Source organism: Cyclopterus lumpus, chromosome 5, assembly GCF_009769545.1.
Source record: "Cyclopterus lumpus isolate fCycLum1 chromosome 5, fCycLum1.pri, whole genome shotgun sequence".
Classification (NCBI taxonomy): domain Eukaryota; kingdom Metazoa; phylum Chordata; class Actinopteri; order Perciformes; family Cyclopteridae; genus Cyclopterus; species Cyclopterus lumpus.
Genome location: NC_046970.1, coordinates 13517872 through 13584586, shown reverse-complemented (window position 1 = coordinate 13584586; position 66715 = coordinate 13517872). Strand labels below are relative to the sequence as shown.

Sequence of the window (66715 nt, the reverse complement as noted above, 5' to 3'; positions counted from 1 at the left end):
CAGCTCTAGCTATCCATTACTCTCTCTCTCTCATCTTTTTGACTCTCCTTCAATCCCCCCTCCCCCCAGTGATCCACTTCCGTCTCTTGACTGTAAGCAAATCTGTAATCTGTAATTTTGCAGCTGACTAGGAAGCAGAGAGTGGTGGAAATTGTTGGTTATTGGAAGAGAGGGGTAGATGGCAATAAGATAGGGTCCTCTAAGGCACTTCCTGCTCATTGGAACTGGTGCAACACCTACATCTATTTCTGGGGTGTAGCAGGATAGCAGAACCTGGGTGTCCATAGCTGCTTAACTCCTATGATGATACATCTTCAGAGACACCTGTTTCAATACATTTACTTTTTATATTAAATGGTTATAGTCAGGTTTGATGGGAAATGACAGCCCTCTTTGAGGATGCTCTCAGAGATGAAAAAAAAAAGTAATCTTCCTTGAACAAACACATCCAGTCTATGAACATTAGATCTTGGTTAAATCAACAGTAACCATCAAGATGGTGGTTTAGGTTATGTAGGGAGCTTGGCGGCAAAGGGCACATCAGCGGATACAGTGAGAAGTGTCAGTATATGACGCATGTATGAAACCGCAAATGTCAGCTAATGCTAATGCCAAAGCTCTAGTGCTCTGCCTAAACATAAGGCATATGAAAGTACTACAATTCACAAGAAAGTTGTCACTTCTTTTCAGCGACTCAATGAATGGCATTGCAGAAATAACTGTTGCATGCATTGCTCGGAAATATTTCATCAGACATTCATGGTACTGACTTTGTTGATCCTCAGATGTCTCTATAACTAAGTGCTGGATGGATTGCGATTAAGATTGGGAGGAGATTTCCATGGTGCCCCGATCCATGCAATTATCCTCTTTTCTTATCCTGGGTCTTGTTGCAGGGTATTCAGACGTTCTTCTCTCCAGCATTGTTTTTCCAGCTCTTCCTGGGGAACCCTGAGGTGTTCCGAGGCCAGACAAGATATTCAATCCTTCAAGTAAGTTTCTGGGTCCCCCACGGAACCTCCTACCAGTTTAACTTGCCCAGAAAACCTTGGAACAGTAGATATCCAGGAGGCATTCTGATCAGATGCCAGAACCACCTCAACTGGCACCTTTAGACACAAAGAAGCAGCGGCTCTGAGCTCCTCACCCTATATCTAAGGCATGAGTCTAGTCTATTCTTTCCCTTGTAACGCAGAGTCAAACCCTTTGACTCTGCGTTACAATGTCTTATGATGTGTTGGGTGGACGAGCGATGGATGACCTGTCTGCTCCTATTTCAGTGCTGCATGTATTGTCCCAATAGGAACAGAATAAATACTGCTCAGTCATATAGTTTGGTGTGTCTCAGACTCAGCACCTTAATGATTAACAAGTTATTTTAACACTGTTCCCTTGTTGACCAATGGAATCACACACTGAACAAACACTGTTAAAAACGTACACACTAAACCTAGATCTTTAACATGGTGCATGATGATAACACTGTTATTATAAGCATTTTGTGCAGACTCAAAGAGCATAGCTGTGTTACTGCGTCACATTTATGATACTCAGAATTCTACATACCTTAACCTCCTCAGTTTGTTTGCGTTATCAGCAATGTCACCCCCTCAGACACGATTCACAGGCTGGCTGTTGACCTTCGACCCCACTTAGCGAGTAGCGTGAGCTGCCAGACGTCCTGGTCTGTGACCAACTCATATTTCACTTTTGATTGTGGTCAACTAAAGTTTGGCTTTGAAACACTATAATCTTTAATTTTCTTATTTATTCCCTTAATGACTCATCTTGTGCTGTTGATGTTGATCCATGGGGTCATTACATGAATTACTATTCTGGTCTCTGCTCCCTAACCAGCCTCATGCACTAAGTAATTGCCTATTTATTTATTATAAATGTGTGTAAAGTAATGCTAAGCCTTTGACTAAATATGTTGCAACAACTGAACTTTAAAACACGTAGAGAAATGGAGGACACAGAAGAAGAGAAATTGTAGTTTTGTGGAGATGGAAGAAAGACTGGCAAGTTGAGACAGAAGATTATTTCCCCCGTCTCTGTAGATTCACAGGCTGGTATGAAAGCTGTCTGTGATGATGTATAAGTTTGGATTACTGGGCTCCAGTGCTCCGTCTATCTTGTTCAGGATATTATCTCTGGCAGGCTTCAAGTAATATCTTCACACTGAATCAAATGGCACCCTAAAGAAAAAACATAAACCAGTTTGTAAAAGTAGTGGATCGTTTAAAATGTTTGAGGATGATGACCACAAGCCATTTTCAAGTTTAAGTATGCAGGTGGGGTACGAAAGGGCCCTGTGTTGCTGTACTGAAATAGTGAAGTGTGGCTGAGTGGGGATGGGAGGGAAGTGACAGGATGTACATGTGGACGAGGAACAGGAGGGCTGAGCTGAAGACAGGGCCCTGGATGTCAGCCGCCGCCCTGGGAGAGCAGACCGCACATAGGCAAGGGTCAGGAAGGAAGGGGCAGAGATTGGAACCAGGGGGGTTTGAAGTGACAGGTCAGTGATCGTCACGTCTTCCATCCATCACAAAGTCCCTTTGCGGTTCAATCAAACCAGAAATGTCTTAACTGAATTTGACTGCAGGAGCACAGGTGAATGCATAGCCATGCAGACACCTGTGCCCACTTGTCCGTACCAGACAAATATAATCCAATCAAATGGGTCTGTCTTGTGGAACAAACTAAACACGCTGGTCAAATGTGTTATTTCTTTACTAAAGCACGTATATGTAAATTGAGGAGCTGAGCATTTTTGTAATGATTACACTGTTTGTGATTTCGAGTAAAAAAGCATTTTACAAAACCGGCCTTTAGGGAAACTAGATAGTCAAGAATTGTTCTGTAGCCTTATTGTGCATAGAGATAAAACTAATTTCACAGCCCATTACACTTATTTGAAAAGCAGCACCCAGTAGACACACAGAGGGGCATGCTGCATAAAATAAATTAGAGTTTACAGTTGCCACAAAATATCAGTAAAAGGTGATTCGCCAGCTGTGGCGGATCACAAAGTCAATATTACCCAATATTACCCCCCTGTGCAGGTCCAGGGGTACTTCCTGGGTACACTAATGAGAGGTTAAAATCAAGCTGTCACTCTGCCCCTTCCTGGCAGGACACCATGAGCTTATACAAATACACTTCAGTGGTGGCATTTAGTGACCAGCCTCTGTGTGCTCTGCACCCTCTGGGGAATGCTGGGGAAAGGTACATTTGTCTCTCCTTATTCATAATGAATGATTGCAATTGTTGGATTCTGATCAAACAACTATACTGCAGAGCTACTTGTCTTTCTCTTTTTACTTTCTTTTTTTCTTTCCCCCACTAGCTTTATCTATTCTCTCTCTCTCTCTCTCTCACACTTTAGCTCTCTCTATTGGCTGTCTTTCTCACTCCGCCTCACCCATAATCCTCTCTGTCTGCCCCATGCCCCTGGCTCAGCGTTTGCCTCCCTCAAACCTCGACTCAAGGTCATTTTGTCAAGCCACAATGGCTTCACAAAGATTTTTTTTTCTTTTCTTTTTATTGCCTCCTCCTTCCTCATACCGTCTCATGCATACCGTTATCAGTTTGGTAGTTCATTTTCTGTTCTCTTGTATCAACTCCTCTGCTTAATGTTTTACTTGTCTGTATCAAAGCACTTCATTCTGTTCGTCTGTATCAGTTGGAATTCAGTGAATGCAAACTCCTTGTTCATGTTGGTTTTATTGCTTCCTCTCCTCTCAGGTTTATCTGAACAATCTTGCCTCTTATGTTCAAGTGCCTTTCATTTGAGCGGGATGCATAGTCGAGTCGATGGGTGACATGATGAGAGATTAGGACATTTTAATTTGCACTGTCCACCTGGCCATCTTGTTGTCTATGACTGTATTAGGGCCTCCGGTATACAGTATGTGTGTCCACAGCATGTTTCTGTCTCATTTAAGGGGGCTTACTTTTGTAAGAGCTTCAAATTAAAATTAAATAACACCATCAATATACAAACAGCTTGTGTCTTTCACATGTTTAACAGTTGCTGGTAAAAGGTTTTACTGACAATCAGGTCAAAGTTTTCCCCTAATCAGTGAAGTATGTCGACATCTACAAGATGGATTTACAGACACCATGCTCTTCTGGCTATTCTGACCCACAATCCTCAGCGAAGTCGATGTATAAGCTAAAAGGCCAAAGTTCAAGGTGCAATGTAGTAATGACAAAGTAGTATGGAAATTGTAGTGGAAATTTGGAACGTAGCGTAAGCCTTGTTCTGTTTTAAAAAATATTGTTTTGCTTAATTTTGCGAACGTCCATCTTAATAACATTGCTAGCATAAAAGCAATGTTTTTTCTGTATTAAATTAATCTGATTCATTTGCCCTTTTCACACATTTAAACTTGTCAAAGCAGGAAAAGCACAGCCATAACAAATAACATTAACGATGGCTTTGTTTTAGCAATTATGATCTAGTGATTTACACGTTATTAGTGACACCTGTGTGTTGCCCTAATAAGGGAATCAGTGGGTTTATTTGGGTCTCGCATTTATATGTGTGAAATTGTGAGTGGTGGTATTTGTGTGACCAGGCCTCTTTGGTGTGTCTCTCTTTCGGGTTGACCGGACAGACTGGGCCCCAGGGGTCTTGACACATGTTTACCAGAGGTTATGAGATCTTTGACACCACATAGGACCCCCTAACTGCCAGGCATTCTGTCAGACAGGACACAAGGACAGACGTAAAAACCCACAACACAGAGGCTAGGGTAAATGCACAAGACAATGCACATTATCACTCTAATAAATGTTTAATTTCCACACTGATCTGGAAATGTGGCCACATACTGAATACATTCACTTATATATATATATATATATATATATATATATATATATATATATATATATATATATATATATATATATATATATATATTTTAAGTCCACAGGGAGAAAAACTGATCTACTGTTTTATTGACGCCTGTAGGGAAAATCTCTCTCTGGGGATGAAACAGGGAGGTTCACAATACTTGTAGGGATTCAGTTTCTACTTGACATAATAGAGACAAAAAACAACAACATACATCTTGGGGTTTGGTGGTATGTTCTTTCTCTCATTACTGTGCATAAGTAGCTGAGTGCTTGAGATATTTCCAGTTTAGTTACAATGAGGCTTGACAGAAAACTTTTCTTTAACGAGTCAGAGAAAAGGTCACATTTTTATACCACCCCTTAACTTCATGTAATCCTTGATATAGGAAGGATATGAGATTCCCTAAACTTGCTGCAGCTCCTTAACACAACCTGTGTAGTGTTATTGTTTGTACCAGTATTATACAATAATAATTAATGAATATCAAACTATTTAACCATTACTAATTAATAAATAATGATATTCTAATAAACTAAATTCTGATTTATAAACCCAAACATCAAAATAAAATAATTAATATATGCATAAGACACTGTTGGTGTAACTAAAAGAAGTTAACCTACAATTCAATTTAGGATGCCACCCAATTTGTGAAAAATAGGGAAAACTTTTACATAACCATTTACATCTCGGGGTTGCTACGGAGTTCTTTTTATGATTTACAGGGACCTATTATTTCATATTCATATTATAAAGTAAACTAAAGTATGGAATACATAAAAAATATGATGAAGAGTACAATGAATTACATTACATTGCATTTAGCTGACTCTTTTATCCAAAGCGACTTACATACACCTTAGACACAGCTACGGGGAGCAATTCGGGTCTTCCTCAAGGACACATCGACGTGGGCTACAGGAGATCCGGATAGAACCGCTGATCCTCTGATTGAAAGACGGACCTGGCATGTAACAGGCACAATCAGTGTCTCATATTATTGATTTATATAACATTATTTTATGTTGTATAATATATAACATATATATTATATAATATATAACATATATGAATTAATTATAACATATATATATATATGTTATAATTAATTCCATTTATCATTTGACAATTTTACATAACATTTAGTTCAAAAGATTTTATGCAATGTTCATTTTAAGACCCACCAGGGGAAGATTGTAAAGCAATGTTATACTAGTTCTAATTTAAATTAAATGTAAATATTTAGGTCTAAAGCTTATTGATCTGTAATATGAATATTTCTATTGAAGATTATTTTATTGTTTGACTTATATAAACTAATTTACATCTGGAAATTGTATTGTTTTCACCTGATGGTTCTGATAGGCAGATGAGAGGTTAAGCTATAAAGTAGAGGATGTTTCTCTGTGGACATCACTACATCTCAGATCTTGTTGGAGGATAGTATTTCCTTTGAATCGTATTATTCCATCTCTCACTCCGTGGCAGTTGTTTCGGCTTTCTCTGATATTTTCGGACCTGGTATAGTCTTCTTTGTTGAGGTATGGCTTAAACCGTTTTTCCTCGACTCTATCTCTCTCAGCATGAGGCTGACTCTTTTCAACCCCCTTTTTAGCAGCAGGGATCATTATGGCACATTCACCAGTTTTAAAATGGCTTTCATCTTCTCTCAATAGTGGCTGGAATAAATCTTCAGCACGTTGGTGAACTGCAGGTCGGAGCTGGATGGCACATTAGACGGCACAGAGTCGACGGGTCAGGAATACAAGGCCAGAGAAAAGAGGCGAAAACCGGCAGACCCTTGAGGGAGAGATCTGGTGAGCAGGATTCAAAGTTATCAATAAAGGTTGTAGCATATTATAAACAAGGCGGAGAAAGACACTTCTTCAGGTTCTGGCTTCTCATGTTGGCTAGATGTCCTCTCAGCCTGTGGAGATGTCTTGGCTTATAGTGGGCGCTTTAGAGCCTGCAGATGGACAGCAATGCGTGCTTCCTTCCCCTCCCCTCCCCTCCCCCCTGGCCTGCTGGTGGAGGATGGATCACCCTTCAGCATCGAAGAGTGGAATAGAAGAGAAGTGTCCTCTGATGTCTTCTTGCTTTGTCTTCTTGAACAAGGGGGTGCAGTGTATGGTGGGGACTCCATTCCTAACTCTATCTTGTTTCTTTCATTTAATCTTCTTTTAACAAATTCGTACTAGTTCACTTACATAGTCTATTTTATTTTTCCGTATCTAAAGGTTTGGCTGTCTTAGCTGCAAAATTGTACCAAACAGTTTGATATAAATTACTGAATACTACCTGTTCAATTAAAGATTGATTGAAGTATAGTACATTATTGTATGATTTGGGAACAAATGCAAACAAAACAGTTAAAAGAGTCGATTTGTGGATTGTTTAAAAATTAAGTGAATTTGTTACTCTGAGCTCGATTAAAAAAAATAAATATATATATATATATATATATATATATAAATATATATGTATACAATACAAAGACTATGACTAACATATCAATTCAGTTCAATGTTATTTTGCATCAAGACTTTTCTTTCCGTTATTCACAATTGGATGTTTTCGCAGCGTACCTCATGAATGTACATGATTGTAAAACCGGAAAGGTGGGGTCATAAAACAAGGTAGACTCAGCCTTAATGGTTTGAGTCTCAAGAGTCTTATATGCTCTGAGTATGTCCAGACACGTGATCAATTTAGAGTCCAATCACTTAAGATCTTGGGTTACTCAGTTCCTGGCAGAAATGTATTATTTAAGATTGTGTTGTATTTATTACATTTCAGTTTTACCGTTTTGCCGTGGAGGTTTGCTACACTTGTATGTATGTAGTAAGTTCATGTCTATGTATGTAGTAAGTTCATGTCTATGTATGTAGTAAGTTTATGCCCCTTGTCTTGGTGTTGCTGAAAGGCATTTTGAGAAAAACAGGAAATCAGTAAAAAAGACGAGGTGATGCAGTGCATCAATTCGTCTGATGTAAGGCAAGAGAGTCTGAAGGCAAGAGAGGGTTTATACATCAAAACAGTAAATATAAAGCATTTATCATGAGATAGCTGCTGGAAGGCACTGACAATTACAAATGGACAGCACATTACAATGGAGAGATGTTTTCTTCATGTTGCACAGCTTGAATGTAGGGCACACAGTTTGTCCCTATGTCATCTTGCTGTATAGGCGGCTCTTGTCTTGTATTCCTTTGTCATTATGTGTGTTTTTATTTGCATTTTAGCATTGTGTGTGTGTTTAGATGTTTTTCTGTATATTTCCTTGGCTGAGTGACGCGGGCATATGGTATGTGGGTGTTTGGCAGATGCTCCTACTCACTGGCTAGCTTTGCATTTGAGTGTGACTGTTTTCACAAGAGATTCAGTTGGCTAGCAAGAGCAGTTCACTATGTTTTTGGGTTTGTCGAAGAAAATAGGCGACTGCGGGGGACTCACAGGGGAGCCTTGGTGTTGCTGTCAAATGTGTGGCGCAGTGAAAGGGAAAGGTGGAGGGGTTTGAACTGCTGCAATCTTTAGACTTCAGCACATGAAGGATAACAGCCATCAATTATCATGTCTTTCCTTTACACACATGAAGCACAGTTAGTCCTACCTAAACCAAACCTTATTACATTTTAAAGAAATAGCTTGACATTCTTGCTGAAAGTGAGATGAGAAGATCTGTATGGTGTACATTGCATATGGGTACACCTGGAAACAGCCTGGTTCTGTAAGGAGCAACAAAATGTGTCTACATCGCTTCTAAAGTTCACTGTTTAACACTTTATATTTCTCAAGTTAAAAAAAATGAATAAGTAAAATAAGATGGTGCATGTGTTGTTGTCGTGGCTTTAGTGTTGAAGTTGCCAGGCAACCAGCAGATACTTCAAGAAGTTACTGCTTGCAGCCAAGAAAAGGTCTGATAAAACTGCAATTTGTTGTTTTTACAGTTTTTAAAACACAGTTCATCACAGTAACTTTTAGCAGTGAGCTTTAGAGGTGCTGACATGCACCTTCAGACAGATCCAGACTAGCTGTTTCCACTTGTTTCCAGTCTTTATGCTAAGCTAGGCTAACCAGCTGATGGCAGCGATAAATGTTTTCTCATTTAACTCACTGAAAGAAAGTAAATATTTCCCAAAGGTATAGCCTAAAACATGACACATTTAACACTGAAGGGTCTATAACTTTCGGCAAATATCATGATGATGATATGATAGAAACAAGAAAAATGAACAATTACCTTAGGATGGAATACAACAACCTAAGGGGGGTGGATGGTGGGTGGAGGTGCATGATGGCCAACTCTGATTTTATTTAGTTTTAGAGGCTTGCAATGTTTCTTGTTCAAGGTTATATAAACAGTATTTTACCACCATCTGTTTATTAGCATACAAGGGCAAATTTCAGATGCAGGTTTTACCATTAAACAATTCAAAATAAGGTTAAATGTTCACATGTCGTTACGTCAATTTTGGGGGAAAACATAGCTATTCTTAATGGAGGACTTTTTATTTACATTTTAGCACACATTCCACTGTGGGAGCTTCTTAACAGCAAACAGCTGACATCAGCTGCATGGCTCTCTTGCAGACACCCTGTGTGCACACCTTTTATCTATTTCCCTCTGCAGTTTATCTCACATATTCACTACATTTACACCCCTCTCTAAAACAACTGTCTGTGAATCAGTATGAGAACTGCAGGGACAAGGACCTCATATTGAATGTGTCCAAGGTCACACATTTAGTCCGTGACCTTGAACCATGCACACAGCTCGTAGTGACCGAGTGCAAATGGAAGGATGCCCCTTACATTGAGATGCTAATCTATGGCTTCAAGCCTCATGAATCTGCTCTTTAACCAGCCCATCACAATGTAGAGCCTGATATGAGGGCAGATACTCACTGTACAGCCCCCAGTGTGCAGCAAAGCAGACCGAAGCCTTCAAAAGCCTCCTCCACAGTGGGGGGAGACGGATATTATCCAGTCAAGCCTGAATCCAGTCATTTTCCTTTGAGGGAGATCAGGTGAAGTGGGTGCAATATGTTTTGAGGGAGGGAGACGCAAGTCATTTGGAAATCTTGTTGAAATACAACAGAGGAGCTGTCACCCTTGAGGAATCTCAGGTCGTCCTTGTGGAAGGAAGGCTAGCCAACTCACACACACCGGCGCCCCCACCCCCACTCCTCCTCCCGCATCCCTGTCTCCTCCCCCTTCGAACAAAAATCCCACTCCACTCCATTCCCCCTCCCTCCCCCTCATGCGCTTGCAGATCACCGTATTGGTCGCGGGGATGGAGGACTGCGCTCCAGCGAGCAGTTAGCGCATCATCATGCGTTCGACCGGTCCGTGTGTGGGATGCTGTAAGTCCGCTGCATAAAAGTGGACAGGTGTAGCGCGCCGTGTTGATTGGGGAATTAAAAGAAAAACGCCCAAACATTGTGATATTACCTGCTTTGTGAGCCACTGCTGCTCTCCGCATCTGCAGCCTTGGCGCCCCCCGCCCCCACAACCCCTCCCGCTGTAATATTTATGACAAAACGGAGGCAAATAATTCTGGTCACGTTTTTGGCTGACAGCCGGCTGTCCTGGAGAGCCTTGGAGTGAATCGGGGTCCAGTGTTGGAGATAGCGCAGCGCAGCGACACCCGCAGTAGGATGTAAAGGGAATTCCCACTCACCAAACTGGTAAGTTTAACACTCGGCTACAACACTTCTTCTATAGTAGACACAATGTTTAATTTCAAGTAAAAATCATCATGATTTTGATCATGTCTTTACAAATATATGTTTAAAATGAGACGATTTGACTAGTAAGGGATAAAAAAGGGATTTTTCCAAATGGATCAAATGTTGGGCTGTAGGACAGGACCGTCCAAACCTGTTTTGATTAGGGATTGGAGGCGACAATAACAACTCACCAGCACTTATGAGGGGCCTGACATCAGCCTCGGGACATGTCACCGGCTGATTGTAATCGCTTCTTTGCGTTTTCGGACATCACATGCGGGACCAAATATATCCCTTTGTCCATTTGTTTTTTTTCGTTTTGTGCTGCAATAGTCAGACAACACTTCGTCCCAGAGAGGGAACGCAAATCGAATAAAGAAAACATAGACTAGTGACTTGTTTAGATCCAAGTGGGCTTCGTATTGTTGATATGCTTCAGTCACATGGATTCGCCACGCGTGACATGAAGGTGGCCCGTTTGATCATGTTTAAGAGCAATGGCTCAGTTCACCAACTCGTGTTTTGACATTTAATGCTTTAATAAGATAAACGTATTCCACTGTGAACATGATTAGTTGGTCTTGAACTGGCATATTCCCACGAGACCATTATTTCAAAGGATTGTTTATCATGGTGCCTCTGCAGTTATTTACCTTCATCAGAAAGACCGCAAAAACAGTACCAAAAAAAAGAAGAAAAAAAAGAGAGGGAGTGAATCGATTTAGATTTTTCGCCGCTTGACTTCTGCTTTTAGATTTAAAATCTGAAATGTTATAATAGTGTAGCAACGTGTCCATAAAGCGCTCTCTTTGGACATTTATTTTTCTATATAATCGTAATGATTTAAAAATCTATAGATTTTTAATCTGTAGTTTTAAAATCATTACTACAGTATTTATACAATATGCATATATAAATACTGTCAGGCTTTTTGTTAGCTCTGTGTGTTTGAATATAGAGCAGTGTTTCCTGCACTGCTCTCTTGTTGATGAGATGCGAAATGTGAACATGAGGTGGTGAAGTGGTGATGGGTTTCTCCCTGCTGAACACTAAAGCAACATACTCTCCAATTGAGGCTACAGTTTCAGTTGGTTTAATGTCAAACTGCTGTCTGTTTGCATTAACAGTGCTTCCACACCAAATCTGATTCTTTGGATCCAGTGCTGCAAAATGTTTATTTCTTCCTGGCAAGAGTTTTTTTGCTATGTGAGGATTTTAAGATTTTTAATATGAATTTATGTTCTCACATTACTTTTGTGCTCCTACATAATAGTCATTGTGATCCCCTGCAACACTTATTTTTACATTTTCTCACATTATTGCCTTCCCACATTCACATACTTTCTGAATTCTCAAATGTATTGTAACTTCTAACACCCAGTAATATACCAGTGCTTGAGTTTCATAAGTGTGGTTATGTAATTTTTGAACAACTTGCACATTATGGAAACTTTCTGAAATAAATAGGCTTACTACAGTCTGCAGGATGTAGCCTAGTTAGTTAAATGAAAAACTAAATACCATTTTAGCTTCAAAGACATTTTAGGTTGCAAAGTAACCATAAGGAGACCACATTTTACAAAACGTTATAATATCCTCTTCTCAATATTATCAAACAATCAGTCTTTTTAACTGACAGTTAATTAGCTACTCTGAAAATACAGTAACAAGCTCATTTCATATGAAGTAGCGCAGATTAAGACTTTTTTGATGAGACTGAGTACAAACGTGCAGAAGGTTAATAAGTAAGTTAAAGCCCACCTTCTGATGTTTTATGGCTGTGTGTGTTTGTTTTCTTCTCATTTTTAGAATCCCAAAGGGATAATTGTTTTAATGTATTCCCATTTTCATTCACTCTCATGAAGGCAGCCTGTGTGTTTGCTTTGCATGTGGGTCATTGTGTGTTTGTGTCTGTGTGCGTATTTATAGAGAAGCTTTGATGCTGCTGGTGGGGAAATATTTCACCACACGTGTCACTCTCCAGATAGATGCCGCAGCGTAGTTGAGGAAAACTTGTTTCAGCGCAATGAGCAAAGGGGTATACTTCTGATTTGAGGAGTCTTATTTACCTTTCATAACAGCGCTGATGAGGAGATGATGAGAGTCTTGCTGAGGTTATTATAGGACAACAACAGTGTGAGAAAAGCACATACGATTTATGTAACAGCTGCTCATTTGTCATAAAAGCCTGAAATAAAGCTGTTTTGAATATAATTTAATGACTTAAATATAGTTTACTAATATAGTTTACTTTTCACTGATAATTCAACTGCTGACGGTTTTGAATGAGCATGTGCAAAAAGTCACTGCAGTAACCACAAACAATCCCATTTATCGTTGTAAAAGCCTCCAGCAACAGGCTTTCATATAAGGACAACTGTATATTTGCATTTTCATATTTGACTGGATTGGCCACATCCTTTTTTAATCGTCATAGAAAGAAGTTATCAAGCAGTCTCTGAACTAGTATAACAACAGTAAAAGTAAAAACATAATAAACACCAGTGAATGTATTGAAAATAAAGATGGCTGAGTTTGCTCATCCTTCTTGTCAGCATATCTGTGTTTACCTTGTGAAATTAAAAGCACACTGCACTTAATTACTTTAGCTTATACAGTATATAACAATGTTCCTCAAATAATAATAACAACATAGGGGTGAAGCAGATCCCAGGACCAAATAGGACAAAAGCAGGAGGATAATGATGGAAAAGTGAGACGAATGATGATCAAATAGAGAGAAAAGATAGACCGATAAATCCTTAGAAGAGCAGTTTAGTGTCCATGCTGAAAATGGACTATCGAGAAGGAGACAGAGGCAACATGGAACCCATACACAAAGACTTTAAAGACTCAGTGTGGCCATCCATAGATATCAAACAGGAACACAGATGCTTTCTTGCATATTTATTGTATCTCCGCTAAGGGGATCATGAGATCGGTCGTGCGTGAGCGAGTGAGTGAGTGATGAGTTGCGTGAGTGTCTCAGTTGTCCACGGAAATTCTTTCATACTGCTGCAACAAACTGCATCATAATTGATGGTGAATCACACATTCTCAAAACCACTTGTATTGTCTGTTGTACACTGCCTGCTGACTTCTCACTCACTTGTGAGACGGAGCCGTGACGTGCGCTTCTACAGAGCTGATGCAAACATCTGCATTGACTAAAATGAAAGCACATCTGTGGTGTGAGACAAGCAAGTGAAAAACACGTCTGATACACGTGCAGTCTAGATGGGGGGTTAACCTATTGTGGGTTGTGCTTATTCAATAAAACAATACAAATATTCTATACACAGACGCACCTGGCAGATGTTTTGCATATAATGCCATGTACTGTATACCTTGCATGTTATATCAGTTGGAAGCTGACCGACATTAGGCGTCAGTGTAAATGAGGTTTAATTGACAAGTATTTAGTATGCGTCTCATGCTCTTTGGCCCTCCTGGTTTTCTTATGAAACTGCTTCATGTGGGAATGGTTAATTAATGTATGTGTGTGTTGGTCTTGCTTCCTCTGGTTAGACCTCTGTCTATCATTATCGTGTGTGAGTAAAGATGCCAGCCGTGAAGCTCTCCCCTCTTGGCCAATGATGTCCTGTCCATAGGAGATAAATGACATTAATTGAGCTCTAATTGCCGTATGGAATGAAATAGCTTAATCACTTCAACCTGTCTCAGACAACTTCAGTCTTGTTTCCCTAGTACCCGTTCCACTTACTCATTTGCTCTTATTCTATTGCCTTCAATTCAATTGTTCTAGTTTTTTTTAACCTCTTCAACCTTTTCTATTCCAAAGATTATTATCCCTGAAGGCAGACAAATCTACTTCTGAAGTAAAGTTTGAATTAATCTAAGCTGAAGGTGAATGCAAAATTCCCCATTTGCTGTTTCACTGCTATTTCTTGTGAAATGTCTCATTTTTGGAGGGTTTGACCACTGCTATGGAGCAATGATTTTATGAAGGGTCTGGGTTTTGTTTCTTTTTGTGCACATGGATGAGTAGGGTCAGTATGAGGTGTGATGCCATCCCCCTTGTTAGCAAAATGAGCAAAACGCATCCATCTGTTAAGCTGTCATTATCCGTCATCCGCTCTCTCCATTCTATCTAGTCTGCCCAACTACATCTGACTTACCTTTATCTGACTGAGGTTTGTGCAAGTTAGTAGCCTCCACCGGGTGTAGCTGGCAACAAAAGACCGTGCTGATGCATCCACCAGAGGCGGCGCAGAGAATATCTGAAGCAGCTATCTGGGCTGTGTATTGATACATCCATGGCACTGTCCGAGTTGCTGAAGTAGGAACTCACATTTCTGCCAATGGTCTCACTATTCCACTGATCTGAAAGTGGCTTTAATAATGTGCCAAGAAACATAACTGCACCAACAAAAGAAGAAGAAGTAAACATAGATGTAAACAGCACAGATAATAAATTAATAAATTAGCAAATATTCTGTGAGGAAAGAAATGCATTTAACACATGTGTTATGCCTGTTTGTTGACAAGAAAAATCCACAGGCCACCTTTAAGAATTAAATGTTTGATCTTTTGTTGAGTTGTAGTGGATTTTATATATATTTGCACATATAGATAAGAAAGTGTATGTTTTAAATTAATACATAAAGAAAGTTATGATAATTAATTTGGGATATTATGAGGAATATTCTGGAGGAATGTATTATAAAACATAAGAGAGGATCACTGTTTTAATATTCTGTTTTAATGACAAATGTAATGATTAACTGTATGATGCATGAGAATGAATTATGTTTTATTGTTTAGACAATAGTTAAAATGGATGCCGATTGAAACCTGAGATGTTGCTTTTATTCTGAAGGCAGGATAATAGGTTTTATTCTGAAGGGGAACTTCCGGTCCCTGACCGGATGTGTGCGCTTTGACCTCCCCAGCTTATTAATTAGCTTAGCGAACAAAACAGCGGCATTCTTTGAACGGACCAATACAACTAACCCTTTAGTGTGAATCCATTTGCATGATCATACTAATAGCTGAGCATTTGTTCTGGGGGAATGGTTCTACTGGATTAGAGGTCTCGAGACAGCCCCGGGCTGGTGCTCTTTGAGAGCAGCAGTCCGTCTGTGGAGAGTTTTTCCTTTCTGGCCCCACGGCCGTGAACGCTATATGAATATTATCTTTGCCATTAAATATTGGTAAACTTTAATTCATTGAATCCTGAATTTCCTGCGGCCACGGGACCCGAGTTCTGAACATATCTTACACTTTCCACTTTTCTCTATACACCCAACTTATTGTCAACACATTTGGTCAGACTGTCAGATCATCGAACACATGCCTTAAAGGGATCGTCCAGTTTAGGATCACACTTTTGTTGAAATTGTAAAACGGATTTGAAAAAGATTGGTTAGAATCTAAACAGCAGATATCTTGACTTTTAGCCCCAAATAATGGTCAAGTTCCAAAACACTGGATCCTACATTTCCCATAGTGCAGCTCAATCACATCCATTCCCCAAGGTTGTAAAGAAGGCTTTCTGTTAAAAGTCTCAAGCACTGTTTGGGACGTCATCAGGGTTATTGTCACAAATGTTTGAAAGCTTTCTCCAGACCCACAGATGACATTATAAAAGTGTTTTTGCATGCAGATTGATACTCCTTATGACAAGAAAACTGTTAAATTGGTGGAGTGCACCTATTGTTAAATTATAATAAATCCACCATTGTGAGTCAATATCTCCTAGTTGTGAGAGATGTTCAGTGTGCGTGTCCAGATCAATCCAGGTCAAAGCTCTTTCTTGCTAAACAAGAACAGAATTGGGTCTTTTATCACATAATCAGGTGTTGCTTTAATGCCTTGTCACCACTGCAGCTTAAAGCGACACAGACCTTACACTGTGACTTGATTATCTATTCACAATACAAATATACACTGATGGGTGCAGTGCAGGCTACTTGACTGCATTCTGACAATCCATTAATGACAAGGGCTGTTGAAATGGAGAGATGAAGGGAGACATAACAAATTTCATCTGATCATTTCAGAACACAAGGAATGTACAAGTAATTACGGATATAATAGAAATATAATGAACACTTTCATACCTCTCCAAATTATTATTATAATATTGTAATCATTGCTATTGTCATTGATGGGCAAGTGAACAGCCTTCCAAAGCACTTATATATGAAACAGTCTCCACTTGCTGCGACTCAATTTTACTATAATTTCGCCAGCTTTCACTCTCGATTTTGATTTCTTCTTGTTTAAAGAACTGTAATTGCATAGCCTTGATTGGTGCTTATTGATGGGTGGTGCTTTTTTACAGGCTTGGTGTCCTGTATAGCTGGATATAGGACACCAAGGAGTGTCTTTTATGAATGTGTGGAGCCAAATGAAATCCATCGAGCACGCTGTCAGGTGATAATGATGTCTCCCACCCTGTGGACCAGAGTTGTCTTACGACCAAGGTCTTTTGTAAAGTGCTGTTCCTATAGATTACTGGCTATAATAATTAACCTGTCTACTATAGTTTCCTTGTTGATGTCCTGGTAGCAGCCTGTCCGAATTGTGGAATATAAAGTGTCTGGACATATGAGTGGGATTACACAAAGATATTGTACAGTGCAAAAGCAAAGAGCCATGTGCTGGTTGTAAGATGGATGGTGAGGGGAGGCGAGGCAGCGCAACTGGGACTATTCAAAAGCGAGATGGATAGAGGTAGTGAGCAGGGAACAAACATTCCTCTCAAGCGAGCACACGACTCAGCATCCATCTGCACACGTCTATAAGCCACCTTCCAATCCATCACTCCCTCACTGCACCTACCTCACATTCTCATCTTACCTCCCGTTACCCCCGTCCCTTTCTCCCTAACATGTCTCAGGCATAAGTGCAGACGGGATTCAGCAGTTTCTTAAGCACACAAGATGTCATTCACCTCAGATGGCAATCCATCTTCCGCTGTATCTGCAGGGAGCTCATGCAGAGACGGTGGGTGGCTGTGTGGGCAGATGGCAGTTAGCCATACATTGTGGACTACATGCTGGACTTGTGTCTGAGCAGGAGTTATGATGACCCATTTTCTTATTTAACAGGTTTAAGTGTTGCTTGGCCTCATATTGAAGTAGCAGCTCTGGAGTTGCACTTACACCTGTACATACAGTATTATGTTTGCTGCACAGTCAAACATATTTCAAAAGGAAGTTCCTGAAGTTCCGAAACCTATGAGATAGGGTGGGATGTTGTTGCTCTCACTGAGCAGGTTGTGTTGTTGGCCGGTCCCGGCTGCTTTGCTCGGAGCCTGCCAGGGATGCTGCTGGTGGCTGCTTGCTGTTAGCGCTGCTGGATGAATCGAGTGGGAAAATTAAGTCTTTGATCGATTGTCTCACTGCGGACATTAGGAATACCTAAGAGAGCCATGAGTCAGCGTACTGCATGCGTCATCCTCCTGTTAGCTTTCTCTCTTTTCCCTCTTTTTCTCCTTCACTCACCTTTACTGTCTCTCTCCTCTTGTTTCCCTTTCTTCACTAAATGTTAACTTTTAGTTTCCATTCCATAGAAGAACAAAGGCTTCTTTCTAGTTTCACCCTTTTGTATCCATCAAAAGAAAGAGATAACAATTATTCCACAGATAGTTACCAAAATAAACAAGAATACAGTGCAGCTACACCTCCAGCTTTATAGTTAGACACGATGCCCTCTTCTAAACATCTTTTTTATTATCTGAACAACCACAGCATTTTCTTTTTCCAATCACATTTTTGGAAATAAAGTGACACACATCTACTTTATTTATTGTTGCCCAAACGTAAACAGCACTGACAACCGCGTCCCTGAGGTGAACACAATGCCTCACAGAAGAGCTGAATCATTTCCATCAGCTAAATTTAAACCACAGCAGCAGGTTTACTGATTATAAATAAGAACTCCTGCCTCAAGGACAGAGAGACTTACTTAAAGAAATCCAGTGTGCTCTATTAAACAAGACTTTTCAGATAACACATGGCCGAAATATCAGCTTATGGAAGTCTGAGCTGCTTATCTGTCGTTCTTTAGTAGCCCTGCTCTAGCTATTATACTTATATTGTCTAACTTACAGCAATACTAAGATCTCTCCACTAGACCTACTTTTTACAACCTCAGAAATATGCAAACTGAGCACTAAGAGTTGTATAGAGGAAACAGACGATGCTTACATTCCAATAATTATCAAACTGAAGGCACCTGTACCGACTACCATTTGTCGCAGGATTGGGGTGAAAATGGGAGAGTGCCCTCAGGCCAGGTGCAGGATCCGTACATTCAACAGAAGTTGGTTGAGACCTCGGCACGCAGCAGCACAGCAAGCAGAAGCCTTGACACAAAAGGGACAGTTAATAAACCTTTTCTGCCTCATTTTAGACATCCCGTGGAACGCATGTGTGTTGTTTACCAGACAGGTGCACTGGCCTGAAGGTGTCGGTGTCATCTGAGGGGAATCGTGTGTGAAGTAAGTGAAGTGTGCTTCTATCCATTGAGGTTGGATTACAGAAGTGACATTATAGTGTACTGACGAGTCTATGTGGTGTGTGAGTCGTGCAATTGTTTGCAGCCATGTTAAAAAGAAGAAGATTGGAGTGTGGAAAGTGAATAACTAAAAAACAATTTTTTTGCTAATGCTAAATAAAAAAATCAATGTCTCACTAAACATAGTGGACAGAGTCGTGGCTTGAATTAATCTTGGCATCCACAAAGCTGCTGCGGCACTATGCTGATTGCACCTTTTTGATAAAACTGTTGCAGTGTTTTTCTGCAGTTATCTTGTGAGTTCAGGGTGGGAGCAGCTGTATTTCAGTCTAGCTCGTTTCTATACACTGTTATGACTTTTACATATTCTCTCAATGTAGTTGTGTTGTGTGTTATGTTATTTTACAAAGACATACCTAACAAATATGCCAAAATAATGAAATGCCGTACAGTGTGTTGTTTTAGACTCCGTCTGGGCCAAAAGGATGCCTACTGTTTGTCTTCGTGTTGGGCAGAAGTAATTTAGCCTCCGGCAAGAAATGTGTTGTCAGTAGAAAGAAGCTAGATACATGGATACCTTAGAGCACATCACACAAAGACAAACAAAGAAACTGAACTTTTCACACTGACGACAAGATCTGCTTGAGCATTTCCCCTCTGCTATTGAGGGTCTTGAAGACCTACCATATAGAGCACTATCCAACACCTATACTGACCCTGACAGCATGGCTTCAGGGGGTTGTGGGACGGAAAAAGCAAAGGACAGAATCTACTGTAATTTACAGACCAGATTTGATGAAATCATATTCAAAGTAAAATCTGTAGATGACAGTTACTCTTTAGATTTCATACTGAACCAACCAGACACTTTATTTAGCTTCCAATACATCATTGTAAATTAAGCTATTGATTGATGACTTCGGACAGGATAAAACCAATTTAAGACTCTATGACTGAATGAAGCCATGCTCTATGACGATCACAGAACTCAAAAGAAATGACCTTCAGATTTATTTGTCTTCTGGATTAACTACCAAAGCTGAAGAAAAACTTGTTAGACTTTTTTTAATCTGAACGACTGATCTGTAGCCTCAAATGAACTTGAGTATTTACAATTCCTAATGAAAAACACCAAAATTGGTGATCATTATAGAAAAACAGCCCACACTTCACCACTCTGTCTATTTCTTCCCTCCTTCCCTGTAAATACTATAATATGATGACTGCTTCTGCCGCAGGTCAGAGTCACAGCTGTTCAGATTCAGGGCTTATGATATTTTGTCTTGCCCCCAAACTGCATGCTAACACAGACTTATTTTTTCTTCTACTCTATTGTTTGTGGGCTTGTGGCTCTTATCTTTTACCAGTTCATCACACAAAGTGAGTATCCATTATCACAGGACAGATTGTGGCTGAATGTTTCTCTTCGTCATAGAGTAACATAAACGACTCTTGTTGAAAGCAATTCAGCCTGCTCACTTCACCGATAAGCACGTAACCCTTTGTAAATAAGAGTGATTCAATCAGAATAGCATTTTACTCTTGTGAAAAAAGAACAAACGTCTTCTTTTTTGGTGAATTGGAACATTCAGATCTTTTTGTGTTATATTGTTACATTTTTTATTTTTTATTGTAAATGTATGCTTACATTTACGTTATTTATTTAGCTTTCAATAAATGGTAAATACAGTTCTTTTTCTGACATTAATTCAGTGTAGTGCTTCAAACACGCCAGAAACACACATTTGCATGAGATGTAAGACACTGTATGCATGTTGCCTCTGTGATTGTTGTAAGTGATTGGCTGTCAAACATACAACGTTCCTTTGTTTGCTCCTTGATTTTCTGTCGTACCTTGATGTCCACGATATTGAACAAAGAAAGGTAACACAATTGATTTTGAAATTAAAAGTTTACAGCTCACTGAATGTTCTTGTGGTTCAGTGTGAATAGCCTCAAACATCTAGATAACTCAAATATATCTGTGATTATGCCAGATGTTCAACATATGTTTTTAACATCAACATAAACACACTAACGTAGTTCATTAATGTCATTTACAGCATTATACTGTGACCTGTGTTCAAGTAAATCAATAAAACCAACACTTTAACTGCATTTGGTGTTGAGAGGAAGAAATAAAACAAATTTAACATAAACGACTTTATGCAGCGTAAGATGAAACCACAGCACTCAAAATGAAATCACAGGTCCCTGTGAGAGGAGGAGTGTGTTTGTGTGCTCCCATGCCTATGACTTTTTAAATTGGCAGATTGATGATGCTTTAAATCAATGTTCCAACACCACACACCCCATGGAGCCCATTAGTGGATTAAGATAGACCATTGTTCCACACTGAGTCCTGTTCTGCCTGTAGGTCCTTTCCAGATGACAAATGGGACCAAAAGAAAGTGAGATAAAACAAAAGGGAAAAGGGCAAATGAGGGTGAGAACAAAAGCTGTGGCAGAGGAAAGGTTGACAGCAAAGACTGAGGTCAACACTGCCGGTTAAGACTCACCTGTAGCGTTTAGTTTAGACACTCAGGAAATAGTTGTTTCTCGCTACATAAACAAGAGGTTTTATATCTAATTAACCAACACTTAATGAGATTCCTTCCCGAGCACAGGAGAGCATACAGTCAGTCATGAATAACATGCTCTACATGCAAAGTAGTCTGTCTCAGCCAGTACACTGAAAGGGGAACAGAGTAGGAGGGGATGTGAGGGATGTAGGAGAGCAGATGAGACAGAGGGGGTGTAGAGAGAGAGGATACCAGGGGAGCTAGTCTTTCTCTGATAGCATTGTTTATGTGCCACTGTCTGTGGATCATTGATCCATTCGTCTTCATTACATCTCCCTGTGAGAACTGTTAACTGCTGCCACCCTCAGTTGGGGGCCTGCTATGTTGTCATGCACGGCACGGTTTCTCTACCAGCTCAACAATGTCCCTGCCACCTCTCCTCCGCAGAAGCTGATCGTTTTATACCGCTTGTGGAAAAAAACAAGAGAGGATTTGACAGGGGTTGTTTTCTTCTCAAATTGGCCTATTACAGGCAGTACAGGCATTGATTGTCTTCACAAGGTGGGTTGTCAATGGGGAAACATGTAGAGCAGTATCAACAACATGTTTTCCGTCACTGCCATTGTTACAGTACAGTTGTGGTTGCTTTCTATATGTTTCCACATGCCTTATTCTGCAAGCTTCCTGACCTATATATGCATTGTTTAATAATGAATCAATCATCCACCCACTCCTGCTCATGAGAAGCATGGGTACATCTTTGTGATAACATTTAGCACAGTATACGAACCTTAAGCATAGTCAGGAGATAAATCCCCATTGGTTTGTTAAAATGTTTTGACTATTCAGGGGTCCTCACTGATTCCCTGATTAATGCACTCATACTTGGAAATGCACCCCAAGAGACGTTCTACTCTAATTCTTTTCTGAACTCTTACCATTGTCTATACGAAGCATGTTGTTGTCTAACTACTTGAGCCCAGTGAGGCATCATGGGTCATCAGCATCAGCTTGAACTGCAACCCACGACTCTAATCGCCCGCCAAGATCCCTTTCACCTTGTTGTGTCAACTCTTAGCTCCTCTCCACTTGTCATTTCTGACAAGTTTGACTTGTACTTGCTGTACAGTGTTATTTTTGAGTAAATATGAGACAAGCTGACTGATAACTGCTTGATCTTCCTCTGTCATCTCTCTGTCTTTCTATTCTTTTCTATTCTTTCACAGAATCAACCACAGATCCGACCATCATTATCCTCATCACTGTCTCGTTTGAGTCAGAAGAAACAGAAAGACAGAGAATGGTCTGGCGTGGCGGCCGCTGTTGCTATGTGTGAGGGAGTGCTGTGGCGTCAATGGAGACCGAAGGCTATCGTGACCTCCTGGAGACCAGCGATGGTCAGGGGGTAGGCCTGCTGGATGGAGGGGGTGAGGTGGGGCTGGAGGAGGGCTGGAGCACACCTTACCCCCTGGGCTTCCAGGTGTCTTTGACCACTGTGCTGATGCTGGAGCTGGTGTTGGGCTTCAGCAGCAATCTGACTGTACTTGTGCTCTACTGTGCTCAGTCCAACCTGGTGGATTCAGTCAGCAACCTGGTCACAGTCAACCTCCATGTGCTGGACATACTCGTCTGTCTGCTGTGTCTGCCACTGACTGTGGCTGTGATCCTGCTCCCAGCTAATGAAAGTGGAGTCGGCAGCCTGGCCACGCTTTGCTGCTTTCATGAGGCCTGTGTCACGTTCACCAGTGTGGCCACAGCAGTCAATGTGCTCGTGATCAGTTTGGACCGATACGACATCTCAGTGCGTCCAGCCAGTCGTCTACTGACAACCAGGAGAGCTGCACTGCTCCTGGCAGCAGTGTGGGCCGTGTCTTTGGCTGTCTTCTTCCTGCCCTTCCTTGAGGGGGATTTCTTCTCTTCGGGGGTTGAGGACAATAAGGATGAGGAGTCAAGAGTGCAGAACAATGACTCAGAGTTCACCACTGGATTGACCCCCATTTTTTCCTCCATCTCTCCTTCCGCCTTACCCTCAACTCATCCTTCCTCCCCAACACACCACCTGACTCCAGTATGGCAGAACAGGACGCTGCTGTGCGTAGGAGGGCAGGGGTATTACACAGGCCTGGCTATGTATTATCACTTGTTACTCCAAGTGCCATGCTTCTTCATCGCTGTGGTCGTCATGTTGTTCACCTACTCCAAGATCCTGCAGGCCCTCAACATTCGAATAGGCTCCCACTTGATGAGGAGTAAGCGTGCAAAGGACTCCACCTGCAGGATACGCTGCAGGAGGCAGAAGAAGAAAGACCTGAGCCTGCCCACAGAGGTAGTGTCCTCCAACCAGAACCAGAATCTCACCAATCCACCTCTCATTCCTTCCCTCACACCTACACCAACATCACCCCCACCACTCCCCTCTATGCCACAGGCGATGTCTGACAGTGGAGTAACAGTCACTACTGTCAGTACTGCTGCCACCACCCCCATCGCCACCACACCGGCCACCCCTGCTTCTCCAATCCCAGCTTCAGCCTCAACCCAGACCCACGCCACCTCACCACTGCCTGCATCCACCATGGGTGTACAGGCCTCGGTTTCTGCCATCATCGCCTTGAGGCGGGCAGTGCGCAGGCACAGGGATCGCCGAGAGCGTCAACGCCGTGTCCTCAAAATGTCCCTGCTCATCATATCCACCTTCCTGGGCTGCTGGGCCCCTCTGTCTGCAGTCAATGTTCTGATCCTGTGTATGGGTCCAAGCGACAGCCTGGTGCGGCTGCGCCTCTGCTTCTTGGCAATGGCTTATGGAACCACTATATTTCATCCTCTGCTTTATGCTTTCACCAGGCAGAAGCTGCGCCGTGCCCTCAAAACACGTGTGAAGAAAAGGGTAGTGTCCCTTCTGCAGGTGGACCCAGCTCCTAGCGGGGGGACAGTTATTCATAACTCCTGGGTAGAGGGGGGAGGCCAGAGGAAGACTCGCAAGCCACGAGTGGAGGCCAGTGAAGGCACTGATCGGTGCCTCACAGAGGCAGTGAGGGAATGAGGCTCCAGTGTGTTTGCATGAGTGTGTGTATGTGTGTGTGTGTGTGTGTGTGTGTGTGTGTGTGAATTTGAAGAATTGTATGTATCTTACCAATTTGCTAGAGATGGTATGGTACATGGCATGTGTATATTTGTGCATGGGTGTGAGAAAAAACAGTTAGTTTACAAAGGTCAGGACAAATCCCATGACCATGCAGATGTGGAGACAGGTGAGTCCTGGGCTTTAATTAGAGCCTTCTTTCTGCTCTCCTTACACACGTTGTCATTAGTCCACTTTCTGAGGGACAAGGTGGCCACTGTTTCTCCATGACAACACTGGCCAAGCATACACCATAGCCATGTATACTGAACATAATAGTGTGCAGTTGTATAGGATAAGGGTTAGACAACAGGAAATGCATACATTACTCCTCCTGCGTGCACTTTCAACTTGCATGTGCATGTACATATGCCACACACACACACACACACACTGATCTATATTTAGTCATTATCTGTGAAAGCACACCAATATCTACCTGCACTGATATTCTCAGTGAGAAAAATATTAATGGACTATATTTCTCTTTATTTCCCTCATTTGTTCATGCCTTAATTGAGTTATTAATATATTATTGTGGTGCTGAATGTCCTGCTGTATGTTTACAACAATGTATCAGAGTTAAAGTGCACATACTGTATATGGTATAGCAAATTAATAGCGGGTAAATACAAGCATTCAGAAGTTTACAAGCTCATATGAAACTACCAGGAAATTGCAAAAATCAAAAGATTTAATTTGCAGTAAGCACCATATTTTAGAAGAATGTGTGTAAGTTAAAGCTAAAAGGCATGAATTATTTATTATTTGTTGAAATAAGTTCTATGAGTAAAAGTCAGGATGACGTAAGCGAGGCTGTGGGATTGTGTTTGTATGTTTACATGTGGGCATGTATACATGTGTCTTTGTGTGTGTGGTTGCGTAAATGAATAAAAGGAGCGTGCGTGTTTTGTGATTATGTGCAATAAATTCTGAGAAAAGCAATGACCCCTAGGATGTGAACAAAGAGAATGTGAACACAGCATTGTTGGTTTTCTACTTATGGTTTAGATTATTGGGGGAAGAGAGAAGAAAGGGGACTTAATCAACTGATTAACTGAAAGAGGCCACTGGGCATAATGTAAAAGCAGAATACTTGGAGCAATTTGAACTACACAGGCTACTGTATTACTACTGAAATTGTATCACTTCAGTTTTAAAGTGGATATCAAAGGGCAACATTTTGTGGAAACTTAAATAAAACTGTCTTTAGTCACAGCAGGTAAACTAGCTTCTTATACCGGAGAAATCCCAACATGTGAAACCTGACATGGGACATCTCCTCGTGTTCGCTGCTTGTTGCTCTGGAGGGCGGAGCCACTGCTTTTGGACAGTACTGTGAATCACTGCGGAGGCAAAAAGGCCTCCGTCAGCTTCTGGACTAAGTCCTGGACATGTTTCACTATATCTGTGTCTCTCTTTCTCCTCAGGGCTTCATGTTTCATTTCACAATGTGCTGGACATAAAACAATAAACCAGCCCTCAATCAGCTGTTGTATAATGGGTGTTACAGTAGATTTATGTCAGTAAGTAGATAGAGTACACTTTAAACTTTATATGGGCTCTTGGAGAGCTCCTTTGGGATTGGGGATATCTCCTTCATCCTCACACCTTTTACAATATTTGTGAGCCAGACAAAAGACCATAATTATTGTGTATTCATGTAAATTTTTCAGGGATGTAAATATTGAAGTGTCTGTTTTGGGTTTTAGTCAAAGAAAATAGTTTTTCTTTTTGTCACAATCATCTGCCGGACAGAAAATCAGCCATTGTGATAAACTCTGAGTGAGTTGGAAAGCTACTAACGAGAAGATACATGTACGTGTATGTGTGTTAATACTATATGTGTGTACACTGTACTGTACATTTATGACCATATGTATAGAGAAATATTAGTATTGTATAAGATTTATATTACGTGTTTATTGTATAGAACAGAACAGAATCTGTATTAAAAAGATGATCTATCTAAGAACTGATCCATCTCAGTGTCAGTTGATGCACATATTATGTTCAATGTACACTATTCAATTGGTTGCCAATTTTCAAACATAATATTTTAACTGTCAAGAATTTTTTTTTTTTTTTACACATGTCTACATAGATGCATTTGTATTTGCTCAGATACTAGAAGGAATATGTAAATGATGTCTTCTTTTTTCATGAGCTTTTAGATTCAAACCTAAATAGGAAAGCGAGAACTGAAGTAATACAGTGATAGAAATTGTGTTTATTTAAAAGAAATGTCTTGTTTTCAATTTAACAAACAATCACCTTTATATGTAATGACATCTCTTAACGTTAGACTCTTTAAGAATTCTGAAAAAATCCAATCTGAATTTGAAAGAAGGAAAAATGACACTTGTTCTCTTATATTCTTGTCCTTTTAAACAAAGTTGCATCACTAGCTACTAGCCCTAGCTGCAGCTGTATATCTACAGTCTGTAACTGCTTGGATTGATCTCAGGGTAACTTGAGAAATGCTCCATCCGACTTCTCCTGGACCTCACTGTTCGAGTCTGTCACTCCTTTTTCCAGCTGCTCCTCTCTTTCTACATCTCCTATTTCTACTCCCCGTCTCTCTGATCCCTAAATTTAGAAACTCCGCCCCAGATACTTGCAGTATTTAGTGCAGACTGTGATGAACCCTCACTGGGATGTGACAACTGTGCTAATCACCAGTGCTGATGAAGATGTTGTTAGTCAGGTAAGCATCTGTCGAGGCTGCTCAATCTCTTGATGTTGACATTTTTTTAAATTTTTTTTATAAGAACAAAACTGTCTGCTCATGCGTATGTTTGTGTGTTGCCTTAATGATTTTAGCAGTGATTCAACACCATAGATTCCTCCATTCTGCTTGATAATCTCATCAGTCACCTCCTCTTTCAAACCCTTGTTTCCTCCCTTGGTTCTCCTTCTCTTTATTACGTCGGCCTGGATCTCTCTCATCTCTTATCCACACTCAAGCCTTCCAGAACAAAGCGAGGAAAAGCTGCAGTGTCGGCGAAGGAAGGAAAGTCACCTTGGGGGATGACAGAGGAACAAAATGAGAGAGAGAGAGAGAAAGAGAGAGAGGCAGTATTGAGTGGAGATTAAGGAGGGAAAGACAGAAGGAAGGAAGGCATAGAAGCTGGCATCAGGACATCATATGACTAATAAAGAGAAAATACTGCATCACTGCAGAGCCTAAAATAGAAAAACAAACAATGATAAGATTAGCCAGCTTTACTGTTTTCTTACAATATTGCACCTGCCCATCATGTTTGGGCGTCATCCAATATACATAGCCAACAACTAAGTATTTATAGTCTCCACCCTCTTTGTGATTTCTGGCAAAACATTAGTCAATAGTGAGTCTGAGCCCAGTAATAGGAATAAAGAACAATAGACTGACAGAGCTTTGACAGGACCTAGTGTAGCTGCTGGTCCAGTTCTTGCAGAGGCCTTCTGATTTGACCAATATGTAATAGATGTTATTATTATCTGATGCTGAGATGTTATTTGATTCAGTTCTGACAATGTTGAGGAGTACTATGTGTATAGTGAGATGTGACTGTTTATAACAGAACTAACAGAACATTAATTAAATATATTCTATATAAGATAGAACATAAAGGGTGGTGGTCATTTCAGATATTTGTGTTACATCACGTCGTCCTGTGAAAGAGGTTAACGGTGAATAATATCAAACACACTCTTTATCTGCCAACAAGCGTTTTATGGTCACCAATGTCGCCATCATGTGTTCAAACTTTAGCTAGGACAAATTTAGCGTCAGTTGAAGGTAGTGTTAACTTAAATGGAACATTTGGTGTTTCTCCACTGGCGTTTCTGTTTGTCCTTTTTTATTCGAACGCCAGGGTCCTGAAGCATTAGTTGGATATTATTATATCCAATTGATAATAATAATAATAATAATAATAATAATAATAATAATAATAATAATAATAATAATAATAATAATGTAACGGACTGAGCGACATGTTATGTTAAGTTGTTCTAGATAAGAAGATTGGTTATTGCAATTACTGAGTTCAAGAGGTCTGTGAGGGTCTCATGACCTGTGTAGCTGTGAAACCTGTCAATCATCCTAGCTACCTATGGGGGGGGGGACACGTAATAAGCAAGATAACGTCTCGTAGCTTTCCTGAGCAAGAGTCGCTACAATAATAATACATTGTATTTATATAGCGGATGTGTTTGGGGAGAGAGTTTCAGAGGGAGGGGACATCTATGGAGAAGACTCCGTCATCCCATGAATGGCTAAGAAACCGTTGCCAGTCACGATAGTCCACACTCATTTTAGGTGCATCGTTACCTGTGTAGCTAGCTAGGTACGGCTTGCAAGATTGGTGTTAGCTGTCGATAGAAAACACGTCCAAAGATAGAAAAAGATAGAAAAAGACGTGTGTGAAACTGGTATATATATTATAAAAAGCCTGTGAATTGAATGTGTGCCGAAATAGCTCAGTTGGGAGAGCGTTAGACTGAAGATCTAAAGGTCCCTGGTTCGATCCCGGGTTTCGGCATCATACATTTTTTTTATTACCAGTCAAGCCATTTTCAAACAAAGTAAGCATGTGTCATTGCTAATTTCCACACCTGATAGAAATGCGTGGGGGAATATTATTTGTCAATGTAAACTGTTTAAAACTGTTTAATCATGGTTAAGCGATTTAAAAAAAGTATATCTAATTGTATGGGTTTTACATTTTAAAAAAATGTAAAATGTGAAGCAACAATGCAAACAGAACAACAGAAATAGTAGGATTAAAAGTACAGCATTTTCCTCCAAAACGTGGTTAAAATCAAATAAAACGCAGGGAATACTCAAATAATGTTAAAGAACCTCGTGCATGGACTTAAATACTACATAAATAAATGACCTTCTCACTTGCTTCCTCTGTCAAATATTTGGATTTATAGTTCACAATTTATTGTTTAAAGTCTACAACATTTGGCCTGGTACTACATTTAGAAAGTGTGTTATGCATTCCGGACCAGGAAGTACGTCAGCGGCACATTGAGTGCGTATAGTCAAAAGAAAGTCAGTTCACATGAACTTTCACCAGGGGGCAATGTTGTTCAATACGTTAATGAATTTGACCGCTTCATTTAAATTCAGCAGTCTGCAGTTCATCTCGGGGTATCCATGTACTCGATATACAAATTAATACAAGTGCAAGAACAGAAAATCAATGTCCTTGAGATGGGGTTTAGTGGAGTAGTAACAGAAGCACAAATCTGATCAAGAAATGCAGTTTAAGAGTTACTGTAATATCTGTGTTTAGTTTCAGGAGCTATATTTTGAATGTTGAATTTATAACCTGTATTAAACATCACATGGTGACATTGTGTGTGTTGTCACTTGTTCGTTACATACACTATAAAATATATTAAATTATGTTGCAAAATATATATATATATATATACATATATATATATATATATATATATATATATATATATATATATATATATATGTATATATATATTTAAACATAGTGTTCGTACTATTACTCAAACTTTCAACCATCTTGCCTGAGGGAAAAGTGTAACAATACTGGGTTTTCAGCATCTTAAGGCATTTATTTAGACCCACCTTATTCCGTTTATTGAGACCAATGTAGAATGGGGGATGTGTTCCATGGTGCTGTCATACATAAGTTCCTCACTCAGTATATAAAGTGCAAAAGTATAACTGCTTCGACCAATCAAATTGTTGCACTCGGACACAATATAACATCCTGTATGTATGTATGCACTATTCTACCATGTGAATTGTACACAATCATTTCTCCTGTGATAACTTTCCAGAGCTGTACACCCACACTCAAGAGAGAAAACGTGTGCTGTGCTTTAATGATTTGAAAACTTGCAACTGGACACCTCGGTTTATATTTCACATCCTACACTATAGTGACTTGCCCACGCCAATGCAGCCCTGTTGTCCCATCACCTTGTTATTGGTTACAGGCAACAGTTGTATTGAAATTCATTGACTCACATGACTGTAATCAGAGCTCATAGAGATGTCACAGTGTGAATAATCTGCATAGGTGCTCATACTGTATGAAAATAGTCATAGTCCTCCCCCAGTGAGTGAAAGTGAGTGTATTATCACTGTATACAGAGCTCAAATGAAGGCAAACATATTTCTAAATAGCTGCACAGTAACCAAAACCAAACTGTATTAGCTTGCCATAATATTCCTTGTTAGCAGCAACCTGACACTTCTATTTACCTATTTACTCCTTTACTCATTACTTAAATACATAAGTGTTGATTTTACACCCTGACTAGTGTTATAATTGGTCTCATGAATCCGGTATATTCATCAAAGAACCAAAGTAATTTACTTTCTGCAACTCAAACTACACGTTAGTTTCAGTGGAAAGGCTCTGGGACCTTGTCACCCTCTTACTGCCTGCTCTCCACCTATTATGCATGTCTGTTCATTTTGACCTTTGTACACAGTAAATCGTATCTATCTCTGATGTCTATTCACCATCATTAATCTTTCGCGATTTCACTTCTTCCCAGACCTGTGTCTTTAATAATAATAATAATGCATTTCATTTATATAGCGCTTTTCATAATACTCAAAGACACTTCACATAATTAAAACATCCTAAAAGCTAAAAATAAATAAATAAGAATAGCTAAAATACAGGTAAAACAAATAAAACAAATAAATAGGGACTTTGAGTCGCTCGGACCCTGATAAGAAAACAAAAACAAACAAAACAAACAATCACACATTAAAAGCAGTTCTGAACAGGTGGGTTTTGATTTGCGATTTGAATGAGGAAAGATCAGTGCAGTCTCGGATGAGTTTGGGGAGAGAGTTCCAGAGGGAGGGGGCAGATATGGAGAAGGCTCTTTCACCCCACGTCCGGTGCTTGGTCCTATGTGGGATGGACAGGAGATCGGCATCAGAGGAGCGGAGCTGACGGGATGGAGTGTGGTGGTGGAGCAGGTCGGTGAGGTAGGAGGGGGCCTGATTATGGAGGGCTTTGTGAGTGAGGAGAAGGATTTTGTATTGGATCCGTTGTGGGACGGGGAGCCAGTGAAGGCTCTGGAGAACAGGGGTGATGTGATCACGGGAACGGGAGTGGGTGAGCAGGCGAGCAGCAGAGTTCTGGATGTATTGGAGTTTGTTTAGGATTTTGGAAGATGTGCCATAAAAAATACTATTGCAATAGTCAATTCTGGAGGTGATGAAGGCATGGGTTAAAGTTTCAGCAGCAGATGAGGAAAGTGATGGGCGGAGACAGGCAATGTTTTTTAGGTGGAAGAAGGAGGTTCTGGTGATTTGTTTGATGTGATGTTCAAATGAGAGGTTGCTGTCAAACATGACTCCGAGGTTGCGGATGTGAGGGGAGGGAGACAGAGTGGAGTTGTCAATGGTGAGGCAGAAGTTGTGACTGGTTTTGGTGAGAGATTTGGGGCCGATGATGATCATATCCGATTTATCACAGTTGAGTTTGAGAAAGTTGGTTTGCATCCATGATTTAATGTCAGTGAGGCAGTTGGTCAGAGTGGAGTGAGTAGTAGTGGTAATGGCTTTTGTGGAGATGTAGAGCTGGACATCATCAGCGTAGCAGTGGAAGAGGAGAGCGTGATGACGTATGATGTTTCCAAGAGGGAGCAGGTAGAGGATGAACAGAAGAGGACCAATCACCGAACCCTGGGGGACGCCCTGAGACAGAGGAGCAGTGGAGGAGGTGCAGTTGTTGATGCTGATAAATCGTTGTCTGTTTGTTAGATATGATTTGAGCCAGGAGAGAGCAGTTCCGGTGATATTGAGGGACGATTCTTTGCCTGTGAGAGTCCCCCAGTCAAGATACCACTCCTTAGTTTATGTATGCACACCGTTCACAGGGAGGACGGAGCCCGATGCACTCCAACAATGTCGCAGGCCGAGTTTATTTTGTGAGTGTGGTTCAGGTTACTTTATTTGTTTGTGTAGGTAAATTGGGTTCGCAATAAGAGGTATCCATCATTTGTTGAGGAAGCAGACAGAGAGGGTGTGTTTGAACTTGTCTTTGACTTCTATACTTAAATATCATAACTATTTTTTTTCTAATAAGATAAAAAGTTAAGAAACTTTGGATTTTATTTCTTTGTGTTTGTCTATGTTTTTTTGTATTCCTGAAACGTGTCTAATTAATAATGCAACACAATTGTTATCTGTCAGAAAACATGTTAAAGTAGTATGCTGTAAACATGTTTGTTTTGCGCAGATTGAATGCTGACGAGCAAGTCTCAAGTGTTAATAATTTGCAAACGTGCAGGTGTTCAGCAGGAAAAAGACACAGAAAATGTTTTAGGTCTATATTATCTGTACAAACCAAAGTAATAACTCCTCACATGTAACTGTAGTTGTATTATGTCACAGACTGTGACAAATGGTACATGGTTGCAAATGTCTGGCAATTATTCCAAACCATGATATTTTTAAACAACCCAGAGAAGCATGACAAAATGCACTCTTACCTGTAATTATGATACTGTTGCATTGACAACTGAAGATCAAGTCATGTGATCTTGGTCATTGCATCAACTAGTGTACTGGCTAAATTGACTAAAAATTCAGTGGTGGGATTCACCAGTTTCCTGTAATTATGACTCTTTGTGGTCAGGCAGAGAAAGGGGGACTTTTTGCATGTGTGTGTGCGCGTATGTGTGTGTGTGTGTGTGTGTGTGTATGTGTGTGTGTGTGTGTGTGTGTGTGTGTGTGTGTGAGAGAGAGAGAGATAATAGTTATCTTGTTTAGGACTTGCAAGGTTTTGAGTCTATTATCTTATATTCCATTGGGATTACACATCTACCCAGTAACATTCCCACAATGCAATGCTCCTCTTCACTCTTTATAGAGTACACTGAGAGTTCATTATACAGGGGAATGAGTGAACGAGGAAATTATTTCAGACGCAGTTTTTTTCAAAGCAGACATTTTACATGTTGTAGCAGGTAAAGCACAGGTGCAACTAATATGAATTAGTGATATATTAATTAACGCTCCAGCTCAGCTTCATTTACAGCGAAATGTAAGTGTCCCAGTAAGTGGTGCCAATGATCCAGCCTGTAACTGTTATTAATTTCCCCCTATGCCATGCAAAAGGCCTATTGTGTTCACTCATTTCAGCCTTTGGGTCCTCTGCTTGTCCAATGTCGTGATTAATTAACAGGAAGATGTTGTTGACTCAGCAGTGATGTTGAGTTTGCGCGTCAGCACTATAGAGAGAGAACAGGATGGGTGCTTTTGTTTCGCTGTACAGATACTCAAAACAGGCCCACTTCCTGTATATACTCAGCCCCCTCCCAAGTTCACTTCCTCTTCTTAGACCTCAGATTGCACTCTTATAGCCTTCCGTCACGTGACCATTGAACTCTGGTAGGAATCAAGTTTACTGTCACCCCAGAGTTATTTTAGATTTGAATCTTCACTCCATCTTGGAAACATGTATTTTAGAACAACGAGACAAGTTATATCAGAGTGACTTGTTTTGTTTATGCGGTTTGACCTGAAGAACAAAAAGCGGATTCATTTCCTTGCCAATTTCCTCATGCCTATGTTGATTTGCCATTGCTAATGAGAGCTTGCTCTAATTATCCAGATTGTTAAACAGTGCATGCTTTAGTAGCCAAACACTAGTGTAAAGTTTGAGCAATTATACCTTTGCACGGTATATAAAAAGACAGGTAGATCTTTAATTCAGGAATTTAGTTAGTGTCATATTTTGCCTTTTCTTGATTTGACTCAAGCAGTATTCCTGTACCATTTCTTACTGTGCAAAAAAAAGTAAGTTTGGTTTGTTTTTAAAAAACTTAAAGCACTGTGAAATGTAACAGTTTGTACATTTGGTCCACTGTTAAAATACTTGTTTCTTCCATCTTGTCTGTTATATATTCTACTCATTTGGAATAAGAAGAATATAACACCCAAAAGATTGTCGGTGTTATATTCTACTTATTGTCTCTATGCAGAATGCAGGTATATCAGGACAAAACAATCTCTTGATTGTTCCTTTTCATTTCACTTGAAGGAACTCATTTCAATCAAGTTATTAGAGTGCAGTTCTTTCCATTATTTCAGCATTTGACCTGTGTCTTTGGAAATGTGACCAATATTTCTAAGCTATGTAATTGATGTAGAACACAGCAGGAACATCAGTGTATTCGGGACTGCAATTACAGATTAGCTCAAATGTTTTTTGTTATATTATATTCAAGTTCAGTTTGTGTTTAGTTGTCCTCTAATTTATTCTATAAACTCCTCCCGGATGAAAGCAGTGAGCTGACACACCTCTGGAAAGCTGGGAAGTTTGGTCTGAACCTTTTCTTGTATGTTAGCCAGTAGGTCTAGCTCCTGTCAGCTTCTGTTTCAAACTGGAAAATGTTAGTTCATAAAGATGTGCTCTGGTCTCTTTCCAGGTGTTGATGGACAGCAGTGTAATGTGATCCCCTGAGACACTGAGGAGGACTTTCCGTACGAGGACTTCTAAATGAGGGTAAGAATTCCCATTGACCAGTACATTGGAAAGTTTATATTTATAGCATGGGAGTGAAGCTTTAAAGGGTGCTGGCCTTAGCGGTTTCAGCAACGTGTTGGGGGTTACTATTGCATTGACCCCTGGATCAACATGTTCCTCCTGTTGCTCAGATCAGGAGGACACATAGTGTTGCAGTGTGTATTTGCACATCTTTATGCATCAAAAATACAATTGTTTTCCAAGCCCTCATACTACTACTAACAAACTGATAGAACATAGATAAATGGTTATTGATTCCCATAAGTCCTCTGATGATAGGGAACCTTGTCCAGCCAAGCCCGATGATACTCACAGAGACATGGGTGTCATCTGTTAAACACCTGTGGCCAGCAAGGACTCTCTGGCAGAGTTTGGCATTACCTTTGCCAGGTGACAATAAGTGCGGTAGGACTGTCAGCTCAGCAGATATGAAGTTTTGTAAACACCATGTGAAGCAACCCCATTATTGCAAGCCTACCAATCATCCTCCTCATTGTGTGTGTTTATGTAGCATAATGTCATGTATTCCCTGGCCCTGCCCGCTGTTTACATAGATCAGATCGCTTTTCGAGCCAGGGGAAGAAGGAGAAAGTTGGCTCAGTTACGTTTGGCTAAGTTTGCCATTAATTATCTGATGACACTGCAGACAGTGATACATGCAAAGAAACACAGCAACAGGCAATAGACTGCAATACTTCATCAATTCCTTATGTCCCCCTGAAAACATTGTTTGATTTGATGCTTCTATTTTTAAAATGGCAAAACATAAACTCCAACCAGTAAAAATCCTGCTCCTAGTAACATTTTGACTGTGGACTAGCTCTTGATCCACCGTCTTTGAAATGAATATCCTATAGAAATTATGCCCCAACTAGCTTGATAATTGTCACACACTCAAGGTCCTCTCGTCTGTTGCACGTGTTGGAACATAGTTGAGGTCCGTGTGAGATGAGATCATCATCGTCGTCTATTCTTACCATTTCACTCGGGAGCCTCAAAAACAGTCCATTGGGTCGGTATTATTATCTCTCTGAACTCATTCCATCTTTCTCTGACAGACGCATATACCCGGGCATATTGATACGCAAGGTGCTCCGCAGTGTTAAGTGGCCTGCTGCATCCATTGAGCCGTCACATCGTCAGAGGTGGCCTGGTGTAAGATGACCATGTCCAGAACACAAGGTGACGGGGTTCAGATGATTAGGTGAAAAGCTCAGGCACTGAGGAGCCCTGACAAAGAGACACGTACTATCATGTAACACCTGCGGCCCCACGGCTACTCTGCCAGCCTGTGGGCTGCTTGCAATTTAAACATTTGAACACATTTGGAGCTACTCACAGGTAGAAGCAGCATACTCCATGTATATATTTATAGTTTTAAGTAAATTTGCTCCTACTAACATTATATCCTTTAGCAGGAAAATCTGTTGAAAAAATGAATGGATGGAGAACATATATTTACAGGAATAAGTCTGGAGCATTCTCAGATGTCTGTGTACAATATAGGGTGAACATTTGATATGTATATAGAATAAATAGACATACAGAAACACAGCACAACTTGAACATGATACAGTGTCCTTCGTAATAAGTGTGCTTCTTGTAATAAAAAAAATACAACTTTATAGACACACCAGACTTTACTAGAAGCATCTATAGAAGTGATCAGACCTATATTTAAATTATATTTAATGTGTCTGATTTAAATGATGTAATTTCACAAATTACAGCTTGAGCAGATTTAGTAAAAATATCAACATATAACATGTCCAGACAGATACAAACAAATTATACTTGTATAACATGTCTTACTTTATACAGAAATTCAGTATATTGTATTTCGTCTAAAGTTTAATTTGATACGTTTAAGTTTTATATTATAATGTCATTCAGAAGAACCATTATAACAATATCCCCTGAAGAATATGCCGGCACAGAAGAATTAATGTCACGTAATAGGGCTCCTGTGGGAACAGATTCCCATGAACCCACCTAGAGCTCACAGTGAAGACAATGAGGAGGCAGATAGCATGTGACAGGGGTCCCATGCTGAATTCAAACCCAGTTTATCACATTCTAATGTGATAGACTCTTAAATAGCTCTTGTCTGTGCATACCACTGAAGCACAAAAGGTGTCCTATTATTGCCATTCATCATCATTCACCATTAGACAGCTTTACATATCTTTCGCATAATTATCCTATTCAAAGAACCTTGCTCCCTCCACTGTAGAAATAAATAATACATATTACTCAGCCACTGCAAGAGCTCTGTCTCATTCTCTTCCCTCAAGCCAGTTCTGTAAAGAATCAAAGTTCTTCCTCAGAGTGTTCGTCATGCAGCTCTACCCTGCAGCCGTTTATCGGTTTCCCTAAATCTTATGTAATCAGAAGATCTCTGTGTGTGCAGCACATGTCAACAGTTCTTTGCTTGTGCTTACGTTCGCTCGTTGTGGTGATGCTTTCAGGGGTTCTAGGTCAGCTTAGCTCTGCTGACACGCCGGCTCACCACAGAAGATAAATGGTTGTTGGGGCTGTGTACACACATACACACACACACACACACACACACACACACACACATTGAGGTTTTTAGTGTATTCAAAAGTCAGGAGACGTTGAGTGCTGGCTTTGGCTGGTAACAGGATATCTGACATCTCACTTTTCACTTCAGTCATATGCAGGAGAGACGTCAGGGAATTAATTATCTGTGGATCTGAAGTCATTGGGGAGGAAGGTGTGGCATGGAGAGAACGGAGATGGAAGAGATACTGATGTAAAGATTGGAAAGGGGAGATGGAGTCCTGCATGTGTAAATATCCCAACTTCTGCTGATCTGTCTGCCTTTGAGTACTTGATACAACGTGTTGTCCAAGCATGTCGGAAAGCAAAGTGTTGATGCCTGAACCAAACGCTGACATTTGAAGGCGAGGTCATAAGCTGACCACCATAGAAAGGGGCGAGATGTGAGATTGTTTAAATATGAAGATTACTGTGCACATTTTCAGCCTGTCTCTCTTTGGAAGGCATTCACAGTGTTGCACTCATTTGTTCACATGAAATGTGAAATAAATCGATTCTCTACAATTCTTTTTTTAAAGAGTCTGATTAAGACATTTTCATCTCCACACACCAGGTCAATCGCTGCATGCAGTGGGCGTGAATGTCGGATTGTAGGTTTTGGAAAGGTGTGGGTGGGCGAGGGGGTTTAGATGTTGTTTGACTATCGAAATAGCCCTTTGGTCAGAGTCTACCAGTATGTTTATAGGGTGAACAAATTCTGGCTGCCTTTATATACTGTATGTTCTACAAATCTATCACTTGCTTCAGGTCATTGCCTTCATGATCAGGAGTGTAATATCCATATGTGGGCATTATGTAATATTCTTGTGTATATCTTATTCCTCAAGGATTATTTTATGCATTCACAGTATTATTCACAGTATTTCCAACAGGCTTTAGGGCAGTATGTGAGTTCACTCACATAACTTATGAGGTGTATTATTTGAGTGTAAGAATCAGAATCAGAATCAGAATCAGAAACTTTTAATAGCCAAGTAGGTTTACACCTACAAGGAACTTAACGTGGTGGGTGGTGCAACATAGGACATCAGACATAACAAGCAACAAAATGCAGACGAGACATAGAATAAAATAAAATGTCAAATGTCAAATGTACAGTGTAAGATAAAGTGCAATTATAAAGTGTAATTGCACTTGGGTGGAAAATGTTCACAGAGATGTATGGAAAATAAGTGATTGCCAACTCTTACAGGTTCTGTCTCAACTCCCCCTTGGCTATATTTAAGCTGTTCTCGTTAACAGCAAATGTGTCCTCTTCTCCTCTGGCACAGACTGTAATTTACCTCTTTTTCTCTCCTACGAAAGGGCCGGGCTGTTTTTAGCCTCATCTCTGAAGGTTACTTTTACCATCCCTCCCTCCATCTTACAACACCAAAGAAGATTTCTGGCTCTTGATTTTGTTTAGTTATTGGCAGAACTCCTCTTTAAAGCACCCAACAGAGAGAATAGGTGGGAAATATGGATTACGCTAGAAAATACTCCTGAATTCTCATCTGCCTCACTTCATTGTCTCGCACCAGTACAGCTCGTGCTGGTATAATTCACTTTTTTCCTTAAGCCCTGCCACCTTTGTGTTCCTGACAGCACGAGGCAAACGGACGTACATTGAGAGTTTATGTTGACATGTCTTTTCAAAGAGTAAGCCAATCTCTTTTCTGGCAGTGCCTTCTGTCTGCTGCCACAGGGTTCTCACCCAGTCTGTGTTCTCAGAGGAGAGGGCCAAATGTGCAGTTAGATGACTTTCCAGCCACGGCCCCTTCTATTTCACCCCGTCTCTTCATTGTTCAATCTGTCGTCCTTTTGTTCCAAACCTTTCTTGATCTCTGGGATTTACCGCTGGTAGTGGTGGTGGGCTCTGGGGTCAGGGTTATGTAACCCTGATTATTTCATGGGACTAATTGACTTAGACAGGCTGAAACTACAGTACATGGGCCAGAGTTTCAGCTAGATTCCTGAAGAGATGGTTTGAGGAAAGATTGCATTTCATATTAAAAACTATAGGAACTGTGTTTAAGAGAGTGCTTTAGATAGATAGATAGATAGATAGATAGATAGATAGATAGATAGATAGATAGATAGATAGATAGATAGATAGATAGATAGATAGATAGATAGATAGAAAGATACTTTATACATCCGCAGGGGGAACTGTCTTTATTTTTTCCTTACAAATGATTAACCTATTAACAATATTTTAATTGGGTAGGCTAACTGCAACCCTTCTAGACCTTCCTACGCTGCTCATTTGATGCAGTTTCCTTTGACGGTGTCCCTTGGCTTTTGCATACAAGATGACACGGACAGATGAATGGCACCTGTGGCAGTGGCCTACTCAGGCCGAGGTCCCAGGACCCTTGGGATTCCCTTGGGATTCCCTCTGTCACCAAGAATTACTGGGTCTATTTTCTTTTGGCACCAGAAAGTGACAGAAAGAGTGGAACAGATGATAGGGGGATCAAGGGAGGAGTGGCTGAGGTTTCTCACATGCATATCCATGCTGGTTGTTGTTTGTTACCCTGGATATATCTCATATAAGTCAAACCTGCTTTATTAATGGGTTGGCCATCACCTCGTACCCCATTCCCTCATATATTCACAGGCTGGGCATCAGAATCAGAATCAGAATCAGAATCAGGTTTTATTGGCCAAGTAAGTTTGCACAAACAAGGAATTTGACTTGGTAAGGTGACTCTCAGTGTGCTTACACAAAATATACAACACAATACACAATACAATACAATACAGTATACAAATATACAAAATAATACAAATATACAACACAATACAATACGATACAATACAAACAAACAGTGCAATGGACTAAGGAGTTTAAGAAGTATGTACAGGCGGAATGGCTATATACAGTGGCTGTGGAATGTTGCACAGCAGTAGTGCAAGAAGAAGTGGAGAGTGCGAGAAGTGCAGGGATTTAAAATATATAAATATATATATATATATATGTATATATATGCTACAGTGGTGTTATTTGTTCAGTAGTGAGACGGCGAGGGGGAAGGTCATTACACTCAAATCTCCAATATCATTTTGAGTCCATTTTAAATGGTCAATTTCATGTTGCAGATTTCACAAAATACAATCACTGTATTTTCAGTTATTTTTCTAAATAAGTGAAACTCAGTGAAAAGAAATCAACCAGTAGGGTTTTACCAGGATAAAGACTCTGTGTCTCTCTGTAGATTAGTCAAATCCAATTACCTGCATGACCCATTCAAACACTGCATATTATGTATTGTTTGTCATCAAAGTAAAGTGTTATTTGCAGTTAAATTAAGTTAAGCTGTATACAATTATACAGAGGGTGTATACGTCCTACGGAGGTGACTGGAGATGAGAGGTAAATGCTATTATGTCCTGCATGCACATCACCGGTGACGCAGGACAATAACCTATGGTGTATCCTCCCCTTCCCTCTCGCTCTTCAACATTTACGACGTCATCATACTCACGCTGTCCCGACACATTGCATTACTAAACCTGCCCAGTCATTTACCCACAAAATGACCTCAAACCGCTGCCATTGCCACAAAGGTCCTTTGCTGCGCAGTCGTCACAATCACAGAATGGCATTAACACGTTTACAATCACCTCCCCCACTTTCACACCACAAATGCTGCAATGTGACTGTGGCATGACTGTTTTCCTGTCGGGACATTTGTCAGACAAATGTCCGTAACAACCAATCTATCGACTGCTGAGAATACAGATCCACCACCTGCACTCTGTATTTCATGTTATATAAGTAATCCGTATATTCTCGCATTACCTGTGCTTACAGGATAGTCATGTCCCTGTGGAGATGGGGCCACAGTTTATTGGAATATAGGGAATAATGTAAATAAACAAAAAAATAAACATGGCGATTTCTAAGCTGATCCCATGTCACCAGTGAGACTAACAGTAAGGGAAGGTGGCAATTATGTAATACAATACTGCATTTGGCTGGACAAATAAAAAAATAGGCAAATCCATGATTAATGCCCCCAATGACTTCTCATTCGTTAATTTATTCCCTTAAATGTACAGACGTTTATTACTTTTTTATATTTTATATTGTTTTTTCACACTCCATTTAGTAAGCAAAACGCCATTTCAGGTAGCTGACATTTCTACTGTATCTATATTTTGAAAGCATTTATTTCATGCATTTCTCAATTCTTGATACCATTAGGGCTTTGGCAACACTAGTGTGCTAATGCTAATAGAAATGCCAATTCAGCCATTTGGTTCTGATTAATTATATTTGAAAAATAATTAGTAAATCAACAAAAGATTCTGCACCATTTAGTATGATCCACTTTGATATAACTTGTATACATCCACCTCCTCAGTATGTTTTGGGGGCTCTCCATCTCAGCTGCATCTGTGTCTTTATGTCTGTCTGGTATCTTTGCACTGAATTTATTGGGTTTCATCACAATGGTTCAGGTTATTTTGTGGTGTGTGTTAAGTAGTGTTCACCCTTTATCCTGCCTCCTTCCTTTTCATCCTCCTTTAAACTGTCACACACTGCAGCGCTGGCTGTGCTCGGAAAATTCCACACTGCAGCAAAGAGAGCGGTGGCAGCAGAGAGAGAGAGAGAGAGAAAGAAAGAAAGAGAGAGAGAGAGAGATGCGGATTGGATGAAGGAGGGAAGGGATTTGAATATGCTCCAAAGAAACAATCGATGAACATGTTAATTCTTTGATTGATACAATGTAAGTAAGATATGTGAGAAAAGAGAGAGAGAGGAAGGGAAGTACAACTGAAATTAGGAATAAGTGCATATGCAGACGATGAGGGGAAGACAGTACGCTGCACTATGGTATAATTCCCTATTTTTTTAAAGATTGTACCATTACAGTTTACTATCAAAATAATGAGGACAGAGTTATATTTGAGAGATTATGATGTGCTATTTAACATTATACGCTATGTAAATATGTTTGATGAGAAAGGAGGGAGAGCTGTATTTATGCAGCGAGATGGAAAGTAGTGAGGCATGGGGGGATGGGGGGATGGGGGGATGGAGGGATGGAGGGATGGAGGGATGGAGGCGTGCAGGTGTTTGGACAAAGTAACCTCTGCTGAAACGTGCAGCATCTATCATCACGTGCTCTGAGAATAAGCAGAAAAGCACTGCAGTAGTCCAATACTACTGCTTAAAGATGGCTCCCATCAAAACAAATTTAGAGATTAAGCTTTAATGTACACCCCCACTCCCATACCCCTTTTAAATAACAATGCCATGCATTACTCACACAGATGTATGTTATTAAACAATATAGCAGGTCCTTTTATTGCACATAGGTCATTATAGCATAACCTTCATTGGCCTGGCACAGGTTGTTTTTCAATGCATTGAATCCATTGTTGGATTTACATTTATTTAAAAACTTAAACATACTTTAATCATTTGTTGGCCGCACGGATCAGTGGAAACAAGTGGTGAACAAAACATTGACAGACTTCCCCTGCTAATCATAAACTTACTTCTATACACATCCAGCAGCTAAGGAGCAACTTTACCATTCATGTGGAATTGTGTTTCTGACCACCTGGTGAATACACATCCAGTATTCACTCTCTTTTAGCTGTTTTTGGTCTCCACCAACTCCTGAGGGAAATATTAGGTTACAGATTTGAGTGGAAAAAAAGTGAGTGTTTACGCATACATTTTCATTATAAATATATTGATGAAGTAAACATAATTCACACAAGCTCAAACAGACTAGATACCAAAGTCACATGGAAACACGGCAAGTGGCGCATAACAGACGTCACAATGCTCTAAATCAATCAAAGTGCCTCAGGGATCTGTTGCATACAGAGAGATTCAAAACAACTTGCCTAATGCGTTATTGATCAACATCACACAGTTTGTAGATGGACTGACAAGTGGTTGGAAAGTTAGGGAAGGTTGTGACACGCGCACATGTGTGCTAACTAGCGCTCATTCATTATCCGACATTGGAAATGATTGGTTTCAGAGAGCAGTGTCACGTTCTTTTTGAAAGGCACTTAAGTGCCACTCATTCCAGTTTATATAAATGCTGTTTGAGGCCTTGTTTCATTTGCCAAGAGGGACTCGGGCTGCAGGGAAATTCCGGTTCAGGTCTCCTCTTTGAGTGGGCACTGTCAGGTTTCAATTCAATTCAATTCAGTTTATTTTGTATAGCCCAATATCACAAATTACAAATTTGCCTCAGAGGGCTTTACAATCTGTACACATACAACATCCCTGTCCCAGGTTTGTTTAAATTAAAAAACCTTTTGGGATGCAACTACAGGAACAGAGTAGCACTAATATATAATGGGATAACTGCAGGTTTATCATCTCAAACTGCAAGGCCTTCTATCTTCAGGTTTCTTACCATTTTGAATTTGAGTCATCTTGTCGGAATATGTGTGTGCGTGTGTGTGTGTGCGTGTGTGTGTGTGTGTGTGTGTGTGTGTGTGTGTGTGTGTGAGTGAAACCCTTTCAGATAGACTTTCAGGTAACGTTACAACAAAACAAATCAAAACAAAACATAACTCCATCTTAAATTACTCAAAAGACTTTCACTGACGTGACTAAAATGCTAGTTATGTTAAATTGTTCTATATTTATCTAAATGAGTACGTGCATGTTCTATATATTGCTCTTTAACAACACAGAGGGAAAAAGATAAAAAGGTGTTATAAGGCATTCCCTGAGTGTATGTTATGTTGAAACCAGATCTGAAATAGATATATATATTATTCGCATCATGAAAATGCTACTCGATCTCTAGTTTACTGCAGTAAATTATTTAAACTTCAGCCGTGCTCTGAAACTTAAACAAGGACATGTTATCGTTAACCTTCCCAAACAAATCTTTCTGAATCAGTCGGCCCACCTCAGTCTGTTAAGAAAGGAAAATATTGTAATATATATATTGATGTCATTGTGTATTTCTGCATGGCCTCTGATTAATGTTTGGAGTCTAGACTAGTCTCTCACATTCCCTTCTATTATAAGTGTAGAGAAGCAAATAACGTTCAGTGCAGGCTAATGTGGGCAATAAAGTACTTTAACTCGTTTACATTTACCCCGGTCGCTCATAAACTCTTAGACCCTGATGTGAAACTAATAGAAATGCAGCTCTGGATCTCATCCACATACTGAATCACAAAAGCAATTCTAAATAATGTAATTCCCAGAACTCAACTTATGCTTTTGGATCAGACGTGGTAGTTTGGGGAATGCATGGTAGCTCTCGGAGCGCTCCACTATAACTCTCACCTGACAGCAGTCCTGGAACATGAAGCCAGACCCCTCTCTTCCTCCTAACAACCAGAAAACTCTGGGATGGCATTTTCAATAGATGATGTGTATTATTTTGGCAGGGAGTTACTCAAAGTCAACAAAACCATCTGGACAGTGTATTAGCAACTCATTAAGGGGCTCAGCAGAGGAACAGTGGCTGCACATAGCGGTGGGTCTGCACTGCAATATCAGAACAAACCCCTTGTCCCTGATTTGTTACACTGACCTGTTTCATCGCTGTTCATGAACATACACTTTCTCAGGACAGACAGTGAATGCAGCAGACTAGTCTAAAGTTCTTATGACATTCTGAGATATTGATAATTCCTCAGCATAATATTACTGGTGTTATTGAAGTATTGACTGGTCAGGGAGCTATTACAATCAAACTTGTTATAGCATTCAGGTTGGGTTTATTTATGTTGGTATCGTAGTGACAGCTGTGGTCCACTTTAGGGATCCCCATGCCAAAGAATGTAAAAGTAAAAGAATTCAACATTTTGTCAGTTACTGAACGCTGGATCTATTCAAGTCTGCACAAACCAATGCGCATCTGGGAATAGAGATTAGGAAGATAACTTTGTCCCATGCAGGAATACTAAGAGGTTTTGTGGCCTTGTCTGTATATCAAAAGTTTCATTTACATTTGTCTTTATTTGCTCAGACAGGGCACCTAACAAACACTGAAATGCTTTAAGACTCCACTAACATCACTGCAGTCATTGACTCGCTGTTTAATTCAAAACATAACTGTTTGTTATTGTCTGGTGCAGCCCGTTAATCTATTCACCCTAAAATTGGTAACAAGTGACATACACATTTCATCTCACTTGAGTTATTAACTGAATGCCGAGTTTGCACTGGCTAAATTTGTGTTGCCACAGCTCCGCTAGCATTTTTTTTGTTTCGGCCACTTCAGAACTATTCCAATAGACAAAATATAAAAATATACACAGTCCAGCCCCCAGGTTCGTTGCACAGTAAACAAAATAAAAGCCGACAGCACTCGCAGACATTAGAAAATAGCAGTCATCTCGCTCTCAGAGTTTTAGGAGTTTGGGCAATTCTTGCTTATTTTTGCCCTGAAGGGAATTTCTTCAAATTAGGCTCAAACGTTCACTTACAATTTTGTGCTCAACCTTCTCTATGACCTCACAAAACGTGTTTTTTGCCATTACTTATTATGACAATTCCACGTAAATGTCTAATAGGATCAAATGATGACATTTTGAACAAATGGATATAAACATGATAATTGATGACTGTAAATTTAGATTGTATGGACCCAGTATTGAGGTGGAATATCTTTGGCCATATCTTACACATTGCACTTTTAACCTAGAGTCTCGATATACATTTGATGGTCAGAGTGAAATTGGTTTTGAAATCATGGCTGTGTGTTTGTGTGCAGGGACACCACCACTGAACAGCCTGTACTCAGTGTCAATATAATGTCACGGGTTTAGATACAGACTGGATACACTGGACTTTTACATAATACACTGGATCTGTTTGCTCTCAAACATCTGCACATGCACAGACACGCCCAGGGCCTCATATTCACACACACACACACACACACACACACACACACACACACACACACACACACACACAGAGAGAGATATGTGAGGGAACTCCAAAAGCCCTGACATCTGCAGACTGGAAACAAAAACACTCTCTCTCTCCAAGTGAGGAGGAGTCTGGTTTCTGACTTTTAAGAAAACCCCATGATTCCTGGAAAATAAAGAACATTGGTGTTAACAGTTAAGCCACAGCAGAGAGGACATTCACGGCCATGACCTCTGTACCTAAAAATGATCTTAGTTGCAGTTTTCAGCGGTCCCCAGCTAATTCTGTGCTTGGCTGAGCAAAAAAACACATTAATCTAAATTGCAGGGACAAGCATATACTTTTTGTACCAGATGCAAAACTAAACCTTTGCCTTAACTATACCATGCATGTAATCCTTTAAGTGAAACAATTTATATAGAATATAAATTAGTCTCTGAGTTTAGCTACGCTGCAGAAAGTGCGGAATAGTAATTTTAAAGCTCAGTTTTGCTCCTTGGTTTGAGCATCTAAACCCATAAGTATATGGTCATGAGACCTGCTGAACTTCAGTTTAATGGAAGTCCTTGAATGGTGAATGTCTCCCTGCTCTGTTTGTTTTGGGCTGAATCTCCAACGTGTGTGTGTGCGTGTGTGCGTGTGTGCGTTCGTGCGTGTGTGCGTGCGTGCGTGCATGAAAATCTAAATATTATGGTTCTAGATTTTGGCAGTCCTAGGTGCCACGTGATGTCCTGAGTAACACGTGGAGAGCAGGAAAACGTTTTTGCTGTTTGGGTCATATGTAACTCATTAGTGTGCAGTGAAATGCAGAGCTGCAAGACCTGCACACACTCTCATGGTTAAAAACATGTCATTTTGACTATTGCATTCCATTGTAAACCTCACTCCATTTCCTAGAAAACCCCACAAACTGTGTGCATGAGCCTAGAAAGCCAGAGGGAAGATATCAGAGATAAAGCTGCTCATGTTTCTCCCTGAAGGAAAACAAACTGATGCGGGCCATGAGGTTAGAAAGTTTGTTTTGTTTTTCTCAACAGTCTCCACCCACTGAGCTTTTCAAGGGAATGTAAACCCATTACTTGAATTGAGTTTGTGCTGTGTTTTTTCAATTATTTGATCTGTGCTAGGCCTGTTTAGTTTGGCTGTGTTGACTGAGTAGAGAAACACAGTGACTGCTTGGCTTTAAATTTGTTATCACAGTGCTGCTACTGAAATCTTAATTTGCATATAAATAAGGATAAAATATATTTATTTATTCCTTTTGAGGAAAGTGTGCTCTGTGATTGTAGTGCTTACATTTATCCTTATTTTTATTATTATTTATCAAACAACAAAGTAGGAGAATGTGCATTCAGATAAAGAAAACAGCATCTTCTTCCAATAAAAATAAAATGCTTTCTCCTTTTTGTTTCAAAATGTTGGCTGTTGGCATTTGTATCAAATTCCTGAAACAGGCGTAACAAGTACATAACTTATGAATTGTTTGAATTGAGCTGCTGAGCATATTTACACGATGCCAAAGCGTGTACACAGCAGTGGAGCCGATGTGTGACGTGTGAAAGGTTGCACTTGCCATAGATATGCTCAGTAATTGCCAGCACCGATTCCTTCTGGCCAACTTGTCAGAGAGTGACACCTACTGTGACTTCGATGTGGCCAGACAGGATGTGGGGCAGGAGGGGGGCAGGGGTTTGGGCATCGGCCTTATGCAGGGAACGTGAAACAGACTTGCTGCGGTGGCTTGGAAAAAACCCAAGGGCCACATTCAGACAAGAACTTGGCCACCAAGATCCTGGACATAGAATCTGACCCAATTTTGCCTGCGGGTCGAGAGGAAATCAGAGCTCGGCAGCCAGTATCAATGCACAATGACTCACTTTTAGTTGTCCATCGGGATCACGGGTAATGTTGGCTGGGGGGGAGAGACAGGAGCCTCGGTGACTATATATAACCTGTGGCAGATGTATTATTTGTGTCCTGTTCATGTTTACATAAATAATTAAATAAAGGACAGAAAAGTATTCAAAGGCTGGTTCAACTGGCTCATTAGTAGCAGGACATCACACTGTTTGTTGAATATTGTATTGTAGTATTAAACTTCTCTCTGGAAATGGAAGCCCTAGTTTTCTGAATAAGTCTGCAACAAATCCTAACTTCCCACGCTGCTCATATACACGCTGTCCTCTAGAGACCGTTCCCTTGGGGATGTCCTCGTGCATAACTAGGATTGATCCACTGGGTGTAGAAACTGGGCCATCACACCAAGGAAGTTAAAAACGTTTCATGTGAGCATAGCCCACACAATATACAGAAACATAAACTGTCATTTCCAGCAAATTTCAAATTTCAAATTTCAAATTCTCTGGCCTCACATTGTAGTGTGACATGTTTGTTGACAAACAGATATCCTGTGAGCCTCCCCCTCCATAGGCTCAAGAGAAGCAATCAGCGGCTTCTTTTAAAGTGGGTCAGAGTCAAGCTTGTTGTTCAGTGACAGGCTGAAAGTGTCAGGCTGATAGCATAGCATTATCTCCAACAAGCTGAGGAGGCTGCAGCAACTTTAAACACAGCAATCATCTGGTATCAAGGCATCTCAGGACTACATGCATTTATCTCTGTCACTTGGTGGGGGCTTTCCTGCCCTAGCTCAATAAACCAAGCTTAGTTTGTGTTGGCACAATGCCTTAAGGTTATGCATGTCCTCCACTTTCACTCAAATGCTCATGATATGGAGTAGATAACACAGCTCGTTCCGCGGTATCAGTGTTTTCAAGTGTTTGCTTCTCACTGGAATATTGAGCTGCTTGAATTTTAGCCACGGTTCCACTAATGCATCTCCAATTCTCCCACTGCCTGTAACCTAGAGGAAGTTGTTTTATTGGGATCAGCCAGGCTCGTCCAATAGTTCTTCCCCTCCAGCCATAGGCTAAGTGCATCACAGGTATCCGCTGCAATTTATTGGGCTTCAGTAATGCACTTGAGGAATGTGTCAATGTACTTAAAGAATCTGAAGTTAAACTTGTGTGTGTAACTTGCTCTCCAAGGCTATGGTTTGAGAAAGTAAAAGAAAGCTATCACCAATGGCGTTGACACTACTGTATTGCAAGCCTACATTATTAAACAAGCAGTGGTTAGGCAGTTTGACCTTATCTAGCATTTTGTGCATTTTCCAATATCTTAACTTTTGTTTGTTTATATGACAATATTCTGAGCAATATAATAAAGTATTAACATGATAAAACATGAATACATGATTTATTCAAACTTAATGCCCACAATACCATCAGCCTGTCTCTGTCTATTTCTTCACTTTTCAGCCTCTGCTTTTGATAACCCTCACTGTGTAAACAATATGCTCGTTCCTTGACTCTCGGCTGCAAGAGGGTTTATTGCCAAACCGCACCTTCAGATTTTCACAAGAAAATGTCGTGCATCAATACAAGAGGTTTTACAAGGCTTGCTGTATATTGCCCTGACTCCCTTTTTATATACTGTATATACTGTTCAAACAAACATCCAAACAAACAAATATCCAAGAATTGAATCATTTATGTTCGTCACAGACTTATATAAAACAAACTGTTGTTATACAAATTATATGTAGAATGTAGTGTAATTTGTTTATTCAGATGATGGCCTACATGCTCCGTCGACTAAATGACAGAGCATGTAGGCCCTTCCCCTTTCTGAGGCAAGCTCTGGTACTCACCCATGTTTCACTTCCTCACGTGTCTCGGAGTGAGGGGGAGGGCTTATGGATGCACTGGAAAATGTGATGTGAAAAACACTGTTAAGATTTCTCCCACACCAGAATTTCAAGGCATTCTTCAAAGTACAACTTTTACCCCCCAATTTTGGCTGTACTGTACGTGTGTTGCCTAAAATACCATGAACCTGACCATGCCTACAATACATGGCAATACACGGCATGTTAAAAAGCCCCCCTGTTTGAATACTGACCAGTTCAACATGTTTTAGCTGACGCTTTTATCCAAAGCGACTTACAATAAGTGCATTCAACCATGAGTACAAACTCAGAACAATAAGAATCAAGAAAGTAACATTTCTTCAAGAAAGCGAAAACTACAAAAATACCATAAGTAAGTGACATTCAAGTGCCACTGGAACCAATGCAGCAGTGCCTTAAGCATTCATTCTTTCTTACAGCAGAGGGCGACTCCTGTGGTTGCAAAAATAAATCAGATTTTATAGAAGTCTATTTCTCAATTGATTTATTACCTCAGTAAACATGAACATGAGTTTATGGTCTCAATTGCTAGTTTTAGGTCTTCTTCAATACATAATTGTGTTCATTTTGTAAATTATGGTTGAATTTAGAATTTAAAGAATATGATACAGTAGTGTCTGCTTTAGGTCATAGCTATACTGTACTTTGAAATGGACAAAAAGCTGGGAGTGGTGCATGCTTTTGTCTTGAAACTTATACCCTTGTAACAATTCTCTCTCCTAATCAAACCTAAGGGGAAAAGTACAACGCTATTTTAAGGGAATGGGCAGCTCTGATATTGCCCTGCCACCAGACTGCGTAATATGCTTGAAACCTGCAAGAACGGCAAATGTGAAACAGTCATAAAAGAAACCAAACAGTCAGTTGCGAACACCAAATATTATTATTAAAGCAAATTCAACGTGGCATACAATGCAACACCCAAAACGAACATGCACAACAAAAAATTAACCACTCCCGAAGTATAATTCCATCCCGGCTCCCGACAGTCCCAAAGTCTCTTAATGTCCCCAAAAGAAAGTCCAATGACAACACAACCCCACAAAAGCCGGCAAACAAAGTTCAAGACAGCCGGAAACGTGGCGAGGCACCGCATTTCCTTCACCCCTAACTGATAGTTGAATCCTCCGTACTTTGATGGCATGCCCCGGTATAACACTCCTTGTTGTAGTTGATAGTGAATGCGGCCAGGTGTGTGCTGGCAAACAGTCTGACCAAGCTCTTGACATAAAGTGTCAGTCTGCTGAGCCTCTTCATTGTCCTGTAAGACACTGGGTAGATCAGCCCAGCGGGACTTGGCGACAGCCACACACACTTCCTTGTGGTGGAGGTGGTGCGCGGGACAGCCCATCCGAAACGACGTTGCAGCCCATCCGAAACGACGTTGCAGCAACCCTTCTTATAATGAACCCGGAAAGAGAATGCTTGCAGGGGCAGTTGATCTGGTGAGCCGTGACGATGCTTTGGGACAGTTAAATGCCCAGGCCGGAGCACTGTGGTCTGTAAAAACCTCAAAAGAAGGGGAACTCGCTTCTAGGAAATGACGCCACTTCTCCACCGCCCACACAACTGCCAGGCATTCCTGCTCTGAGGTGGAATACCTCAGTTCAGCGCCCTGGAGAGCCCTTGAGGCAATGACTCTTTCGTCTCCCTCAATGACCTGCATCAGAATGGCTCCAAGACCCACACCACTAGAGTCACAGTGAACTTGAAAAGTAAGGTGGGGCCTCGGCTGAGCCAGCACCGGTGATGACTGCAACCGATCCTTGAGCTGTTCAAAGGTGGCCTGACAGTGCGCTGTCCACTCCCACGATACCCCTTTCTTCTTGAGGTTATTGAGTGGGGACACAATGTCAGCCAACCTAGGTATGAACTTGTGGTACCAGCCCACTAGACCCACAAACCTTTGGAGACTTTTCAAATCCGTGGGAACTGGGTAGGCTGCAATGGCATCAACCTTTGCGGGGTCGACTTCCACGCCTTTACTGGAGACTCCATGCCCAAGGAAGGCGAGTTAAGTCTGGAGAAGATGGCATTTATTTACATTGAAGGTTAGGTAGGCTTGGTGGAGTTTCTGAAACACTGCATCGAGATCCCACAAGTGTTGCTTATGAGTCTGAGAAAAGACGATACTATCGTCTATGTAGACAAAGCAGATCTCACCCTTCAACTCTCCCAGGACCATCAACCTCTGGAAGTTGGCGCCCGCATTCCGCACATCGAATGGCATGACCTTAAATTGGAATAGGCCGAGATGCTTGCTCTCCACATCCATTGCCACCTGCCAGTATCCACTCTGGAGATCCAGGGTGCTAAAGTACTGTACCCTGCAAGGACTCCAAGATGTCATGCACCAGCGGCACTGGACAGGCATTATGGTGAGGTTTTGCGTTAACTCCCCTGTAGTCCACACAGAAACGGGGTGTCCCATCTTTCCGTGGGGTTAAAACTACGGGGGAGGCCCATGCAGAAGAGATTGGCTACCACATTCCTTCAAAGTATTGTATTGAAAACTCTCCTGAAGAAGCCCACTCTTGATCCAGAGGTGTTGGCTAATTACAGACCGATCTCTAACCTTTCCTTCCTCTCTAAGATCCTTGAGAAAGTAGTCGCAAATCAGTTGTGTGACTTTCTACATCATAATAGTTTATTTGAGGAGTTTCAGTCAGGATTTAGAAAACACAACCGCACAGAGACAGCACTGGTGAAAATTACAAAGTACCTCCTAATTGCATCAGATAAAGGACTCATCTCTGTACTTGTTTTGTTAGACCTTAGTGCTGCGTTCGACACCATTGACCATGACATCCTATTACAGAGACTGGATCAGTCGATTGGCATTTCAGGTACTGCACTAAGTTGGTTTAAATCCTATTTATCAGATCTCAGATTTAAATCTGAGCTGACGCTTCAGGCCATCAATAATCTTACCGGTACGGCATTTTAAGCAAAGGAAAATAAATAAACAGGTTTACCCTTTACTGGTGCAAAAACAGCATCTACAACTGCGGCTCTCATCAACTTTCAAGTGGTGGGTGTTTTTGGCCTGGTGACAGTAATGAGGCGAATAAGACAATATAAAACCTACTTTGATACTAAGGGGCTTTAGGTGTTTTCAAACAGCATTATTCAGTTTGACAAGAGGGTTAGTACATTGAGGGTCAGTTAAGGCAGGATCAATAAACGGCATCAAAAGAACACAATACAAATCCAATATCTGATCGATGGAGACTACCAATCACATACACAACATATTGTTCGGCTGTCACTGGTACCAGTACCATGTCTGATGTACTGGATTTCAAATAATAAGAACTCCACCCATCTGGTGGGTGGAGTTTACAATGACTCCTGTGTTTGTAGAAGGCCACCATTATACAATGTGCACAGAGGAGGTTGTTGGACATGGCATCACTGCTGTGTTTCTTAGCTGGATTGAGGGCCCCGTGGTGCAGCCTAGATCTATTGTTTTGGGGCACAGACCCATGACATGAGAGGGGAAGCCGTGCTGAGCTGACATAACACCATCTCATCAACGAGGCCATGGTGACTCGGCTAGAAAGTCGGCAACTCATACACATGAGCACACACTTTCTTGTATCTTTCATACTGTATATATAGTCTTAGTGTGATTTATAGAGTCCCGTTTTTCCTAAGAAACCATGTTGAAGAGTTCAGTGCTTTCAGTTTCAAGATTAGAAGCACTATGAAAAGAGCGTGGAAGTGTTTTTTCTGAGTTGACAATTTCTTAGAAAAATATGTTGTAGAATGAGATCTGTGGGCTTCTTAATATCCGACTGAACATCCTGGACGTGACCAAATTTAGAGCACATACCGATCCCATTCTTGAGGCCCACTCTACACATTTGCAATCACACAAGTAAATCCTTTACACGGTAACCTGACACAGCCCGGTGGTCTTTCCCGAAAAATGGACTGGCATGATTAAGTCAGTATTGTTCTGTTGATCCTGGGATCAGAACTTCTGGGAAGCCGAGGGTGTACCTCCTAACACACACACACACACACACACACACACACAGACCACACACACAAACACATTGCTATACACACGCTCTCTTCTCTTTTTTTGTTCTGATCCATAATTCACACCAGATCACCAGGGAGTCTCTCCCTGTGAGACCAGTGGAAAGAGAGGAGTGGGTGCCCTGTTCAAGTGCTGATCATTTAATCCCCTTCCTGCCTGGCTCTGGGATCCTTTCTTCCCATTTGTAATCCCAGTGCAGAATTGGAACATCAGAGATTAGTGCATGATTAGGCTTTAGTGACCTAGGTCTGTCTACAGTACCTCAGCTTTGTCTGGTCTGGCACACCAGTTAGACTCATTAGAGCAACTGCTACTCATAAAAACATTTCCAGTTTGGTCTGTACATCTGAAACTTTACTTCATACTGAGTTTTGCAGATATTACTAGAAAATAACATTACAAACTAGCTTTAAGGCTTTATTCCAATATTGTAGTCAGCTTGTGTGTTATCGTGCTGCGTGTTACATACTCTAATAAAATGTCTTTAAGACATAAAAGCAGTTTATTCACATTAATACATTGTATCCTGTTCATGTTCACATCATCAAAAATCTCACATCTAAAAACATCTTTGTGAATGACATGTATTGGTCAGTCCACCCCAGGCACATTCCAGTAGAAGACCTTGTACTATGTAGAATTGGGCCTACTGTCTGATGATACCTATTAACTTCTGTCTATGGCAATTATAGGGGGAACGTTTTGCGGCCATGATGACTTTCAGAGCAGAATAAACTGTCTTTAAACCATGGATGTATAGAGAGCTGAATACATGTGGCTAACCACAGTATTGTCCATCGCTGTAAAAGAAAAGTATGTGAAACTGTTGACAGGACACCTTAAACAGTAATCAAGGGCAGCTACTTTGTGTAGTATGAAATATTGATCAATGATGTAATACTTTCACAGAGCCTAGAAAATATATTGTATGTGTGTTATGTTATCTCACGTGTAGTTTATAGTCATGGACGGAGACAGTTAAACAATCCATATGGGTGAGCAGCTTTCACTGGAATTATCTTGGGTAGTAATACAGAAGATGAATGCTTCAAACTCAAAGATGTATGAGTCCAACTGGAATTCCTTGTTCTTTTTTTTATGCAGCTCTATTATTGGTCTGAACACAACCTCATGTCACGTATTGCTGTGTCCAACTCATAAAGGGTGTTCACCCTAATAATATTCAAGTCAAACCAGATTTTAATTGCATTAATAATTAAACCATTAAATGTGATGGACAATAATAATGGGAGTGTTTTGGTTTCACCCCTCACATGTCCGCCTGAGTTGTGTGATCACACTTTCCGATTGCATTAGTCGCTCAGTTAATTCCTGGCTTTTTGTGCCACCTAAACTCACCCTTCATGTTTACCCATCTTATTGCTGAAACGAAAGTCGTAATTTTATAATCAAAGAGAGATGTGCAGTTTCGATTTCCTTCTGCCATTTTAAATTCCCTGCTGTATTTAGTCTCCACTGCCATTTGATGTTACAATAATACGATTAAACTAACATCCGGCAGTCTGTCTCCAAAGTAACTCGCAAGTACATTGAAAACAATGCCATCAGCGAGTGTTTTGTTTTTGAGTCGAGTATTTTTCCTGTTCACCCCTCCCCCATGTTTTCTCTCCTTCCTCTTTGTTTGCTCGATCTGCTTGATCCTCTCCTCGGTGCCTTGTCTCCTCCCAGCGACAGCTACGGCTCTGTGATTGGCCAGTTGCGAATATAGGCGGGATTTACTTGGCTGTCTCTGTTGTTTTTCTAGCTAGAGGATCAGCTCTGGCGTCACTTTCGGTAGCAGCCGCGCAACGGAAACGACCGTCGCTTGAAAACGTTTTAAGCAGCTCTAAAGCTGCGTAAGTAGCGTTTTATTACACATTCAAATACGGAGATTATCCAACACAACGGAGGAGTTTTAAAATGGCTCCTTCGTAAAGGAAAAGAGGGAGAATAAGGGATTTAGTCGTTGTCGCTGTCCTTCCTGTCCAGCCCTTTGTTTTTCCCCACTGCTGTGCTTGTGGAGGCGACCAGTAGCGCCCTCGCGCGAGCTAACAGAGAAGAGATCGAGGATAGGGAGCCAAGCGAGCGGCCGAGCCTCTTGCATCCAGAGCGACGTGGGTCCCCCCAGCTCAGTTGTCCGATGCGGAGTGAGGATGAGTCCCGCTCTGGAAGCCCTCATGCAGGCGGACGGGACTCCTTTTCCCGGAAAAGGGGTGATGCTTGAGCCCTTCGTGCACCAGGTGGGAGGCCACTCCTGTGTGCTCCGGTTTGGGGAACAAACTATATGCAAACCGCTCATACCGCGGGAGCACCAGTTCTACAAGAGCCTTCCTCCGGAGATGAGGAAGTTCACCCCTCAGTATAAAGGTAAGACCCCCATCACAAAGCTGCGTGTTGTTTTAGTAACGGTACCCAGCTTCAAGCCTTTTTCTTTATTTTTGTGCTCACGTTTACAACGTCAAGGCACTTAGTGTTGAATTTAATAACACATTGCAATGATTATTATTATTTTTAAATATGTTCAAATTGTAAGGATGTTATTTAGCTGTGGGTGACGTGTGGTTGTAATGGATTACTGCAAGGTCTCAAAGAACATAGTGTACACCACAAACATACAATATGGAACGTTTTTATATTTATACGTCGATATATTTCTCTTTTAAATGGCTACATAATATGTCATGTTGGAGCAATTTGCAGGCACCTCAGCCAGTTTTCTGGATGTGACCCTCACGGTCACCTGGAGGGGATGGGGGGGGGGGGGGTCTTTCCAGCAGCAGCCGCCAGGCTTGAGGGCCTGACTAGGACGAGTAGCCAGAGGACTTTCATGTGTCGTGCCAGTTTTTATAGACGGCTTAAGTTCCACAGGGATCAAAAAATAAACGGGACCGATCGCCAGTAAAGTTATTCACAAGTCACTTGAGGAGATGTCTAGGTCCGTCACAGAAACATGTACACAAATACACAGTGTCATCCACACACATGGAATTAAAACATAGTGTTCCTCTGGTTGGGTCTCAGCCCCAGACAATGACACCGTGTACATTCTGATACAGAAGTCTTAAGGTGGCCATATGACAGAGGAAAGACACACTGGAAACCATACGCCGCTTTCACTGTATATACACTGTATACAGTGCTATTGTATTGTGTATATATTGTGCATTTTTTCATTTTCACACTTAATATTTACTTAATATTTTATGTTTACTTTTATTGTAACCCTGCTTGCTCCTGCTACAACCAAATTCCCCCTGCAGATGAATAAAGTATATATCTACCTACCTACCTGACTCATCAGTAATGCAGTGTGGGACTATAAAAAGTCCCAGAATGAGAAGTGGGGTTATGAAGAGTAGATTGTAGAAGGCTCTTTCTACATTCCACACAATAATAAGTGGAAGAGTTGTGCTTTTTCATTTTAAAGAACGTAGTAATGTGTGGTGTTCATTAACTTGTAGCTAAAGCCATTTAAAAGGGCATTTCAGTGACATCTTTTAGTGGCCTGTAATCAGAATAAAGAAGAAATTCATAGATGTAGACAAGTTAGTTAGTATGTCAAAACCTGATTATTATACTACAGCCAATCAGGCTATACACATATTAATTGATGTACCCGTTTCACAAATTTACGAGCCCCTCTTGTAAATTAAGTCGGAGTGACTCATAAATTCCCACACTCACTGAGGTGGTGTGATGACAGCGCAGCTCTGAGTGGACAGCAGAGTCCATAAGGAAGAGGCAGGGCCTCCTGCAGGATGGTAATGTCAAAGCCATGACATCAGCCATGTCCAGGGCTCCGGAAGAAACATAAATGCTGGGTCCTCAGGCCCACGATTTAACACGCTAAATCAATCCAATGCATTTTGGTGTCTTGGTGAGGTTGTTCTTAGGGTAAATGGCTGTTAATTCTCTGCTATCCAGTGGCTGTTTTATGAACTACTACTTGTTTTGTTGGATGCAAAATGTATTGTGTATTGATGTGGATGCTGTGTCGATATCTCTGCCACTTTCTCTGCCGGTCAGTTTTGTCCACATCCTTCCTTCCTGTCTTTTGGTTTATCTGTATCAGCCGCTGCAGCTGTGATGTTTATTCTCAGTGCTACACCTCCCCCACCCTGCACACACAGGTCCTTTTAGGGACTTTTACTCGGGACAGGGGGGGTTTACGGTGGATCATGTTATAAATTATCGTTGGCATTAAGGTAGACTGTATTTCATTGTTCATTACGATGATTCTATACCTTCCTCCCCTCTCGTTTGTTTTTGAGTTTGTGAAACGGGTTGGTATTCCACTCAACAAATTGCAAAACGTCTTTTAAATGTTCTGGGTTCATTTAAGGTTTTATGAACTGTGTAGACAGACTGATTGTCACTGAATCATGGTAACTCTTCTCTGTTGCTTATTTGTATGTGGAAATAGAGATCTGTACTTCATTTTCTTATGTCATTGCAGACTGCTTGTAACTCTGTATAATGACTGATTGTGTGTTTTCATAAGGATGTTTAGAGATTAATTAATAAATGTCCTGCTGAGTTTGACACATTTCAGCCTTGTGTGGTATTTTGTCTCGTTTCCTGAATGAGTTATGGACATATGTTGCTCTTGATATCAAATGCGCTGATTGTTAATATCCGACTTTCCACTTTCACTTGTCTGTCACATACATAGTCTTAACTGCCATTTAACATGTTTATGTGTGTGTTTATACATGTGGAGATTATGCATGTGAACATGCAGATGGCTGTCTGAATGTGTCAATATCTTTCTGGAAATATATTTTTAAATGTGAATAAAAGATTTGGTGAAGCATGGTCTCTTTTAATTGGACACATTGCTATTTAATATGGTTCCCAAAGTTATAAATGATAACCTAAATAATTGACTTATAAATTCAGTACTAATAATGGCTCTCTGGTGCTCCTTTTCCCCCTCTCTCAGGTGTAGTGTCAGTCAGTTTCGAAGAAGATGAGGAAGGGAACCTGTGCCTCATCGCCTACCCCCTCCACAGTGAATCTGGGGACCTGGAAAACAAAGATCCCTCGGCAGACTGTGAGCCCAAGAGCAAGATGCTGAAGTTGAGCAACAAGAAGCAGTCCTCGTTGCTTCTGGAGAACGACAACTACAGCAAAGACAGAGCACGAAACAGCCGTAAAGAAGACAAGATCATGAGGTGAGGGTGCTTGTCAGAAAACCATATTGTTTCATAAACGATGAGACACTTCATTAATGTGTTCTGTAACACCAATGCTGCATTGTCACTTTTGCAGTTATAACCGTGATGAGATGCAGCAGCAGGCCGAGGTTCTCTACTTCAGCCTGGAAAAGGGCAACGTTGTGCCACAGATCAAACACAACCCCTGGAGTCTCAAATGTCATCAGCAGCACTTACAAAGGATGAAGGAGAATGCAAAGCACCGTAACCAATACAGTATCCTTTCATCAATGAACAGTCGGTACTGGGTGCCCAAGTGTGCACTGAAGTAGACAGATGGGTCTTTGATGTTAAAATAAACACGCACAATGAGTTAGTTTGAAGGTCTTTTGTCATTGTGTGATCCTTAACCCCCTTTCACAGAATTTATTCTTTTGGAGAACCTGACATGGCGCTACACTGTACCGTGTGTCTTAGACTTGAAGATGGGAACTCGCCAACATGGAGATGATGCATCAGAGGAGAAGAAAGCCAATCAGATTCGCAAGTGTCAACAGAGCACATCTGCTTCTATTGGAGTGCGACTTTGTGGCATGCAGGTACGGTAGAGATGCAACACAACTCCTTTGCAATCAAGTTTTTTTGTATTGGTTACTTGTGGAGCTGTAGTCCTCATGTTTCTGTGTAACCTGCAGGTGTACCAGTCAGACTCAGGCCAGCTGATGTTCATGAATAAGTACCACGGCCGTAAATTGACCCTTGCCGGCTTCAAGGAGGCGCTCTATCAGTTCTTCCACAATGGGTGTCGCCTACGGCGAGAGCTGCTGTCCCCAGTGCTGCGCAGACTCCGGGAAATGCAAGCTGCCTTGGAGGCCTGCGAGTCTTACCGCTTCTACTCCAGCTCCCTGCTCATCATCTATGATGGAAACCCTCCCAGGACTCGTACTAGACCCAGACACCGTGGTGGGGAAGAAGGTGATGATGATGAGCCATCTGATGATGATGATGAAGGGGAGGAGGAGGAAGAGGAAGGGGCCTTTGGTTTCCCTCGATCTTCCTCAGCAGGTGGCGGTGCTGGTGTGGCCGGAGGGAGCAGCAACAGTGGCAGCAGTCGCTCCTCCCACAGCACAGGAGAGACCAAGAGCCCCGCGGTAGACGTGCGCATGATTGACTTTGCTCACACTACCTGTCGGCACTATGGAGAGGACAGTGTGGTGCATGAAGGCCAGGACAGTGGTTTCATTTTCGGCCTCCAGAACCTGATAACCATTATCTCCGAGCTGGAGGATCACAGTACTGATTGAGGCTGGACTGAATTGAACATGGTCTAAATTTACAGCATGGGAAGAGCTCACTGAAACCCTGCTACTCAGAGGTGCATCGCCCTTACGCCTACTTGGGGGTCTGACACTTCTCTTCTTGGAAGGAACATCAGACACCTCGGGGTCAGGGGAGAGTCTGTGGTTGTTCCCACGCTCTCCCTCACCTGACAGAGGACAGGGCGTCCTGTGCCCTTACTTGCACTTTTCTCTTTCTGGGACTGCTCCTTTTCTTTGTTATACATAGTAGGGGAGACGTTGTATGAGACGGCGGTCGTTCAACAAACACAGGGACTCCTGTAGTACCCTAGGACCGACCTTCCCCTCTCCTCCTCTGGTACAGACGAGTTTCTTTATTGTTAAGTTCTCTCTGAGAGAGAAAGCGAGATAATTGAACCTCAAGTGTAGTTCTAGGAGCCAGGACGTGGTGCTTTACCTGTGATATGACATACGGTTTGTTTTGGGGGGGGGGGGGGGGGGGGGATGAATTTTGGACTGACGGTCCTAAACAGCACATTACTTGTGGGGAAGTTGACTGTACAAGCTGACCGTGGCTGGCTAGGTCTGTACCTTTTTGTAGCAATTGAAAACTTAAGCTTCGGAGAAGGACATTTTCGGTTATTATTGGAGTCTCTTCAGACCCTTGCAACAAACATGGTTTTTATGTCCACCGGGAACTCGTATTTACACTTTTGGTGGAAGAACAAGATTATTTTGGTCTAGAAGAAGGGATTTTCCTTTTTTCAACAGTTGCCTCTCCTTGTACTTTTTTGCATATATACAAAATGCTTTTTGAGGGGGTAATATCCTTGTTTTGTCACTGTCCTTGTTGTCTGATTTCTCCTCTTCATTCCTGAAACTTTGACTAAACAAAGAGAATATATTAATTAAAAACACTAGCTACAAAGACTATATAGAGATTATTTTATTTGAAAGGATTGTTTAAAAAAATAAATAAAATGGAAACTGCTACATTCCATACTACCACTCTTATCTGTTCTGATACCAACTTTGATTTATTTTATTATTGCAAGAGACAATGGTTCTCTTGTATACCTGTGTGTTAACAGTGTCTTGACAAATAAAGGCATTCATTTGTTGTAAAAACTACTGTCCACATTGTGTTCATTTAGGTTATTTGCATATCTTAAAAGTGTATGGAGACATTTATAGACTTAGAGTCACTATGAAGTCGTTTTTATCTCAGCCGGATCAATGGAAACAGTGGTACAAGCATCTAATATCTAACCAGGTTGACAACTGATTCAAATGTAAGTTTTAGTAAACCTGATTTGTGTGAACATTATCATTGAGGCCACCTGTGAATCATCTTTAGTTCAGTCTATTGTAATGCTTCACCTGGCAGAAGAAAGCTCTGTTTACACACAACTGAGTTAAATAGCCCTTAGATCCATAAATGTTGTTTTTCTCCACAGTAAGATGGAATCTGAAGCCCAAAGACTAAAAGGTAGAGCGAGACAAAACCACGACTTGGGCTCTGCTGACAATGTTGTTGTTGTTGTTGTTTGAAGTTGATGTACCTGATCGAAAAAATAAAATAAATTGTTTCTGAAGTGATGGTAGTATTAAGGACATTACTGACATTACTCTATGCAGTAACAAGGATAACAAGGAGTTACAATGTGATTTGCAGCCAAAACGGTAGCAGCTGGTGTGGTGTTTTTTTGTTGTGAAATTTAAATGCAAAATCCAACCTCAGGAAAGTACCTATACCTAAGGAACAGGCTTTCCTCGTTCAGGTTTGACCTTTTGTTTGCACAATATGCTTGAAATAGTGTAAATATAAACATTGCAAACCTCACGTTGCATGCGTCATCATAGCTACAGAGTTTCATTTTTAAGCAGTTAAGTTGAGGTTTTTGGCCTAGTTGCCATTCAGCAGTGACATCGGTGACTGATCCTGCACTAGGGCTCAGATTATACACTTAAAAACATGAAAAACTTCCTGTTGAGCCGTAATGCTAAGCAGGAAGTATTGCGAGGTGTTAGCAAGCAGCAACCTCAGATGACCACTATTTGTTTTAGGAAGTATACCCTGAGCTCTCAACTCCCTGGTTAAATAAGTGCCAGAAAACACCCTGAGCGAAGGAGGGTAAGTCCACAGAACAACTGTTTTACATGAAGGGTGGGGTTATTGGGGACATTTCTAAAGGCTAGGTGATGACGTAGATGCAGTAGCACCAACCTCCTTTCAACCCTAAAACGATTGTATGGCGTGAATTGAGTCGAGTAGGCCCTCAGGAGCATCATGCAGCAAGCACATCGTCAGATCCCAGTTCACTGAGCTGGAACAGACTGAATCAGAGCCTTCTGATGACCCGACATACCCACACTTGGTGTGCAAAATTCATTCACAACATCATTCATGCATATATCAAACCAATTAAATAAGAGGAAAAGTGTAGACATGGGTAGATTTTGTGCTTGAATGAATTGAGCTGGTTCAAATTCAGTTTGGGTTAAGGTTCCTTATGTTTACATTTGTGAAGCTATTGTCAGTGTGAGTTATCAAGCTCCTCTTTTATGGAACCAGCTTCCACTTTCAGTCCGGGAGGCAGACACAGTCACCTCATTCAAGAGTAGATTTAAGACTTTCCTCTTTAATAGTGTTTATAGTTAGGGCTGAATCAGGTTTGCCCTGGTCGAGCCCCTTGATTATGCTGCTATATGGCTTAAAGGCTGCTGGGGGATGTTTTAGGATACACTGAGCACCTATCTCCTCTTCTCTCTCTCCTTATGGATGAATTTCCATTGCACCTTATTAACTCTGCTTCCTCCCCGGAGTCGTTGTGACTTCACGTCTCATAGGGTCCATTGGACCTGGCGGTGTTTGATGCCTCCTGCCTGGTGAAACCGGCCTCCCGCGTTGGCTCTGCTGATGCGCCCCGCCCCCCTCTCCTCTCTACCTCCTTCTGTTTCATGGATTGGAGGTCCATTCATACATTGTCATATTCATGTAACTTTGTAATGCTGTTCATTCTGTACACATGACATCTATTGCAGCTGTCCATCCGGGAGAGGGATTCCTCCTCTGTTGCTCTCCTGAAGGTTTCTTCCCTTTTTTCCCTGTGAAAGGTTATTTTTGGGGAGTTTTTCCTGATCCGATGTGAGGTCCTGGGACAGGGATGTCGTATGTGTACAGATTGTAAGCCCTCTGACGGCAAATTTGTAATTTGTGATATTGGGGCTATACAAAATAACTGAATTGAATTGAATTGAATTGATGTCCTTCTGTCTCTTATCTGTCTGTCAAGGACACGGGGGGGTTGGTGATACATGATAGCACGAGGCACGAGATGACAGGATTATCATTTCCTCTTTCTACATCTAAAAAGGAACTGAATCTTCCTTGCTCCTCTGCTGCCTGCATCAAATCAGATTTAGCTGAATATGATTCTCTTCTTTATGGCATAGACTCAAGCTTATACATATTTGAATGAAGGAAGAAGACCGCTCTCTGTACCCTGTGTAATGAGGCATTTCTTCACTCTTTGGATGAGTGGGCTCATTTGTCTGTGTTTTGTCTGTGTTGTATGTTGTGTGCAACACTGACAGTTGCCTTGGTAACTGAACTGAATTTTGTTACAGTGACATTAACCATGGCAACAGCACTGGTCTTTTTGGCTTTTCTGCACCACAAAATGCAATGGGTGGCTTAACTCATTTCAAGAGTAAAATGAAAACATGAATCCAATTGTTTTCACAGTATTAGGTAGCTTGCTTGATTCAAAAATCTTACAACAAAACATCAGTTAGTCATGGGTTGCACTTTTACTGTAAGTGTGATCAAACTCAATGTTATTGGATCAAAATAGTGGTTTTGCAATGTACAAGATCTGACTGAAGACCCCAATAGCCCACGGATACCTGTGAATGATGATGTAAGAGCTGGTGTGATTACACCTACTCCGATGATACCGTAATGCAAGGTGGTGATGTGTATGTGGTTACACAATTCAGGACCTGTAAAACATGTTGGTGTCGGAGCACAAGGTATGACAGTCGTCACAGATCAAAGTTTATGGAATTTCTTATCTTCATTCTGGGCCAACCTGAGCTTATCCGCCCGATGGCTTTAAAGGCATTCTGTTGCAGACATGATCTCGTTCTGCAAAAGAGAAGCCATTTCTCCGTCAAACAAACAGGATGTGAAAAAAGTGGAGTCTGCAGTACAGCACATGCACTCTAACTCTCCCTGCAGCAACAACAGAGAAGTGTAAGCTTTAAAAAACCCAGACATGAGCAAAGACACAGCTCTATATATTATACTCAAAGTTTGGAAATGTAAGAGCTTTCAAGAACTAAAGCTGAAATATGGCCTGGAAAACCCAATATTTATTTTGGTACCTTGCAAAACAATTTTATAAAAGACGGGACGACTGATCCCAATATCAACCTTGTGTCATCTTAGCACTGGGGGGCTAAAAAAAACAACTTTTAAAACATTTTTTTAAAACAGCTAAATATTGAGATCTTGAATGAAAAAGGATACACAATGTATATAACATTGTCCACGGACCACTACTCAAAAGTTTGGAAATAGAAGCTATGATCCAGATCAAAAGGAGACCACTACCCAACAAGCAATCACACTTTGTGGGGACGTGGAAGCCAATTGTACTCTTGAACAATGTAACCATAAAAGACATTACAGAATATGTAATTCCAAGCAACTGTACTGTGCTGTATACCTCAGGAACATTAAAGGTATCATATAAAGTAAAGTTAGTGTAAAGCTGATCCTCCAGGGAAAAAGCAATGCTTTTAGATTATTTATAGGTGTTTATTCAATGGAAAAAAATGAACAGTATCTGCTGCGAGAAAAAGAAAATATGTAAACAGTTTAAATATTAAATAATTGTAAAAGGGAAGGTGTGTGTCGGTATTGGTGCATGTTAGGATATCTCACAACATATCATGTCCAAAGATGTTGGTGTCACCGTATATTATGCAATCCTCCTTGAACTATGGTCAACGGAGTGATCAGATAACAAACACACAGCCACCAGGAGGAAGAATAAAAATGACAGTTGATCAGAGGAAGAATTTATGATACCATCATCTGAACCTGAACATGCTGTGCTCAACATCTGGTGTCCCATTTTCATATGAGGCCAGTTTGTATCACAAGTTATCACTCTATAGCAGTAGTAACTCTGCTGGCACTGTCTAAATGTTAGGTCTTATCACCTCCTAACCTTTGTCCCTGAGGGCCCGTCGGCTATTTGACTAGATGACAGATAGATAGATAGATAGATAGATAGATAGATAGATAGATAGATAGATAGAAAGATAGATAGATAGATAGATAGATAGATAGATAGATAGATAGATAGGATAGATAGATAGATAGATAGATAGATAGATAGATAGATAGATAGATAGATAGATAGATAGATAGATAGATAGATAGATAGATAGACATTCTCCTCCACTCTGTTCTTTTCTTTTCTAAATAGATAGATGGTAGGGAGGAAATTGTCTTGACCTCCTTGCTGCGAACAACTGTATGTGCCACTTACCCCATGTGAACAAGATCAACGAAGCCCTGAATGTTGAGGTTACATGCTCGTATACATAGAGGCTTGTGCATTTCTCAGTTGGACAAATGAGAGCTGGGATTAAGTAACTCCTCAGTGGTGTCACAGACTGTTTTTGTCTTATTTCTCACCAGCTGCCATCCAAGGTTGTGTCAGGCCTTCAACAGCTGCTCTCAAAG

The 66715-nt window shown here is 40.9% G+C and overlaps 2 protein-coding genes and 1 non-coding gene across 3 annotated transcripts; all 3 read left to right on the top strand.

The window, feature by feature from the left end:
• Positions 1-22959: 22959 nt before the first annotated feature.
• LOC117731188 (G-protein coupled receptor 22-like) lies at positions 22960-24648 on the top strand. The gene has a single exon (XM_034533366.1). The coding sequence runs from the start codon at positions 22960-22962 to the stop codon at positions 24646-24648; it is 1689 nt and encodes a 562-aa protein (XP_034389257.1).
• Positions 24649-29182: 4534 nt separating this feature from the next.
• Positions 29183-29255, top strand: trnaf-gaa. Its single transcript has one exon. It is a non-coding gene; the product is annotated as a tRNA-Phe (tRNA).
• A 27003-nt stretch (positions 29256-56258) lies between these two features.
• Positions 56259-62082, top strand: LOC117730782 (inositol hexakisphosphate kinase 2-like). Its single transcript, XM_034532760.1, has 5 exons — positions 56259-56867; positions 59443-59674; positions 59772-59932; positions 60080-60255; positions 60352-62082. Exons 1-5 carry the CDS (start codon positions 56654-56656, stop codon positions 60958-60960), a joined length of 1392 nt encoding a protein of 463 aa, XP_034388651.1. The 5' UTR covers positions 56259-56653; the 3' UTR covers positions 60961-62082.
• The last annotated feature ends 4633 nt before the right edge of the window (positions 62083-66715 follow it).

Bases quoted from the DNA above. Each gene is read 5' to 3' on its own strand.
- LOC117730782 (XM_034532760.1), top strand. From the start codon at position 56,654: ATGAGTCCCGCTCTGGAAGCCCTCATGCAGGCGGACGGGACTCCTTTT. The intron at 56,868-59,442 runs GTAAGACCCCCA...CCCCTCTCTCAG, and splicing joins GTTCACCCCTCAGTATAAAG to GTGTAGTGTCAGTCAGTTTC. The intron at 59,933-60,079 runs GTATCCTTTCAT...CCCCTTTCACAG, and splicing joins AAAGCACCGTAACCAATACA to AATTTATTCTTTTGGAGAAC.
- LOC117731188 (XM_034533366.1), top strand. From the start codon at position 22,960: ATGGAGACCGAAGGCTATCGTGACCTCCTGGAGACCAGCGATGGTCAG.